Here is a 72,089-nt window from a genome sequence, read left to right as displayed (position 1 = left end):
GCTTCTGGTGAAACCAGAGCAGCGCACGGAAACGCCGTTTACCTTCCCGCCGGAGCGGTACCTATTTATCTACTTGCACTTTGACGTGCTTTCGAACTGCTAGGTTGGCAGGAGCTGGGACTGAGCAACGGGAGCTCACCCCGTTGTGGGGATTCGAACCACCGACCTTCTGATCGGCAAGTCCTAGCCTCTGTGGTTTAACCCACAGCGCCACCCGCGTCCAAAGGAGACATGTGCAATTCACATTTGTAGTGCTCTAAATATGTACAAAGCAACCTTGCTGGGGGATGTGGATGAGGTTAACCCTTTCTCTCCCTGCCATGGTCCCATGAAGCTGCTGTATTTCCAGGGAAGATCCCTTGGCCCCCCTGGCAGAGAGAAAGACTTTGACTCCCTCCTCCCAGCCATCCCAGCAGCCCTCAGGCTTCCCCTTGGCTGCTTCTAAGGTAATAAACAACCACCAATGAATACCATGCCTACTTTGGATCTGAGAATTAAGAAGATCACCTGCCAAGAAGAATACACAGCTATTTCTCCCCCTCAAGGTACCTTGTATTCCTCGACAGCCTCTTCCAGAGGAATCACCTTGTGGTGTTGGTGCTTCTTGGATCTGCCCCAAACCACACAGATGGGGGCTTCATCCTCCTTGCAAAAGAGTTTCAGGGGCTCCTGGTGCTTCTCACAGACTCCTCCTTTCCCTCTGGAAGACTGAGAGTCTTGGCTACTTCGACAAAGGTAGCCAATTGCCGATTGCGGACGAGGCTCCTTCTCTGGACTCCAACTCGGCCTTGAGGACAGGAAGCCAGCCTCCTTTTTGCCCCGCTCCACTGGATCAGGCCGGACCGGCAGAAGTTGTGCCCACACTCTGGGATGGTCCCTGTGTCGTAAGAGAGTCAGGGTCAGAGAGGGGAATGAAGGAGAAGGACCCTACCAATATCAAATAGATCGCATTCTGCCTTCACACCCTACAAGAAGGTCAACGGTGCCTTGGGGAATGGATCCTTTTTCGCTGTATCGAATTGTATCCTTTTTGCTGTATCTTTCTCATTGACTTTAAGAATGGATCTGAATGTAGTTTTCGACTCAAATGTATTTTCCCTCAAAATGCTGTACTTTTCTAAATGTATCCAAATGTATCCGAATGGGTTTTTGTATTTCCCCCCAATCTCATCGCCTAGAGAATGTTCCTTAAATGTAACAATCACTTGTTCCAAATGTATTTGATTCAAATGTATTCGAGTGTATACTTTTATGGGGAAACGTAGCTAGGAAAATGTGGAGATATATATATATATTGCTTATGGTGCCTTTGAACGGTCAATGTTCCACCCTCTATCCTTTCAGGAGCTGCCAAAAACACTCTCCACACCACACTGCCATCTACTGGGTCTACAAATAATACCATGAATACACACAAATACAAGCTCTAAAATAAATTAGTTTTATTTTCCCATAAGTATGCAAACATAAGACTATCACACCCAAATTGATAGCTATGCAGAACAGGATCCCCCCCCCTCCCTCCATCGGATAGGGGGGTGGAGGGAGGAACGGGCGGGATCGACATCGGATAGCTGCCTGCCTGCCTGCCTGCCTGCCTGAACATGCTGTGCACCCGGGGGGCGCTGCGACCGGCACCCATTGGGAAGGAACAAGACAGGAAAAGGAAGGAAATGCGAGAGGTATTTTTAAGGCCCCACTTTTCACCTGGTGTCCTGTTGTGTGTTCGGAAAGTACTCTTTATTGTTTGATTTGGGTCAATGTCAGAATAAAAGCGAGTTCCTTCAACATTCCTTTTTATCTTACCAATTTCTCGTATTGTAAGAAGCGGAAGAAGAAACCATAGAGAGCATTCATATATTCCTTCTGATCAATGAAGTCAAATGTTACAATTATCCATTTTAGAATGAGCACCTATAGGGAGAAGACAGATCTCAGTAAGCCAAAGCAAGGCCCAGACAACCAACCCCTTCTGGAATATGGTCAGCGTGTAGAACATCTAGCTGAATCATCACCAGGATAACTAAGTCAGACTGGGGGAAATATCATTCTTCAGAACCAAGACATCATTACCATGCTTTCCAAGTTACCTGAAAGTCACTAGAACACTTGCGAGCACAGAGCCAAGACACAGCTGCAATAAGAGCAAAAGACGGAGTTTGGCCTCATTCGGTCCCCCTACCATGAACTCCTTCGGTGGGCCACCCTGCGTCCGCCTCGGCATCGCGCCTCGCTATTCTGCAACTCGAGATAACACTGAACTGCTCTGCAGGGTTGTTGTAAGGATTGCAAGTCAAGGCATCCAAAGTGCCTTTGAACATTGAAAAGCCCCTAGTCAATGCTTTGAACTACTGTCGCTTTAAAAAGGAAACTCTGATTAGTAAGAGTTTGGGGAATTAAAAATTGGTTTGTCCTGGGGGCGCTGAAGCTGTGTTCTGGCTTGAAACCCCAGTGAGCCCACTGGGCCATCTAGTTCTGTATGGTCTGCCACAGCCAGCAGCTGCTCTCCAGGATTTCAGAGCTCAGTTTCCCATGAATGGATTGAAACTGCCGCTTTTTGCATCATGTGCCTCTCCCAGTGGGCCACCCCGAGTCATTTCCTGTATAGCGTTCTACATCCCATGTAGTCCTGCTTCTACAGCTCAATTCAGTTCATTCCGCAACTGTGCAAGTTAGGCCGCATCTGCTTTATGCATTCAAAGCACCATCATGCCCCTTGACATGCTAACAGCTGCATCTTTGTATTCAATCCCTTCAGCACCTTGGACAGCAGTCGCTCAAGGCTCAGCCACAGGTACCTGGTGCCCCATGCTTCCTAGGCCCAGGTCCGTGCTTTAAAGGCACTGTGTTTTGTTGTCCCAGGGCTTTCTAATTGTGACTCATTTTCAGCATCCCTTTCCAGGGCAGCTTTATTTATTTCATGTCTGAAAGGAGTCCTCTGTGCGTGGCAAAGGCTTGTTGCTGGGACAATAGGAGGCTGCCTTATACTGAGTCCCACTATGGCTCTATCTAGCTCAGTCTTGTCCACAATGGATAGCAAAAACTCTCCAGGGTTTCAGACAGAGGACATTCTAGCTGGAGATACAACAGATTGAACCGGAGAGCTTCTGCATGTAAGCAGCTGCTTTACCACTAAGCTATGGCCCTTCTGCCATTGCTTCTGCCCTGAATGAACTGCAAGCCTGTCCTCCAGTCCTCCCCAAACTCTCTTTGGTGGCTACACTCTGCAGGAGGTCATTGGTTGCAGAAGTTGAGCTGTCTGCACAAGTGACTGAATCCGTGAGAAGGCTGATCTGTAATGAAACGCTGACTTTCAGGTATCTCTTGAAGACCTTTTTTATGCCAACAGCTCTGTGCTATCATTTAAACATTTCCTGAGCACCCAGACATTTGAATTCTTTGGACTGATTTTAATGTCCACCCTCCACCCGCTTTTGTACATTGCTGTCTTTTATGACATGCCCTAGCTTCTGAGAAGCCTTTCGCTCAAACCAGTTAGACATGACATGAATTAGTCGTTTTATCCACCCGTCATGTATGGAACAGACCCTGACGAATCAAATGACAAGGCATAATAACCCCAGCTGAACTGAACAGGGAGCAGCAGCTGGGGTAGAACATGCAAACAAGAAATTATTAGTTCAAGGTACAGAAGCCCCAGAACACCCCAGCCACATGGAGTTAAGAATAGCAATTCCAGATTAAAGGGCTTGCATCTGAGACATTTGTTCCTTCCTTTTTTCCAAGACAGGTGATGTTCCTATGAATACATTGGAAATTTTGAAAGGACCGTGGGCATTTCCCCTCCGCAGCTGAAGATCCAGAGCTATCTGAAGAGGGGAAATTACCAGGTCTTGCTCAGCTGGAGATGTCTTATTTCCTTTGAAGATATAAGCTGATGAGAATTTTAGGCTGCCGGGGGTGGGGCAAAATCTGAGGATGGGAAAAATGATATCACTGGCAGTCACATGGGAGGCTGCTGAAAATGCACATGGAGAAACAATGGGTCCTTGAACTGAGGGGACTGTTTGACCTGCAGGAGGAAGCCAGTTGTTGAAAGGGAACATGGATCTGAGAAGGAGCTTAGAGGGAGATTTCAACATCCAGCTGGAGCCATCAATGGCAGTTCGTCACTAGTTTGGAGTTGGGGACTCTTTTTCAGTCTTAAGGGCCATATTCTCCTCTGGGAAGCCTTCCAGGGGCCGTGTGCCTGTGGTGGGAGGGGCCACAGGTGAAAGTGGGTGGAGTGATGAATGTAAACTTTGTTTTCCTAAGGGAGGCTGGTTTCTACACACATTCAACTCTCCACTCTCTGTCCTTCATGACTCAAGGGTGCGAGGGGAGGGGTAGTACCTCTGGTGGGGGGCACATTGTGCTCCTTCTGGGGTAGTTTGTCCACCTTTGGTCACTACAGCTCTCACCTGCGGCTCTTAGAAACTGTCAGCCTGAAGCAGCAGCCACACCCCAGGAATGGCTTCAACTGGCGGGCTAACAAGGTGAGGGGAGTTGATGGGTCTCAAACCCTCAGTGAGTTAGGGGCTTCCCCTGCATGCAAAGCTAGGGTCGGGTACTGGCTAGAGGAGGAGGAATGGCAGGAGGCTACAGCCAGGGAACCCCCCAGGGAAGCATCAAAGTGGGAAGGCCCCAAGCCAGGAGACTGCTGGTGGGATGCAGGAGACAGGTCAGAAGAAGAAGAAGAAGGGGGAGCAGATGGCTTGGAGGCTAAACAAGCAACAGGTTTAAGGGAGACTGAGGCAGCTGAGGAGGAGGAGGAGGTGGTGGCGGCTGAGGCTACAACAGATCCCCAGGCACCTGCCATGTCCACTGTTCCCTTCTCCCCTCCTCCTCTGTCCCCAGGAACAAGGGAGGCATTACATGGAGCAGAACAAAAGGCACAGAGAGCCCCTCCACGACTGTTGGGAAGTCAGCCGACTGGGGAGGAGCCTTAGGATAGGGTTGCCATATTTCTAAAAGTAGAAACCAAGACACCCCGAAAGCTGTGGAGCTATTTTTAGGAAGACCCCCAAATTGTTGAGCATCTTAAAGGAAGACCCAGAAGCTGTTGATGTATGATAGCCCTACCTTAGGAGGAGGCTAAGATCCTCCGTTCTGGCAACTGGGGCTAGTCCTGCCTGTGGAGTTTCTCTGTCGGGTTTTGTCTCTCTGAAGAAAGAGTCCACCTTACTGCTCATCTCTGAGGTTTGATGCTGAACTGCAGCTGAATCAGCCCTGACAGCCAGGCTCCGGCCAATTGAGCAGATGAGACCACTAAGGGGTCCAACAGTCAAGAAGGTGGTTTCTGCCCGTGCTGTAGAGGGAAGTGACGAGCAGTGGGGCTCATCCACCTGGGAAGGTAGCTCATTTAAGAGAAGGAAGTCCCTGATCCTAAACCTGATTGATCCATTTAGCCCAGTATTGCCCACTTCCATCCTGAGTGGCAGAAGCTCTCCAAGGTCTTGGGCAGAGAGAGGCTCCTACCTACATTGAGCTTCTAACTGCAGGTGCTAGGGACTGCACCTGGGACCTTCTGCATGCAATGCAGGTGCTGACACACTGAGGCTATGGCGCCTCCACAAAACCTTCACTTATGGGCAGGAGGCACTACTCGGCATCCTTATATCCCACCCTTCCTCCCAAAGGAGTCCAGGGCAGCAAACAGACAACAGTTAAACAACCAAAACATCCAAAAACAGTTCCTACACAGAAGCAGACTAAGAAAAATCTCTCCTTAGAAGGCCTCTTGAAAGAGGAAGAGGAAGTAGGCATTGAAAAGATAGCAGAGAAGGGACCCCCGATAAGATGGTACCTGCAGGAAAATGTCACTACTCCTCTTTTGTCTCTTCCTTCTGAAGGATCCCGGTGAACAAGCAAAAAGCCCTTGGAAAAACACACAAACACACAAGAGGACAAGACAAGACAGGGCTGTGCACCACAAACCATCCCAAAATAAGCCTCCATTCTGTGGGATGTAAAACACAGGAGCAGTCAATGACAACATTCCTAGAGTGTACATGTTAGAACATGGGGAGGGATGTCTGTCCAGCAAGCAGGTAAACTTCCTGGGACGGACTTCCTCCGTATGTGACCAGAGGTGGGTGTGGCCTCACCTGTGCAGGTAAATGATAAAAGCACAGGGCAGGCAGCCATCTCTCTCTCTTACCTCTTGCCTCTCTCATCTTCATCTTTCGAAGAAGCAGGATGCCCTCTTGGCTCTCAGCCAAGAGAGGAGGAAAGGACTATCTTCCTATAAGATAGATTCTAAATGTATGTAACCTTTTTAAGCCTGTCTGCCTTCTGGGATCCTATTGTGGACAGAACGTGAGTAAACTCTTTTATACTTTTATAAAGACTGTGTCGTGTCTTGTATTTTAAGAGGGATCAAAAGGGGGAAATTACCAGAGTAATTATTATAGAGGTTCTAGCGAACCTGTGCAGAGGTTAGCGTTGCGAACTTAAAAGGGGAAATGTCATAAACTCTGCTGATATTTTGGGAACTTGTTAGCACAAGTTGGATTAGGATATAATTTCACAAAATATCCTCTCCTGCACCCCAGAACATTCCCACACATTCCCCATCAATCAATATTGGGCTAAAAGCTATAGGACACAAAGCTACATGCACCTAAAAACTGGTTTTGAAATAGCCTTGGTCTTGCCTAGTCCCTCAGCCTTGTGAGCATTCCACTTTCTCTACACTATGCGTGTACCCCTGACCGTGTCCTCCCTTACTCATTTCCCCCCTAAACTAGAAAGCTCCAAATGTTTTAGCTTCTCATCTGGGAGTTGCTCCAGCCCCTTGATAATTTTGGTTGCCCTCTGCTGAACATTCCTGCCCCCCCCCCCCAAGCTCTGCCTTCAACTGCAAACGTGACAGACAAGGCCTTCCCTGCAGTTGCACTGCCAAAAAAGTGCAGTTTTACTTTTAAGGACAGGAAATTCTCCTGCAGGCCATCTGTGCTAAAGAGAGGGTGCAGATATAACTCTCCTTGTTTTGGACCACCCAATTTGCATAAAAATAAGACAAGATTAAAAGTGTTGAGTTTTCCCCACCCCATGGAAAAGGAGCAAATGAAAAATCCTCTCCTGAGCTGTGGCTGCGACTTCCTGAGCATGAGAGATGAAAAGGGCCTGTATGGATTTGGCAAAGTCAGCATTCACAGTTTGAGAATCACACTTGGCTCATGACCAAGGGTGTCCAGAAATAGCAAAAGCCAAACTTTTGGCTCAGAGTTGAAATGCTGACGTTCCTCTTCTCTATGGCTTGCTGGTCAGCGGATGCCTTGACCAAGACCTGGTTGTCTAACTTTAGACCTTTCGCCTACACCTGCTGTTCTGGGCTATGAAACAACAGCAGCAATTCAGCCCTTGGCTCACTGCAAATCATGTGTGCAAACACAGAACCTGGCTTTGGGCTGCTTTGCCTCTGACTTACTTTGCAACATCCTCTCCCTCCAGAGGAATCTTGCTTTGAACAAAAGTAACCCACAGTGGAGGATCAACTTCACTTTACTTGACTAGACCCAGTGGCGTAGTGGGCTGTGGGGGCACAGGGGCAGTTGCCCCCAGGCACAAAATTTTTAGAGGTGCACAATTTCAGCACCTGGTGCTGCCTCAATACAGCTGCACGCTTCCATCGCTGGGGTCCGATGACAACGGCTTGTCCATGCGATCAGGTAAGTGACCTCTCCAGACAATGGGGTGGCTCTTCTTTTCTTATCTCTGTGGCTGTGATCCCCTGGGTGATGTGGATGCCATTAGGCAGTCGAATGCGCATGCATACTCCGCCTGTTTCCCTCCCTCCTACCCCCTCCTCCACGTGGGAACTGGCAAGCCATACTATGTCTCTGACTAGGCAGAGCTCTGGCACCCTCCTACCTTGGTGGAGTCCACCTCTTTTTATCTGCAAAAAAACTCATGACAGGAGTCATTGCAGGAGATCTTGGACTCTGTATCAGACCCTGATGGCAAAGGTGTCTTCTGTTAGACTATGAACCACCTGAAAGAGTCTCCTGGTACTGTTTTCACCAACAGATCCAGCTACAATGGTCCTCCTCACCGTCGCTATGGCCACTTGGTAGGCTCGACGTTGAGCTTTAACCCGTGTTTGGTCTCATTTGAAGTGGGTTTTTCACCACCAGCACTTTAGCTGTCTCAGGAATTTTTTCATCACCCTCAGCCCCAGGGGTAGAACCACAGGGTCATCCAAGTGCCATGCCATTGGAGAGGGTGCTTTTTAAGGTTTGTGGAGCAGCACACTCTTTTTCTTTTCCCCCAATAATTTTATTAAGTTTCCATTTGCCAGATTAAACATATCATACCAATTAGTCCAAAATATATCAATACAGATCATAAAGTCCAAATGTTTTCCAAATTAATTTTTTTTTTTGTTGGGGGTACCCATGCTCCTCGATCGTCAGGAATCCAAACATCCAAATATGTGCTGCTTTTCCTCACTGCATGTGAAGCCATAATCCTGGAAAGAAATTCTGGAGAGAAGCACTCGACCCAATTTTAGCCTTTGATTCTGTGAGAGGCGCCCAGTGCTTGGTCTGACTAGCTGCTGCTCAACTTCAACTATGTTTACAGCAGAGGAGCAAGTCCTGGAGGGCTGGCTTCCTATTCTGCCTCTATGGGTGAGTTGGCATTGATGAAGAAAATTCTGGGGTGTGAGGCTACTATATTTTTTCAAAATATAGTCCGGCCCACCACATGCTCTTGTGGGATGTGAAGCACAAGAGCAGTCAAGTACAACATTCCTAGAGTGCACATGTTTACACATGGGGAGGAATGTTTGTCCAGCCAGCAGGTAAACTTCCTGTTTCCTTCTGGGCTGGGACAAACTTCCTCTACATGTGACTAAAGGTGGGTGTGGCCTCACCTGTGCAGGTAACGACAAAAGCACAGGGCAGGGCAGCCATCTCTCTCTCTCTTTCACCACATGCATCGAAGAAGCAACATCTGCTTAGCCAAAGATGCCCTCTTGGCCTCCAGCCAAGAGAGGACAAAGGGACTGTCTTCTTATGGAATAGTTTTCAAGTGTATGTTACTTTTCTAAGCTAAGTTTGCCTTCTGGGATCCGATTGTGAACAGAATGTGAGCAAACTCTTTTAATACTTTTATAGAAGACTGTGTCATGTCTTATCTTTTATGAGGGAATAAGGGGGAAATACCAGAACAGTTATTATAGAGGCTTTAGCGAGCCTGAGCAAACGCATCCGCTGCCAATTTTAGAAGAGGGGAATGTTACTCTGCTAAATTGTGGAACTTGTTAAGACCAGTTGGATAAGGATATAATCAGACAATAACACAGGCAAACATGTCCAGGCACCTCTTAAGTAAAGCTAAAGGTAAAGGGAGCCCTGACCATTAGGTCCAGTCATGACCGACTCGGGGTTGCAGCGCTCATCTCACCTTATTGGCCGCTGAGGGAGCCTCCATAAAGCTTCCGGGTCCCAACATCCCCCCCCCCCTTGGAGCAAGAAGGAGACAAATTGCAGAATTTTGAGAAATTAAAAGACAAAGTGCGAGACTGGCTTCATTATTATCAAATAAGAGAGGCTTATAATTTGGATAAAAAAATTGGCTTCCAGGTGGAAAAATCAAAGTTGGAAACAGAATTGTTAGATCCCAAAACTAAGATACTTTCAAGAATGTATAGCTTGCTGTTAAAATGGAACACTCAGGATGAGACGGTTAAATCTGCTATGATTAAATGGGCACAGGATGTTGGACATAACATTATGTTTGCTGACTGGGAACAGTTGTGGACCACAGGTATTAAATTTACGGCATGTAATGCCCTAAGAGAGAATATTATGAAAATGATTTACAGGTGGTACATGACACCAGTCAAGCTTGCAAAAATCTATCATTTGCCCGATAATAAATGTTGGAAATGCAAAGAAACTGAAGGTACATTCTTTCACCTTTGGTGGACGTGCCCAAAGATTAAGGCTTTCTGGGAGATGATCTATAATGAAATGAAAAAGGTATTTAAATATACCTTCCTGAAGAAACCAGAGGCCTTTCTTTTGGGCATAGTCGGCCAATTGGTGTCAAAGAAGGATAGAACTTTCTTTATGTATGCAACAACAGCAGCAAGAATACTTATTGCAAAGTACTGGAAGACACAAGATTTACCCACCCTGGAAGAGTGGCAGATGAAGGTGATGGACTATATGGAATTGGCAGAAATGACTGGCAGAATCCGAGACCAGGGAGAAGAGTTGGTGGAAGAAGATTGGAAGAAATTTAAAGACTACTTGCAGAAATACTGTAAAATTAATGAATGTTAAAATGATGTTGGATTGAAAATAAGTGGTATTGGTAACAAGGTTAATAAGAATATGCAAATATGGATTGATAACGGATGAAAATGCATAGTTATAATAGGTTAAGATTTAGAGTTAAGATAAATGAAAGAGGGTAAGGATCTGCTGAATTGATTATGTAAATGGGAATACAAAAAGGGGAGGTGTGAGGAGGTCAAGGAAAAAGCAAATGAACTTAAAGATATTGAAAAATGGATTTTTTTAAAAAAATATTCTTAGCTATTTGTTTTTTGAATTTTGTATTTTTTCTTTTTTTTCCTTTTTTCCCTTTTATGTTTTCTTTTTAGTATGTTAATTACTGTTTTAATTCTTTTTATTCTGTAAACCTATGTTTTTTGTAAAACGCTAATAAAACATAAAGCTTCCGGGTCATGTGGCCAGAGCCAGAGCTGCGCACGGAAACGCCGTTTACCTTCCCGCCAGAGCGGCACCTACTCATCTACTTGCACTTGGACGTGCTTTCGAACTGCTAGGTTGGCAGGAGCAGGGACCGAGCAACGGGAGCTCAGCCCGTCGCGGGGATTCGAACTGCCGACCTTCTGCCCTAGGCTCTGTGGTTTAGACCGCAGTGCCACCCGCGTCCCTCCTGCACATCCATAGCCTGGTGCAAGTCTGGGGATGGGCTCTTGGTTTCTTTGGCCAACTTAACTGCTCAGTAATTGTCACCTTTGGGCACTTCCCTGGGTGGGGGGGGGCGGGGTGTACACGTGTCCTCACGCTTGAGGGATTATGGCGGGAGATAGAGGGGGAAAGAGTCCTTTCCTTAAGGGCAAGAATGGCGTTGGAATGGAGGAAATTGATGCAGGGGGTGGATTTTCTGAAGTGAGGGGCTTTTCCTAAGCCGGCAGTCCATAAGGGAAGTGGCTTGACAGAATTCTTGCAACAAAGGATCACTTTTGGCAATAGAAACCAGTTAATGGGCTTTTGATGGACTGAGTCCATTGTTCTCTCAGCAGGCGGCCACTCAGGAGCTCAGTCAAGCTGGCGAAGCTCCGCTGCTCGAGGCCGCTATCCGCTATTGGCTAGCTGTCCAAATCCGATGCTTTTGATTGGGCTATACGCAGCAGTATGTAAATACAGAGCTCATGCCCAAGTCCCCGTTCATATTGATACGGTTTCATACCAGAAAGAGGGAAGCAGGGTCTTTCATTAATAAAAAAAGATGTGGTGCTTGGTGCGACAGGGGAAGGAAAGGGCTTTCTCGAGCTCATTGTCTCGCGCCCTAGGTATGTGGAGGGGTTTCTGGGGAAGGCGAGATCCCTAGCGAATTTCCCCCTCGGAAATTCCGTATAGCATATTCTTAAAAAAAAGGGGGGGGGGGAGAGAAAAGGAAAAAGGAGGGGGGGGGGAGAGAAAAGACTGAAAGGGAAGAAAGGTTTCCTCTGTTCCCCTCCACTCTTCCAAAAGAATTCCGAGCTGAGGTGCAGAGCTCTTTCCTCCCTTGTGACCTCCCCAGTGGCGTAGCGTGGGTTGTCAGCACCCGGGGCAAGGCAAGTAATTTGCTCCCCCTAACCTGTGGATTTTGTGCCCTCTAACCCGTGGAGCGCGGCCCCCCAGATGTTGCGCCCGGTGTGGCCGGCCCAGCCTGCACCCCCCACGCTACGCCACTGTAGCACAGAACACCATCCCTAATCCTGCAACTGCAAAAAGTTCTGCAACACAGCACAACAGACCGTGCAAAAGGATCGTTGTTGATGCTTTTATTAAAAAAATGTAAACAACAGCCATCTTTATTTACACTATGAGCTAACTGTCTGAGATGGGTAAAACCAATCCCAAAGGGCCCTTACAAACAGTAGATTATGCTACATTTTCCTTGTTTAAATCCACAATGTTTTGGTTTTTTTTAATGCACTCTACCTCCCCACCCTTATACCCTTTCTACCCAATACGGTAGACGTACACCTGATGCCTTTGTCACACATTACATGCACCCAACCCCTTCCCTGCAGTCAGCTAGATTTCCCTCGCAATAAACGTGGGTGGGTAGGTACCGGAGAAGGGAAACCTGAAAAGAGGAAGTGGCTGCTTTCCTGCATTCTGCCTCAGGGTCTTACTGCCCACCCGCCTCTTTTCGTTGCTGTGTTTGCTCAAACGGAACAAAGAGCAGGGAAAGCCCCTCCCCTCCAGGCAGAGAGGGAGAGAGAGAGGGGGGCGCCCTCCACGAGTTGTCGAGTTGTCGAGCTTGGGCAACGGCCACTCCCCAGGCTGCAGCGCTTGGCCAGGCGCCGCGCTTGCATGCCTGGCCGCGCCCAGCTCGCCTCAGCGCAGCGCGCGGAAAACAGAAGCAGTGGCGGAGACGACGACCCCCCACCCCAACCAAGCCTCGATTGCTTGTCCCTTCCCTCTGGACTCGCCCCCCCCCCCAGGTGTTGCGCCCGGTGCGGCTGGCACCCCTGGCACCCCCCACGCCACGCCACTGGACCTCCCCACCCTCCTCCTCCTCCCTTCCACATAACTGGCTGTGTCACCTTGCCTGCCAATCATACCTCCCTTTGAACTGAAGCAGATTTCCATCCCTCTTTGTGCCAGTTCTGGAGTCTAAAAGCCGAGGACCTAAATCAGCCAAAGGAAAATGACACCCTTCCTACCCACGCAAAAATGCAACTTTCATTGGTCTGTTTGCTACTGGACGTGGGTTTGGTTTTTTTCCTTTTGGTTTAAGAAGCGAAGCAATAGCTCATTTGCTTGCGAGTGTGGGAGTCTGCAATTCTTGGTGATCCAGGGCTTTTTGCAAGTTGGAGTTGCCTCCAGTCCAGCCCGGATGTAAGAACAGTCCTTCTGGATTAGACCAATGGATGATCTAGTCCAGCACCTTGTTCCCCATAGTTGCCCAGCAGAGGCTCACAACAAGCCCATAAGCAGGACCTGAGTGCAATGGCCCTCTCCCACTCATATTCCCAAGCAGGGCCGGACCTCTGATGAGCCAGAGTGAGGCAGCTGCCTCAGGCGGCCGATGCTGAGGTGAGGGGATTGAGCTGGGAGTGGCCTGTGGCCTGGCCTGTACCCCTACGTTAGCTGACTGCTCTCAAGTGCAGGGAAAGCTCCTGTCCTTTCCAAAGTACTTGGAAGAAGATTCAACAGTCAATCCAATTGGCTTCGGTACAGGAAAGATTTGGGGGTGTTTTACTGTTTTGGATGTTTCAATTTGCTGGGAGCGCCCAGAATGGCTGGGGCAACCCAGTCCGATGGACAGCATAGAAATCTCAAGGTTGAATTTGTCTGATTTCCTTTCAGAGCCATTCAAGTTGGTACTTTTCTTTTCCTTTTTTAAAAGATATTTATTAAGGTTTTAAACAGTAAAATGAACTTCACAGTCTAAACGAAAAAAGAAAAAAAGAAAAGAAAAACACCATCACAATCACTTAAAAAACAGAAAAATACAGTAAAACACACAAAAAACACAAAAGAAAAAAGACATTAAAGAAAAAAAGATAAAAAGCCAATTTCTTACTTATTATTTTCTTAACCCTCCTTCCAGACTCCCTCACATCTCCCTTTTCTGTGTTCCCTTTTACACAATCTTGTTCAGCAGTGCCTCCCCCTCTTTCAAATCTTATTTTGTGTTATACGTTTCAACTATTATGTCTCCAATTTTTCCCTTTATATCAATTTATTTAAATTTGACATAATATTATTCTATCTTTACCCTTAGTCTTATGAAACATTTTTACATATTCCTTTCCACTGTATCACTAATGCCATATTATCTTTATATCCTGCATCATTTTAACATTCATACATTTTGCAATGCTTTTGCAGGTAGTCTTTAAATTTCTTCCAGTCCTCTTCCACTGACTCTTCTCCCAGGTCTCAGATTCTGCCAGTCATTTCTGCCAATTCCATGTAGTCTATCACTTGCATCTGCCATTCTTCTAGAGTGGGCAAATCTTTTGTCTTCCAGTGTTTTGTGATGAGTATTCTTGCTGCTGTTGTTGCATACATAAAAAAGGTTCTATCCTTCTTTGACACCATTTGGCCAGCAATGCCCAAAAGGAAGGCCTCTGGTTTCTTAGGGAAGGTATATTTAAATACCTTTTTCAGTTCATTATATATCATTTCCCAGAAAGCCTTGACCCTTGGGCACGTCCACCAAAGGTGAAAGAATGTTCCCTCAGTTTCTTTACATTTCCAACACTTATTATCTGGCAAATGGTTTATCTTTGCAAGCTTGACTGGGGTCATGTACCACCTGTATATCATTTTCATAATATTTTCTTTTAAGGCATTACATGCCGTAAATTTCACACCAGTGGTCCATAACCGTTCCCAGTCAGCAAACATAATATTGTAGCCAATGTCTTGTGCCCATTTTATCATAGCTGATTTGACCGTTTCATCCTGAGTGTTCCATTTTAACAGCAAGTTATACATTCTTGAAAGTACCTTAGTTTTAGGTTCTAACAATTCTGTTTCTAGTTTCGATTTTTCCACCTGGAAGCCTGTTTTTTTATCCACATTAAAGACCTCTCTAATTTGACGATAATGTAACCAATCTCGCACTTTGTCTTTTAGTTTCTCAAAACTCTGCAATCTCCATGTGTCTCCATCTTTTTCTATTATCTCCCAATATTTTGGCCACTTGGCCTCCATATTGAGTCTTTTCTGAGCCTTAGCTTCCATTGGTGACAACCACCTTGGGGTCTTATTTTCTAATAAATCCTTGTATCTTGTCCAGACATTAAACACTGCTTTCCTGACAATATGGTTCTTAAATGCTTTATGAGCTTTAACCTTGTCGTACCACAGATATGCATGCCACCCAAATACATTGTTGAACCCTTCCAAATCCAAAATGTCACTGTTTTCAAGAAGTAGCCATTCTTTCAACCAGCAGAATGCTGCTGATTCATAGTACAACTTCATGTCTGGCAGGGCAAATCCCCCCCTTTCTGTAGCATCAGTCAATATTTTAAATTTTATTCTGGGCTTTTTGCCCTGCCAGACAAATTTAGAAATATCTCTCTGCCACCTCTTGAAACAATCCATCCTGTCCACAATCTGCAAAGTCTGAAACAAAAACAGCATTTTTGGCAATACATTCATCTTTATAGCAGCAATTCGACCCAACAAGGAAAGCTTCAATTTTGACCAAATTTCTAGATCCTTTTTAACTTCTAGCCAACATTTTTCATAATTATCTTTAAATAGATTCAAGTTTTTAGCTGTCATGTTAATCCCTAGATATTTCACTTTTTTAACCACATTTAACTCTGTCTCCTTCTGAAACCTTTCTTTTTCCATAGTTGTCAAATTTTCCCCCCAAAACCTTAGTTTTCTGCTTGTTTAATTTAAATCCCGCCACCCGACCAAATTCTTGAATCAGTTCTAGAACCCTTTTCAAGTTGGTACTTTTCAGCACCTAGGGGTGTAGTGGCATCTGGACCATGGACCTCTCAGCTGGTGACTTGTGGGAGTCAGTCTGCAGCTCACCACACCTCAGCCAGTGGGATGTATCACCAGAGATTACAGAACCCCAGCCGAGTCTTCAGAGATGTCCTGCTCTCAGCAGAACAGCTTCTTCCAGAGCAGTGGCGGAGCAGGGTGGGGGCGGTCCGCACCTGGGGGGGGACGGGACATTCACTGTAGGCTTGGGAAGCTGGGGGTCGTGGGTGGGCGCTCCCGGCTGGAGGAGGCAGGCAGGGGAGAGGACGGGAAGGAGGCAGGTGAGCAAAGAACGGAGGGGGGCAGGAAGGGGAGAGGAAGGAAGCGGGACCGGTGGGTGCGCCTTTCATTCTGCCTGGAAGACCAGCGCCTACAGCTGGACTATCAAGTGGATTGAAAGGGTCACTTTGGGGGCAGCGCTGCAAATGCAGAAGGGATCTTGGCCGGTTTCTAAAAAGGGAAAGTGAGTTTCCCTCTGACAAACGCTTTCTGCCTCCCCTCTGCAAAGCTCCACATGTTTCCGCCCCACCCTGTCCTCAGCCAACCCCCCACTTAGAAGCCACTCTTGGGTTATTGACTTCTGTGTGCTTGTGTATCTGTGTCTCCCGTGTGGGGTTCCTCTCTGCGTAAAGTCTTCAAGCTGTGCCTGTGTGCGCCTGACAAATCGGCCCCATTGCCTTTCCCTCGTCAAAATTTATCTTTCCCCCCACCTCCAGTCTCCATTGTTGTGTGTCCTGGCTGAGAGGAAAAACAGAAGACGGGGGGCCATCGGTCAGGGATAGTCTACTTGAGATTCCTGCATTGCCCCAGGGGGGTTGGCTTGATGACCCTCAGGGGTCCCTTCCAACTCCACTCTTCTCTGGTGCAGGCTTGTGCAGAGTTTTAGGTACAAGTTGGGTGCAAGGGGTGCAGCCCATCTTATGCACCGCCGGCTCGGGAAGAAGTCCCACTGATCATGATGAGACTCGCAGGCGAGTAGATTGCTGCTGTGCAGGCCTGCTGTTGAAATCAATGTTTTCCTTTTCAGAGCATGGTGAAACCCCCATGACTAAAACCTCCCCTTCCGTAGTTTCTGTCAGGAGTTCAGCCTACACTCGAGTAGCACCCTGGCAGAGACACGTGCCCGACTGGCATGTTCCCTCCCTCCTGGTCGATCGTTTGGGAGCTTCATAAGCTTGCTTCAGCCCGAACATCACAGCGACCGATGCCAAGCGACACCGGCACACTTAGGGACCCGCAGAGTTTGTGGATCATGCGTGACAGACCTCAGCAACTCAGCATTTTGGCTAATCGACTTTATTTACATGTAAACACACACACGGAGCACTGCAACATGGCTCCCTCTCTCTCGAGCATCAGACAGCAAAGAGAAAAAGCACAAAGGACAATAGTCCCACTTCACGGAACACAGGGACACAAACATCCTGTCGCTGTCACTTCCCACTCTGTGGAGTCAAAACATAGACAACAACCCCATGACTGCAATCATGGAGCTGGAATTCTCACAGTTTCAAGCGCTCCCACAGGTTCCGCAGAATATCTGTACTGCATGGTTTAGTGTGGCAGCACCTGCCCTTTGGAACTCCCCGCCTCTTGCAACAAAGCACGTGCCTTTGCTAGACGCTTTTCAGGCACCTGCTAAAAGCATGCTTGTTTAGGCAAGCATACCTAGAAGCTTAGGAAGTTGAAGTAATTTTCATCTCTTTTAATATTTTAGCTTTTGTATGTCTTAAAGTAGGATTGTTGATTTTTCTTGATTTTACTGCTGTGGTGGTTTTTTTGTTTTTTGTTTTGGTAAACCACTTTGCAGGCTTTTTAAAATAAATTTTATTAAATAAAGAAGCAATACATAGAACTAAGAATAGAAATATATAGGGAAATATATACCCCCCCCATTTTCTTTATTTTTCCTTCTCCTCCTCCTGCTGCTGCCCCTCCTCCTCCTCCTCGTGTTCCTCACCTGAAGGAAAAGCCAAAGAACCACCATTAACATTGGTGCCTGGTATGTGCAACCATATGCTGTATTTTTATTCTTTTTGGCAAGAAAATGGGCACAGAAGGAGGCAGCAAACCTTTGTGCCCTTCAGAGGCACATGCACAGTCTGCTACTGGCCTCTGGTCTCCTGCGCATGGGGTGGGGGTGGGGGGGAGGCCACCCCTTCCACGCAGCGAAGGTGACCCTGGCATGGCTACCAGCTGCCCACAAAGGCGCACTGAACTGGGCTCCAGACTGTGGTGGGACTCCCCTAAGCCCCAGCCAACATGGCCGGGGCTCATCAGGGATGATGGGACTTGAAACCCATTGGGAGGGAGGGCCATGTGAAGACAGGATTCTCAAAAATACCTCTGGCTTGCGGCTCCTGGAGTGTTGCTGGCAACGCCTGGAGTTTCTCTTCAAGCTCCTGGAGCTTCACACGGAATACTTGAGCTTCCTTAAATACTGTTTCAGCTGCATGCCACACCTCAGCCAAAATCACTGCTTTAACTCAGAAAAAGAAGGGAGCATCTGTGCATGTCATTCCGGTCAAGTTGCACCAAAGTGGGACTTGTTCATCTGAGCTCCACAGGCTGGTTTTTTTAATTGTTTGACTGGGGTTGTTTGTTGGTTTTTCTTTAATTTGGGGCAAGGACTTTTTATGTGCCCTTTCCATCCCCAAGAGCCAGCACTGTAAATCAGTTTTAAGGGAGTCTTACAACCACAGCTGCCGCCACCCCCCAACATCACCAGCAGTTACACATACAGGCTTTTAAAACTTATTTAATATCTTTTTAAAAAAGTTAACCTTGTAATTCCTAAATCATTTTAAACACTTTGAAATACTTTCTAAAATTCTGCTTTTTAACTTTTATGTAAATGATGCAATAAAGGTAAAGGTAAAGGTACCCCTGCCCGTATGGGCCAGTCTTGACAGACTCTGGGGTTGTGCGCCCATCTCACTCAAGAGGCCGGGGGCCAGCGCTGTCCGGAGACACTTCCGGGTCACGTGGCCAGCGTGACAAAGCTGCATCTGGCGAGCCAGCGCAGCACACAGAAACGCCGTTTACCTTCCCGCCAGTAAGCGGTCCCTATTTATCTACTTGCACCCGGGGGTGCTTTCGAACTGCTAGGTTGGCAGGCGCTGGGACCGAGCAGCGGGAGCGCACCCCGCCGTGGGGATTCGAACCGCCGACCTTTCGATCGGCAAGCCCTAGGCGCTGAGGCTTTTACCCACAGCGCCACCCGCGTCCCTAAAAATGATGTAATAAAGGAACCCAGATATTTCCCTGTTTCAGTTTTATCCCATAATGTATCCATTTTGCTACATGCCAACGATACGGTGTTGTTAGCACAAACGCAAGTGGCTATGAGGCGATTACTAAAGAACTTTGGGAGACTGTGTCGTAACAAAGATTTGAATACAAATTATTCCAAGACAAAAGCCGTAGTATTGGGGGCACAGCCCAGGAAGCAGAAATGGCTCCTAAATGGACAAGCCATTGAACAAGCCAGGCATTTCAACTACAGTGGTATCTCTGGTTGCGAACGGGATCCGTTCCGGAGCCCCGTTCGCATCATGAGCAGAACGCAACCCGCGTCTGCGCGTGTGTGGGTTGCGATTTGCCGCTTCTGCACATGCGCGTGACGTCATTCTGAGCGTCTGCACATGCGCGAGCAGCGAAACCTGGAAGTAACCCGCTCCGTTACTTCCGGGTCGCCGTGGGACGCAACCTGAAAAGACGTAACCTGAACCGAGCGGAAGAAGAGGTATGACTGCATTTGAGGATTTGCTTCTCTGATAGGAGTACTGGGTCTCATCAGATGACAGCCTCGGCCTTGAAGGCATCAAGATCTGCACAAGCAATTCTTAGCTTTACCAGAACTGAAGGCGGCAATGGGATTGCCCCTGCTCCGAGAAGATATACAGAGGTACCTCGGAAGTCAAACGGAATCCATGCCAGAAGTCCGTTTGACTTCCAAAACATTCGGAAACCAAGGCGCGGCTTCCGATTGGCTGCAGGAGCTTCCTGCACTCAATCCGAAGCCGCGGAAGCCCCATCGGACATTTGGGCTCCAAAGAACATTCACAAACCGGAACACTCACTTCCGGGTTTGTGGCGTTCGGGAGCCAAATCATTCGAGTCGCAAGGTGTTTGGGATCCAAGGTACGACTGTATTGGTAAGGCGCCCCCACAGGTAACATGGGGGGGGGGAATGATAGGGGGGATCGGGAGAGACAGGGAAGCCCGGAGGGAACGCCCCACCTAGCCCAGCTCCGACCCCAAGCCAATATCACCAGCGGCTGGAGCAAAAGAGCAGAGGAACCGCGCACCAGGGACCGGCTGGGGGCTAGAAGAACGCGGCGTGGACCCTCCCCTGCCACTGCAGGGGGGCACAGCAAAAACCATGCTTTATGTTATTGAGTTTATTTTCAGTCCATTTCTTATCCGTATTTTAAAGCCCTATGAACCCAGGTAGGCAGCCTGAACCATTGGAGCCCATTTCCTGGAACCGCCACCTCAGCCCTGATCTAGGGACCCAACACCAAGCCCTGGGGGTCCCACAGGTGCATTCAAACTGCCCCTTTTTCTTGTTCCCTAATCTATCTCACTCTCTCTCTCTCTCTCTCTCCTCCTTCTTCTTTAGTTATACACACAACCCTCCCTTTTTTATGAATACATTATTACTCATTATTCATCCATTTCTATTCACTTCTTACTCATTTACTCATTTTCATTATTATTACTCATTTTTCTCTTGTTTTAAAAAAAGTTTTTTTAAATTTTTCATTAAAGAATTCTATATATATATCTACTTTTCCATCTCCACTCCCCCCTTTTTCTATTTACTTATTACAATGGTTTTTTTTTCTTTTCCTTCTATTTTCTGAACAAACAAACTATTTTCAGTAGGATTTTTTCTGTTTTCTTTTTCTTTCTTTCTTCTTTTTCTCTCTATCTCTTTTCTCTCTTCCTTATCTTTTCTTTTCCATCTTGTCTTTTGTCTCACACTACAACTTGAACCACCACAGCGACTTTTGATTTTTAAATAGAATTCCATTAGCCTTTACATTTTTAGCTTTTGACTCTTATCTGCAAATTCCCAACCCCACCTCCCCACCTTAACACTGGGAGGGCCATGTCCCCGGAATTTGTGAAGACGGGATTCTCAAAAATACCTCTTCCTTGCGGATCCTGGAGTATTGCAGGGAATGGCTGGAGTTTTTCTACAGGCTCCTGGACCTTCATAGGCAATGCTTGATCATCCTTAAGTACTGTTTCCGCCCCCGTCTTAGGACTATTGGGCGCCTTCTTCAGTATTTCAACATCCTGGAGAGGACAGACACTTCCTGCTAGACATTTACTCCAGACATTTAGAGAAGGCACAGAGGCACTGGTTGAAGAAGTTGGGAAGGAGCAGACAGTGCTATTGCTGAGAAGGAGCTCCACCCCAGGGTGCTAAAGAGCTCTTTCCCTAGCCTGCAGGTGCCAGAAGGCCAAGCGCTGGTGTTGCAGTGGTGGTACTTCAGAGGCGTATGAGAAAAGGCTGCTCTGGATTCTGGGTATATAAATGGCCTTGCCTGAAGCTGTGGATTGTGCTCTGCATTAGCAGAGAGGCTCTACTTAGTTGCAAATGAAGCACATTTCAGTTATTATAGAAACCGGTGTTTCCATGCATGCTTGTTCAGGAACTCTGTGAACTAGACAGCCGCTGTTTTAAACTGGCCCTTTTTCTGGCAGGTTAAACGATTAAAGTTGACTTGATTAACTTCATCCGCCAACTACCCTTCTAAGCAACCAGAGCAATTACAAATAAAAGGCTCTCCAACCGTGCGCTATCCCTATCTGCAAGCAAGCTCTCCCACAAAGTGGGGGGGGGGGACAGGGGATCCCCGCTGCTGTGCTTTGCCTCAACGCCCCAAAGACAAGCCGTCCAGCTGGAGAAAAGGGGGGAGGGGTGTACGCCACAGGAACAGCCAAGAACGCTGTTTTTTGCTCAGCAATGAGGCGTTAAAGCAGACATACCTTCCTCTGGGTCTGCTCTCTCGGGTCGGGCTCTCCCTCTCCTCAGCGGCGGTGGCTGCAGCAAGGTCGAGGCACACCCCCCCCCCCCGCCAGCGGATTGGCTGGCTGGAATGTCCCCGGATTTAATTAATGTCCCCAGATGTAGTCGGGACCTCCGATGCTGCTTGCTGTCATGGTGTCAGCCGTGTTGCAGTGCAGGAAGTCCCCAGGCGTAAATCCGGGGACATTCCGGGGACAAATTTCTGCCGGGGACAGATTGCTGAATCCGGGGACTCTTCCCTGGCAACCCGGGACGCCTGGTAAGCCTCCTTCTGGCCTTACCTGAGCAGCAAGTGCAGCTTGCCCTGGATCACCGTGGATCCCTTCAGCTGCCATCAAGCTCCCAGGTGTGGATCTGTTGTCCTGACCTGATTTTTAAATAGAATTCCATTAGCCTTTACATTTTTAACTTTTGACTCTTATCTGCAAACTCGCAGCCCCACCTCCCCACCTTAACACTGGGAGGGCCATGTCCCCGGAATTTGTGAAGACAGGATTCTCAAAAATACCTCTGGCTTGCGGCTCCTGGAGTGTTGCTGGCAACGCCTGGAGTTTCTCTTCAAGCTCCTGGAGATTCACACTGAATGCTTGAGTTTCCTGAAATACTGTTTCAGCTGCATGCCACACCTCAGCCAAAAGAGCTGCTATCACTGAGAAAAAGAAGGGAGCATCTGTGCATGTCATTCCGGTCAAGTTGCACCAAAGTGGGACTTGTTCATCTGAGCTCCAAAGGCTGGTTTTTTTAATTGTTTGACTGGGGTTGTTTGTTGGTTTTTCTTTAATTTGGGACAAGGCCTTTTTATGTGCCCTTTCAATCCCCAAGAGCCAGCACTGTAAATCAGTTTTAAGGGAGTCTTAGAAGCACAGCTGCCGCCACCCCCCAACATCATCAGCAGTTACACATACAGGCTTTTAAAACTTATTTAATATCTTTTAAAAAAAGTTAACCTTGTAATTCCTAAATCATTTTAAACACTTTGAAATACTTTCTAAAATTCTGCTTTTTAACTTTTATGTAAATGATGTAATAAAGGAACCCAAATGGCCAGATATTTCCCTGTTTCAGTTTTATCCCATAATGTATCCATTTTGCTACATGCCAACGATACGGTGTTGTTAGCACAAACGCAAGTGGCTATGAGGCGATTACTAAAGAACTTTGGGAGACTGTGTCGTAACAAAGATTTGAATACAAATTATTCCAAGACAAAAGCCGTAGTATTGGGGGCACAGCCCAGGAAGCAGAAATGGCTCCTAAATGGACAAGCCATTGAACAAGCCAGGCATTTCAACTACAGGGGTACCTCTGGTTGCGAACGGGATCCGTTCCGGAGCCCCGTTCGCATCATGAGCAGAACGCAACCCGCGTCTGCACGTGTGTGGGTCGCGATTTGCCGCTTCTGCGCATGCGCGGGACGTCATTCTGAGCGCCTGCACATGCGCGAGCAGCGAAACCTGGAAGTAACCCGTTCCGTTACTTCCGGGTCGCCGCGGGACGCAATTCTCAAAAATACCTCTTGCTTGCGGCTCCTGGAGTATTGCAGGGAATGGCTGGAGGTTTTCTTCAAGCTCCTGGACCTTCATACGCAATGCTTGATCATCCTTAAATACTGTTTCCGCCCCCGTCTTAGGGCTATTGGGCGCCTTCTTCAGTATTTCAACATCCTGGAGAGGACAGACACTTCCTGCTAGACATTTACTCCAGACATTTAGAGAAGGCACAGAGGCACTGGTTGAAGAAGTTGGGAATGAGCAGACAGTGCTATTGCTGAGAAGGAGCTCCACCCCAGGGTGCTAAAGAGCTCTTTCCCTAGCCTGCAGGTGCCAGAAGGCCAAGCGCTAGTGTTGCAGTGGTGGTACTTCAGAGGAGTATGAGAATAGGCTGCTCTGGATTCTGGGTATATAAATGGCCTTGCCTGAAGCTGTGGATTGTGCTCTGCATTAGCAGAGAGGCTCTACTTAGTTGCAAATGAAGCACATTTCAGTTATTATAGAAACCGGTGTTTCCATGCATGCTTGTTCAGGAACTCTGTGAACTAGACAGCCACTGTTTTAAACTGGCCCTTTTTCTGGCAGGTTAAACGATTAACGTTGACTTGATTAACTTCATCCGCCAACTACCCTTCTAAGCAACCAGAGCAATTACAAATAAAAGGCTCTCCAACCGTGCGCTATCCCTATCTGCAAGCAAGCTCTCCCACAAAGTGGGGGGGGGACAGGGGATCCCCTCTGCTGTGCTTTGCCTCAACGCCCCAAAGACAAGCCGTCCAGCTGGAGAAAAGGGGGGAGGGGTGTACGCCACAGGAACGGCCAAGAACGCTGTTTTTTGCTCAGCAATGAGGCGTTAAAGCAGACATACCTTCCTCTGGGTCTGCTCTCTCGGGTCGGGCTCTCCATCTCCTCAGCGGCGGCTGCAGCAAGGTCGGGGCACACCCCCCCCCCCAGCCAGCGGATTGGCTGGCTGGAATGTCCCCGGATTTAATTAATGTCCCCAGATGTAGTCGGGACCTCCGATGCTGCTTGCTGTCATTTTGTCAGCCATGTTGCAGTGCAGGAAGTCCCCAGGCGTAAATCCGGGGACATTCCGGGGACAAATTTCTGCCGGGGACAGATTGCTGAATCCGGGGACTGTCCCTGGCAACCGGGGTCGCCTGGTAAGCCTCCTTCTGGCCTTACCTGAGCAGCAAGTGCAGCTTGTCCTGGATCACCGTGGATCCCTTCAGCTGCCATCAAGCTCCCAGGTGTGGATCTGTTGTCCTGACCTGATTTTTAAATAGAATTCCATTAGCCTTTACCTTTTAAACTTTTGACTCTTATCTGCAAACTCGCAGCCCCACCTCCCCACCTTAACACTGGGAGGGCCATGTCCCCGGAATTTGTGAAGACAGGATTCTCAAAAATACCTCTGGCTTGCGGCTCCTGGAGTGTTGCTGGCAACGCCTGGAGTTTCTCTTCAAGCTCCCAGAGCTTCACAAGGAATGTTTGAGTTTCCTTAAATACTGTTTCAGCTCCTTGCCACACCCCAGCCAAAAGAGCTGCTATCACTGAGAAAAAGAAGGGAGCATCTGTCCATGTCATTCCGGTCAAGTTGCACCAAAGTGGGACTTGTTCATCTGAGCTCCACAAGCTGGTTTTTTTAATTGTTTGACTGGGGTTGTTTGTTGGTTTTTCTTTAATTTGGGACAAGGCCTTTTTATGTGCCCTTTCAATCCCCAAGAGCCAGCACTGTAAATCAGTTTTAAGGGAGTCTTACTACCACAGCTGCCGCCACCCCCCGACATCATCAGCAGTTACACATACAGGCTTTTAAAACTTATTTAATATCTTTTAAAAAAAGTTAACCTTGTAATTCCTAAATCATTTTAAACGCTTTGAAATACTTTCTAAAATTCTGCTTTTTAACTTTTATGTAAATGATGTAATAAAGGAACCCAAATGGCCAGATATTTCCCTGTTTCAGTTTTATCCCATAATGTATCCATTTTGCTACATGCCAACGATACGGTGTTGTTAGCACAAACGCAAGTGGCTATGAGGCGATTACTAAAGAACTTTGGGAGACTGTGTCGTAACAAAGATTTGAATACAAATTATTCCAAGACAAAAGCCGTAGTATTGGGGGCACAGCCCAGGAAGCAGAAATGGCTCCTAAATGGACAAGCCATTGAACAAGCCAGGCATTTCAACTACAGGGGTACCTCTGGTTGCGAACGGGATCCGTTCCGGAGCCCCGTTCGCATCATGAGCAGAACGCAACCCGCCTCTGTGCGTGTGTGGGTCGCGATTTGCCGCTTGTGCGCATGCGCGGGACGTCATTCTGAGCGCCTGCACATGCGCGAGCAGCGAAACCTGGAAGTAACCTGTTCCGTTACTTCCTGGTCGCCGCGGGACACAATTCTCAAAAATACCTCTTGCTTGCGGCTCCTGGAGTATTGCAGGGAATGGCTGGAGGTTTTCTACAAGCTCCTGGACCTTCATATCCAATGCTTGATCATCCTTAAATACTGTTTCCGCCCCCGTCTTAGGGCTATTGGGCGCCTTCTTCAGTATTTCAACATCCTGGAGAGAACAGACACTTCCTGCTAGACATTTACTCCAGACATTTACAGAAGGCACAGAGGCACTGGTTGAAGAAGTTGGGAATGAGCAGACAGTGCTATTGCTGAGAAGGAGCTCCACCCCAGGGTGCTAAAGAGCTCTTTCCCTAGCCTGCAGGTGCCAGAAGGCCAAGCGCTGGTGTTGCAGTGGTGGTACTTCAGAGGCGTATGAGAAAAGGCTGCTCTGGATTCTGGGTATATAAATGGCCTTGCCTGAAGCTGTGGATTGTGCTCTGCATTAGCAGAGAGGCTCTACTTAGTTGCAAATGAAGCACATTTCAATTATTATAGAAACCGGTGTTTCCATGCACTATCCCTATCTGCAAGCAAGCTCTCCCACAAAGTGGGGGGGGGGGGGGACAGGGGATCCCCTCTGCTGTGCTTTGCCTCAACGCCCCAAAGACAAGCCGTCCAGCTGGAGAAAAGGGGGGAGGGGTGTATGCCACAGGAACGGCCAAGAACGCTGTTTTTTGCTCAGCAATGAGGCGTTAAAGCAGACATACCTTCCTCTGGGTCTGCTCTCTCGGGTCGGGCTCTCCCTCTCCTCAGCGGCGGCGGCTGCAGCAAGGTCGAGGCACCCCCCCCCCCCCGCCAGCGGATTGGCTGGCTGGAATGTCCCCGGATTTAATTAATGTCCCCAGATGTAGTTGGGACCGCCGATGCTGCTTGCTGCCATGGCGTCAGCCATGTTGCAGCGCAGGAAGTCCCTAGGCGTAATTCTGGGGACATTCCGGGGACAAATTTCTGCCGGGGACAGATTGCTGAATCCGGGGACTCTCCCTGGCAACCGGGGACGCCTGGTAAGCCTCCTTCTGGCCTTACCTGAGCAGCAAGTGCAGCTTGTCCTGGATCACCATGGATCCCTTCAGTTGCCGTCAAGCTCCCAGGTGTGGATCTCTTGTCCTGGCCTGAATACAAAAGAAGTGATTTTACATCTCCATTCCAACACGAAACGAAAGCCCAGAGCCTGGCTTCATGCTCCCCCTCATCTGGCATATGGTCACTTCCAGCCCAAGAGGACTGCTTGTATGACAGAGAGCTTTTCTGTGGAGTGCTGCCTCCCTCTGCTGGTGCAAGCTGTTTCTCCAGCAGACAAATGCTTCCTGGTAGATTGGAAGTGGCCACCCCTCTTTCCCGAACCCATACCATATGCATCCCGACCCCAACTATCAGGATTTGCCATCTGGCCTGACTCTACAGTGCTGCTGATACACAAGATAGGCAATAGCCTGCCACTCACTAACCTAACTGCAGCCTTGCAGGAAAAGAATATAAGAGCAGCCAGAGATTTTGTAGTCCAGCCTATTCACATAAGCAGACCAGTCCCCTGCAGCGCACACCCTCCTACGCAAAACCAAGTCAGCTCACCGCCATAAACTGGGCCTCTTTCTCCTGCTTCACTTCTGAGATATTTCAGGGCAGGCTGGATTAAAGTCGGCTCACATTCCTGGCAAGGCTGTTTTCGTCCACGGAGATTGTTCTATGAGACACATGAGCCAAATAGCCGAGGAGACAGTTTTTTAGCTGCCTGTCATTCATACACTTTATACTGAAAGGATTTCAGGGGCAGATGCTCTTTTTCTGCATGGAGGGTGGGGGTTTCCAAAGGAGCACTATTCAGACCTGCATTCATGGCTTATGAGTCATAGCCGTGTGACAACTGCACATCATGCTGATGTGTTGAAGGGCTGATGTTGCACTTCCAGGTAGAAGAGCTCGTTGGCATTATTTTAGGCTCTGTGTCAATTGACTTTGTGACATGATGGGGGGGGGGTTCTTATTTTTAGAGTATTTGCCTGCAACCTATTATGTGGGAATCTCAAGGTACTTTACAACTAGGTCCGAAAATAGGCAAACATTGAAATGCAGCAGAATAAACAGGCCTACAGTAAAAAAATATCCTTCAAAGCCCATATTGGCTGGCAGCAGCATCCCCCCAAGTCCATGATGGATAAACACTTTCCCCACATGGAGCAGAATTGCACCCATGTTGGCAAAGGACTCCTTTCTAGAAGGGGGAGCAGAGGCTGCCCGCACCCACTGTTCTCTTCTCCCAGGCATCTGAAGAGACAAACGGCTCCCCTTCTCTACCTGTGTGCCACAAGCCTGAATTGCAAGACAGTTCCCACTTTGGGGCAACAGGGAACAAACATGCAGAGGACGAGTTCTGAGGCTCCCCCGACAAAGCCATTTCCCTGGGCCCACCTGCCAGCCTGCTGCTGGCTGGCTGCCCACCCACAGGAAAACGGCACGATTCTCCCCACCAACAGGACATAACAAGAAGATGGGCACTATAACATAGGACTTCCTAACTTGTGAGTTCTGATGAGCCGCTGCTGCTTCCCCAGTTTAAAGGATGGCGGCTCAGGTGAGCCATTAAGCTAGAAGGAGGAAAAGGACCGACCCCGGGATGGGCTGTCTGCCTTCCTTTTGCCTTCCACCTCACGACATCCTTCCCCAGCCTGGTGCACTCCAGGTGTTCTGGGGCTCCATCTCTCACCAGGCCCAGGCGGTATGGCCAGGGGTCAGGGATGGGGGCAGTTGTCCAAAGCAGCTGGAGAGACTCAAGGAGGGCATTACAGCCTCAAAGCCCTTTCCCTACCTCTCAATCTGGACTTACCTGGCCTTGCCCCTGGCCGCCTTTAGCCAGGTCAGCTGTGCTCGGAGCTGGGACAGACCCCTCTGGAGACTTAGAGGTAGAGGAAACAGCCTGGGTCCCCGCAAAGGTGATCACACTTTTCCTACTCCCAGACTGCAGGCTAGAGAACGTCGCTGCACGCTGGTGACCCGTTCCCTGGGTGGTGCACTGGGAAGAAGAAACCTCCTCCAGAGATGGGAGGGAAGCACTTTGGCCAGTGCCATGGGGCCTTTCTTCGGAAAGCTGCTCGGGGACCTGCAATGGAGCACTGCCCAAGGAGGAGGAAATGTGGGAGGCCTGCTGGGAAGGCTGCTGGAACCCCGACTCTTCCTGGCTAAGGGAAGCAGCTCTTCCAGTGGTATCTCTGGGAACAGAGGGCATCGAAGTGAGCTGGCAATGAGAAGGCTCAGCCAGGTGGGAGCCGGAGGTCTCTGGGGTCGCACCCAGGGATTCGCCGGGCGAACTTTTCTTCTCCATTCTGTGGACACGAAGGCAAGTCTTCTGAGCACTGTACCAGCTGGTTTCAAAGGCTATTTTTTATGAAAGCTTGAAAAACAAAGAAAACACAATATACAGAAATCAGTGTCAGATATCAAGCATTTTGAAAACATAAAAATGAAAAGAAACAGAAGACGAAAAGCTTTCTTCTTTGTTGCAAAGTAATTCCCAAGAATAAGCCCAGAGTAGGTAGGCCTTTTTATTCCTGGGGAAATCACTGGCAATTTCATGCCAAATGCAGCAGAGGGAAGGGGCACAGGAGCTGCTATGAAACAGACGCTCCTCAAATCACAGCTCTTTGATACAGGGATGGAATCAATCCTTTTGCACAAAATGAAACACCGTTTTTCAATTTGAAAACTGTTGAATGATCTTTACCTATCCTGGGAACAGTACATGAAGAACTACATGAAGATGATGTACAGATGGTATACAACACCAGTGCAGTTAGGGAAAATGTACAAAACTAGTTCAAATATATGTTGGAAGTGTAAGGAAAAGGAGGGAACATTTTATCATATGTGGTGGGAGTGTAAGGTAATTAAAACATTTTGGGAAATGATATACAATGAATTGAAGAAAATGTCCCATTTAACATTTGTTAAAAAACCTGAGGCATTTTTGTTGGGGATTGTAGGGAAAGATCTGCCAAAAAAGTTGAAAAACATCTTCATGTATGCGACAACGGCCGCGAGAGTTCTGGTTGCACAAGGATGGAAGACTGAAGAAACCCCAGCTAAAGAATCATGGCAAGAAAAGTTGATGGACTATGCAGAACTGGCAAAATTGACATATAAGCTACGGAAGAAGGATAACTGTGACTTTAAAGATGAATGGGAACCTTTCGCAAAGTCTCTGAAGATGCAACAAAGCAAATTGGACTCCTTGGCAGGTTTTGAATAAACATCCACAATTTTTTTTTACTGATAATAATCAGCTAAACAGTTTGAGGATCTATACAACTTTGTAACATGCAGAAAATAGCAATATTAGAGAAACCAAAGACTGGAACTGAGGGAAGTCAGGAGGTGGGGTGGGGTGGGGTGGGGGTTCTGGGGGGGAGGGGGGAGGGAGGAAAAATGGGGGGGGGATAAGGATATGTTTTTGGATAATATGTCTTGTTATAACTTTTATTTTTTTTATTTTTTTTAATATCCTGGGAATAGTACACCGCAGTGGTGGGCAGTTCCACAGACCCTCTTCCTCTGCTCAAAATGCATACAGACCCATCTTTGCACAGGTAAGATCCAGACAAAAGGAGTCTGTTTTCAAAGTACCCGCGGAGGGGTTTAGACGGCTCCATCCTCTTGCCTCCCCCCCCCCCCCCATCACTGTTTCACTCCAGAAGGTGTCTCAGACCTGGGTGGAGCAGCCACAAATGACAGGCAAAGAGACAAGGTCCTGCCCAGATTCAGGCTTCCTCATGATCGTGTGGAATCTGTACACGTGTACACTAGTGATTTATCTGTACAGGATCGGACTTCATTTCAGCCAACCACATCCTTCCACTTCCCCCTCCCTCTTCCCCCGACAGCATACTAGAGTTCATATGGATTTCAAAGCATGCTTTCAGAACTTGTATGCGTAGCTTTAAACTCCACAAAATTAGCCTATGGCTAGGATGCTATTTATCAAAGTCTGTGTCCATTAAAATATGGTCAGATACAAGTATGCTTTCCCCCTTGTTATACAATTATTATTTTTAAAATTGCATTCAACCATTTACTATTTAAACAGCTTATACACCACTTGACTATAATCATCTCTGAAGTGACACACGAGAAATACATTGCAGAAAAAGTTAACATTGATGACATCAGACTTCCGTTAAAAAGACCTGCTGGAATAAAAAATGGATTCGGTAGGTGCTGGGTGCTCTGCCTGATGCTCTCAACTGACAAGATGTAGGTGTGGCTGAATCAAATGGGAACAGTGACCACAGTGCTATCAGACTCAACATACACAGTATGGAAGTGGACAATTGCTAAGGAAATCCAGAACAGTCACATTTGACTTCAAAAGAGGAGACTTCCTCAAAATGAGGGATTGGGTAAAAAGGCAGTTGAAGGGGGAAAGTCAAGGATGGTGAGCCCTTCTGTGCTCCAGAGGGCCTGGGTGGCCTCATTCCCCTCTTGTTCTGAGCACTGCAGAGGGAGGCAAACATGTCCTTCCTGGGGGCTGGTCCCTCCCCGCCCTGTTCCTGGAGGAGGGGGCTGCTGCAGCTGCCTCCTTTTGGGGCATGGCTCACCTTGCCTGCTCCTGCCCTCCTCCAACACAGGCAACCTTACCTGCCTCAGCCATCCATGGGGGCTTGAGAGTGTGTGAGCAGACTTTGTCATGGGAGGAGGCAGGCCTTGCAGAGGAGGAATGCTGGGGGCAGGCATTCAAACTCAGCCCTGAAGCTCACTGGGTGACCCTGGGCCAGGCACTCACGCTCAGCCTAACCTACCTCAAAGGGTTGTTGTGAGGATAAAATGGGGGGGGGGGGAGAACTCTGCACACCAACTTGACCTCCTTGCAGGAAATGGGGGCTATAAATGTAATTGTGTTATTTGTACCCCACCCACCTCACTGGGTTTCCCCAGCCTCTCTGGGCGGCTTCCAACACATATTACAACAACAAACATTCAACGCCTCCCTATAAAGGGCTGCCTTCCAGAGGTTTGATAGTTGCTCATCTCCTTGTCACCTGTAGGGAGGGCGTTCCACAGAGAGGCTGCCACCACCGAGAAGGCCCTCCCTCTGCCTGGTTCCCTGCAACCTCGCTTCTCGCGGGGAGGGAACCACCAGAAGACCCTCGGAGGAGGACCTCCGGGCTGAAGGATGGGGGTGGAGATGCTCCTTCAGGTATACTGCGCTGAGCTTCCTGACCTAACATTTGCCTCGCTTAACATCATTAATTAGGAAGTGAAGTTTTCCTCTTCCATTCAAGCAGTACAGGAAGTAAGAACGTGCAAAAAGGAGTACTACTTCTAGAATTCCCAACTCCTGACATAAAACAGCACAAAGGTTGCCTTTTCTTGACCATCAATCACCTGTGCAAAGTCCCTACGCCACCCCCTATTGTGCTTCAATACAGCCCCATCAGTCAGCCCGGACACTGAGGTCCAGCGCTGAGGGCCTTCTGGTGGTTCCCTCATTGCGAGAAGCGAAGTTACAGGGAACCAGGCAGAGGGCTTCTCGGTAGTGGCGCCCGCCCTGTGGAACGCCCTCCCACCAGATGCCAAAGAAATAAACAACTATATGACATTTAGAAGACATCTGAAGGCAGCCCTGTTTAGGGAAGCCTTTAATGACTGATGTTTTAATGTATCTTTCTGGGGTAGAAATAATTAAAAAATATAATTATTAAATTATTATACGCGTTAGAAACAGAATTTGAAGGGGCAGTCTTTTCTGGCATTGCCAAATAAAGCTACTGACCCATTTTTAAGTCCTAAAAGCCACAATTTCTCTGAATACCTGAAAAACCCAGTGGTGCAGGACCCCCCCCCCCGAAAAAGAACCCATAAACACCCCAACCCTCTTTTATTAAGTGTAAAAGAAAAACCCCTTGTTTAAATTTTACAATCTCCCCGTTTCCACTTTAAGAACTCTCAATAGATTAACCATTTCTCTTTATCAATCACCCTTTTGTCTATAAAAAGTGTCTTCTGGTGAAACAGAGTCTTTGCGTATAAACTAACTTTATATCTATTTTCAGATTCTTAATACGCCACGCACGTCTAATACAGTGGTTCTCAAGGTGCACATTTACTCTGACTTGATCTACCACAAATATCCAAGCCATCTAACCCTGAAATCCTAACCTTCTAATTCCAAGTCTCTTCTTTCTCAATATCCCCATTCCGTTAACCGCACCAAGCAACAAGCTTTAAAATGCAAGTTTAAAACACAAGCTTTCCTTTGCATCTTGCAGAACTTTAAATGTAATTCGTGTTTTTTTTCACCTGTCCTCCAAACTTAGGTCGTTTTGCCTTCCTTTAAATGGGAAATCAGTAGTCAAGCCATACTTTTTGGTAAAACGTTCCTCTGGATCCCGGAAGTCCTACCTGAGAAGAACAATGGGAGTGTCCGCTAGCGCCAGCCACTTCTCCTTCTGCAAGCAGCGCTACCCGAATTCCCACCTGGGATGAGCCGCTAAACTGAGCCAGCGGAGAAAGACTGGGGCGGGCGGCAAGTGGGAGGGGGAAGTCGTGTGCTTCTGTCCCGTCAGAAAAGTGCTGCTCCTCCCAGGAGGCAGCCTGCTTGCAGAGAAGGGGGCTGGGCTGCCTCAAATCCCATCAAGGCCACAGGCTGCTAGCATGACTCATCCCGGCTTTCTCATCTGAGGGGAAAGGGTGCGCGGTCTTAAATGCTGGCCTTGGCAACTTGGCTGAGCTACCTTGGGCCAGTCCTTGGGCCAGCTTAGCCTCCCTCACAGAGGGTTGTTCTGCAGATACACTCGGGAAAACACCCGAGGCATGAAGAAGAAGAACGAGGAGACTGGGGTCTGGAAAGGGGGGTGGGGAGCGCTCCCACCCCAGCCGCTCCAGGATGGGAAGTGCTTCCCGGGGGAAGCGGGATTCAGGCGGAGGAGGACGTCGGGTTGGGTGGGGGGTGGCCAGGAGCAGCACGATGTCCCTCCAACCCCTGGCTTCCACTCTCCAGGCAGGCGCCCAGCGTGGCCAGCTGGCAAGGGCTCTTTATTACTCCAGCCTTGGCGTGCAGATCCCGGGTTCAGCCCCAGATCTCTGGAGCAGAAAGGCTCTTGGGTGTGAATATGAAAGGCAGCATCTGTCAGAATAGGTCATACTGAGCCAGTACAGATGAACGTGACTATTGGTTCGCTTCCTCTGCTATCTGCCTTTTCGGGCACCTCAGAGGTGGCAGAGAGAGGCAGGGGAGAGACTCCGGCCTCTACAGAAGGCTGCACCCCTTTCCTCCATGTCCCCACCCCATCTCTTAGGACCAGAAGCAAGAGACAGCTTTGCTGAGCACGTGCCCCTTCCCAGGGAGATGCAACTCTGCACTACTGTTCCCTGAATTGCTCGCGAAGCAGCCATACTCCAGGCTCTTATTGTCACAGCCCTGCAGAATCAGACCAAGGCCCATCTAGTCCAGCTCTCAGCAGCCCAGCAGATGTCCAAGGGAAGCCCCAAGCAGACTCCAAATGCAGCCCCACTCTCCCCACTGGGGACGCCCGCAACTGGTATGCAGAGGTAGACTGCCTCTGCGGCTGGAGGTGCAACATGGTCTAACCCTCCATGAATTTGACGAATCCTCTCTTAAAGCCACCCCCCTCAGTGCCTCTGGAAGGAGGAAATTTCAGTGTCACTAGGCACTCTGTGTCTGGCCTGAATCTGCCAACATTCCTCTTTCTTAAAGAGATCCAGGTTCTGATATTATGAGGGGGAAAACATCGCTCTGCACCTTTCCCACATCATGCATACTTCTATGATGTCCCCACTTTCCCCCCTCTTCCAAAGCCCCAAAGCCTCCTACATTGTAAGCCTTCCTTACAGGGGAATCATCAGAACCACCTGTGCTGCAGAGCTTCTGGCTGAAAGGCGACTCATGGAGATTTGCAATGACTGCTGCAATGCACCCCTAATGATTCAGATTGTATTAGAGTTATTAAAACCTTATTATATCAACAAATGCAATATTTTTAGTTTCACTTGCTTTCCTGGTGACCTTCAGCTTACAGACAAACTGCTCTGGAGTGAGAAAAACCCATCACACTCAAAAAGCCCAGCTGGAGGGACCTGGAAGTGTGCGTTGAAGAGCAATTTTGTAGTGGCTTTGTGGCACAGGATCACCAAGTTCACTAACTGGCTGATTCAGAGTGCATCCCATTCAAAAAGAGTGCAATGGTGTGTGTTTCAGCCAGCCATCCGGCTGCTGCAACTATTCCCTGGGTGCCACCACACTGTCCTGTCTGTGTGTTTGGAAGGGAATGGGAGCTATGCTCCCCCCGGAGACACTCCACTCCTTCTTCCTTAGCTGTGTTGCTCAACAGTTGAGGCAACCTTCACAGTTCTGGGATGCCAATGCCAAAGACCTATAAGTGTGCTGTCAATATATTTACAGTGCAGGGGTTCCTCCGGAGGAGATGACCACTTGTTTGTTTTGCGTTCATGTCTTGCTTGCCCAAAACCTAACACAGTGGTTAGACTCTACTAAGGGAATGGTCAGAGTGCTTTAATCCATTCTCATTGGAAAAGCTGAAGTTCTGGGCTGGACCTGAATCCCTTCCACAAAATACTGACAGTCTGGAAACACCCTGGGTGCAAACGTGTTTTACTGGGGAAAGGATCTTTTTTTTTAAAAAAAGATATTTATTGAAGTTTCCAAAAAGTTATATAAAAATAAAAAAGAACAAAAATACAAACAAAACACAGACAACAACAAGTATAATTTCGATCCCTTATTTTCTTATACCTTACTTTCCCGACCTCCTCATACCTCCCATTTCTGTATTCCAATTTCTAATTATTTAATTCAGCAAATCCCTCCCATAATTTCTATTGATTTTCAACCTTTCTTTTCTTAATTGCATGATCATTACAGCTAGAAACCACTTAGTTTCTAAACCAACATCGTTCTAACATTCAATAATTTTACAATGTTTCTTAAGATAGTCCTTAAATTTCTTCCAATCTTCTTCCGCCGTCTCTCTTCCCTGGTCTCGGATTCTGCCGAATCCACCTGTATATCATTTTCACCTGTATATCATTTTCATAATATTCTCTCTTAAGGCATTACATGCCGTAAATTTTATACCGGTGGTCCACAACCGTTCCCAATCAGCAAACATAATGTTATGACCAATATCTTGTGCCCACTTGATCATAGCTGATTTAACCGTTTCATCCTGTGTATTCCATTTCAACAGCAAGTTATACATTTTTGACAGATTCTTAGTTTTTGGTTCTAACAATTCTGTCTCCAATTTTGATTTTTCCACCTGGAAGCCAATTTTCCTGTCTATCTTGTAAATCTCCATTATTTGATAATAATGGAGCCACTCTCGCACTTTATCTTTTAATTTCTCGTAACTCTGCAATTTCAGTTTATCCCCTTCTTGTTCCAAAATTTCCCAGTATCTCGGCCATATTGACTCCATATTGAGCTTTTTCACAGCCTTTGCCTCCATTGGCGACAACCACCTTGGAGTTTTGTTTTCCAGCAAATCTTTATACTTAATCCAGACATTATACAATGCTTTCCTGACAATATGGTTTTTAAAAGCTACTGGGGAAAGGATCTTTGCCTCTTCCTCCTTCCTAACCTGCAGTAGTGCCCTGGCAAATCACAAAGTGCAGGCTCCCTTCATGGTACTCACAGCCACACCGCTTCTAAGATTATACAAATTTAATATATCAACAACAAATAAACACAATAAGGCTATAATGATACAATCTGAATCATTAGGGGTGCATTGCAGCAGTCATTGCAAATCTCCATGAGTCGCCTTTCAGCCAGAAGCTCTGCAGCACAGGTGGTTCTGATGATTCCCCTGTAAGGAAGGCTTACAATGTAGGAGGCTTTGGGGCTTTGGGAGAGGGGGGAAAGTGGGGACATCATAGAAGTATGCATGATGTGGGAAAGGTGCAGAGCGATGATTTCTCCCTCATAATATCAGAACCTGGATCTGGGGCTGAACCCGGGATCTGCACGCCAAGGCAGGAGTGCCAGCTGGCCACGTTGGGCGCCTGCCTGGAGAGTGGAAGCCGGGGGTTGGAGGGACATCGTGCTGCTCCTGGCCACCCCCACCCAACCCGACGTCCTCCTCCGCCTGAATCTCGCTTCCCCCGGGACGCACTTCCCATCCTGGAGCGCTCCCCACCCCCCTTTCCAGACCCCACTCTCCTCGTTCTTCTTCTTCATGCCTCGGGTGTTTTCCTGAGTGTATCTTCAGAACAACCCTCTGTGAGGGAGGCTAAGCTGGCCCAAGGACTGGCCCAAGGTAGCTCAGCCAAGTTGCCAAGGCCAGCGTTTAAGACCACGCACCCTTTCCCCTCAGATGAGAAAGCCGGGATGAGTCATGCTAGCAGCCTCTGGCCTTGATGGGCTTTGAGGCAGCCCAGCCCCCTTCTCTGCAAGCAGGCTGCCTCCGGGGAGGAGCAGCACTTTTCTGACGGGACAGAAGCGCACGACTTCCCCCTCCCACTTGCCGCCCGCCCCAGTCTTTCTCCGCTGGCTCAGTTTAGCGGCTCATCCCAGGTGGGAATTCGGGTAGCGCTGCTTGCAGAAGGAGAAGTGGCTGGCGCTAGCGGACACTCCCATTGTTCTTCTCAGGTAGGACTTCCGGGATCCAGACGAACGTTTTACCAAAAAGTATGGCTTGACTACTGATTTCCCATTTATTTTTTTTAAAGAAATATTTATTAAAGTTTTACAAAAAACATAAGTTTACAGAATAAAGTTTACAGAAAACATAAGTTTACAGAATAGAAAAAATTAAAACAAAAATTAGCAAACTGAAAAAACACACATAGAAAAGAAAAATAAAAAAGATACAAAATAGAAAGAAAATATTAATAACTAAAAAGAAGAAAAAATTAAAAGATAAATCCAATTTTTGATATTCTTAGGCTCATTTCCTTGTTTCCTTGACCTCCTCACACCTCCCCTTTTTGTATTCCCATTTAAGAAAATCATTTCAACAAATCCTTACCCTCTTCCATTTATCTTTACTCAATATCTTAACCTATTATACCTATGTATTTTCATCCATTATCTATCCGTATTTGCATATTCTTATTAATCTTATTACCAATACCACTTATTTTCAATCCAACATCATTTTAACATTCATTAATTTTACAGTATTTCTGCAAATAATCTTTAAATTTCTTCCAATCTTCTTCTTTTTAATAAGATTTTTATTAAAGTTTCCATAATTTTATAACAACAAAAACAAAACAAAACAATACAATAGACACAACAAACAAAAAACAAGTACAATTTCGAAATCTTATTTTCTTATAATTTACTTCCCCGACTTCCTCGTACCTCCCCTTTCTGTATTCCAATTTCTAATCAATTATTCAGCAAATCCTTCCCTTATTTTAACTTGAATTTGATCTTACTTATTCTCTTTAACTTATCCATTACCGCTGGTAACCACTTATTTTCTAATCCAACATCATTTTAACATTCATTAATTTTACAATATTTCTTTAGATAGTCCTTAAATTTTTTCCAATCTTCCTCCGCTGTTTCTCTTCCCTGGTCTCGGATTCTGCTCGTCATCTCTGCCAGACCCATGTAGTCAATCACCTTCATCTGCCATTCTTCCAAGGTGGGTAGGTTTTGTGTCTTCCAGTACTTTGCGATGAGTATTCTTGCTGCTGTTGTCGCATACATAACAAAAAGTTTTATCCTTCTTTAACACCCCCTGGTCGACAATACCCAAGAGAAAGGCCTCTGGTTTCTTCGGGAAGCTATATTTAAATACCTTTTTCAATTCATTATATATCGTTTCCCAGAAAGCCTTAATCTTTGGGCACGTCCACCAAAGGTGAAAGAATGTACCTTCATTTTCTTTACATTTCCAACACTTGTTATCAGGCAAATGGTAGATTTTTGCAAGCTTGACTGGGGTCATGTACCACCTGTAAATCATTTTCATAACATTCTCTCTTAGGGCATTACATGCCGTAAATTTAATACCTGTGGTCCACAACTGTTCCCAGTCAGCAAACATAATGTTATGTCCAACATCCTGTGCCCATTTAATCATAGCAGATTTAACCGTCTCGTCCTGAGTGTTCCATTTTAACAGCACGTTATGCATTCTTGAAAGTATCTTAGTTTTGGGATCTAACAGTTCTGTTCCCAACTTTGATTTTTCCACCTGGAAGCCAATTTTTTTATTCAAGTTATAAACCTCTCTTATTTGATAATAATGAAGCCAATCTCGCACTTTATCTTTTAATTTCTCAAAACTCTGCAATTTCAATTTGTCTCCTTCTTGCTCCAAGATTTCCCAATATTTCGGCCACTTGGCCTCCATATTGAGCTTTTTCTGAGCCTTTGCCTCCATCGGTGACAACCACCTTAGGGTTTTATTTTCAAGTGAGTCCTTATATCTAATCCAGACATTAAACAATGCTTTCCTGACAATATGTTTTTTAAATGCTTTATGTGCTTTAACAAATATGCATGCCACCCAAAAACATTATTAAAACCTTCTAAGTCCAAAATGTCTGTGTTCTCAAGAAGCAGCCATTCTTTCAACCAGCAGAATGCTGCTGATTCATAATAAAGTTTAAGGTCTGGCAGGGCAAATCCACCTCTTTCCTTTGCATCAGTTAGTATTTTAAATTTTATTCTGGGCTTCTTGCCCTGCCAGACAAATTTAGAAATGTCTCTCTGCCACTTCTTGAAACAGTCCATTTTGTCCAAAATTTGTAGTGATTGAAACAAAAATAACATTCTTGGCAATACATTCATCTTTATAGCAGCAATTCGCCCGAACAAGGAAAGCTTCAAATTTGACCATATTTCTAGGTCCTTTTTCACTTCTGACCAACATTTTTCATAGTTGTCTTTAAATAAATTCCCATTTTTAGCTGTCATGTTCATCCCCAGGTATTTCACTTTCTTAACCATTGTTAAACCTGTCTCATTCCGAAACCTCTCTTTCTCAATTAGTGTTAGATTTTTCTCAAGAACTCAAGACCAAATTCTTGAATCAGTTCTAATACTCTTTTTGTACTAGATTCTGGCTCCTGTAAAGTCAATACTCAATCATCTGCAAAAGCTTTCAGTTTATATTGTTTGGCTCCGACCTTTATACCTTTGATCAGACGGTCCCTTCTGATCATATTTAACAGAACCTTCAGGACCGAAATAAAGAGCAATGGGGAAATTGGGCAGCCTTGTCGTGTCCCTTTCTCTATCTTAAATTCCTCTGTCACCACATTGTTAACTATTAATTTGGCCTTTTGTTCTGAGTAAATTGCACTTATACCATTTTCAAACCCTTGACCAACCCCCATCCCCTGAAGATTTTTCTTCATAAAGCTCCAAGAAATATTGTCAAAGGCTTTCTCCGCATCCACAAAAATTAAAACTGCTTTAGTGTTAATGTCCACTTGCAACTTCTCCAAAATGTTAATTATATCCCTCGTGTTATCAGACAAGTGTCTGCCTGGGAGAAAGCCAGCCTGGTCCTTGTGAATCTCTTCCACTAATACTTTTTTTAATCTTCTGGCCAAAATGTCAGCAAATATTTTGTAATCCACATTAAGCAGGGATATGGGGCGGTAGTTCTTAAGTTGTGTCTTTTCAGACTCAATTTTCGGTATAAGTGTAATATATGCTTCTTTCCACGATTCTGGCGCTTTTCCCCCCTCCAAAATTTCATTACAAACCTCCTTTAGTGGTTTAATTATCCAGTCCTTCAAAGTTCTGTAGTATTTTGAGGTTAAACCATCCGGCCCTGGAGATTTGCCCAACTGCATATTCTGGATGGCACCTTCTACCTCCTGTTCTGTAATTTTGTAATTCAACATTGTCTTGTTTTCTTGAGAGATTTTTTGTAATCCATTTGTTTTTAAGAATTGGTCTATATCAAACTCTTTCTGTGGCCCTTGTGTATATAACTGTTTGAAGTACCTCTGGAAACATTTTCTAATTTCTAGCAGCCTGTGGCCTTGATGGGCTTTGAGGCAGCCCAGCCCAGCTGCTATAGTCCACCTCTGAACCGAGGAAGCGCAACTGGAGAGACAGAGCCCAGGACTTTTCTCACGGGACAGAAGCGCACGACTTCCCCCTCCCACTTGCCGCCCGCCCCAGTCTTTCTCCAGCGGCTCATCCCAGGTGGGAATTCGGGTGGCGCTGCTTGCAGAAGGAGAAGCGGCTGGCGCTAGCGGACACTCCCATTGTTCTTCTCAGGTAGGACTTCCGGGATCCAGACGAACGTTTTACCAAAAAGTATGGCTTGACTACTGATTTCCCATTTAAAGGATGGCAAAAAGGCCTAAGTTTGGAGGACAGGTGAAAAAACCCACGAATTACATTTAAAGTTCTGTGAGATGCAAAGGAAAGCTTGCGTTTTAAACTTGCATTTTACAGCTTGTTACTTGGTGCGGTTAAAGGAATGGGGATATTGAGAAAGAAGAGACTTGGAATTAGAAGGTTAGGATTTAAGGTAAGGTTACCAGATTTTTTTCAAAGAATCCGGGGACACTTTTTCAAAAGAAACAAATGTTATTTTTTTAAAAATCATTTTTTAAAAAAATAAGAAGTAATACCTTCTCTTCTGGGTCTCCTCTGTCGCGTGGCCTTCCTCTGGGCCGCAGCCTGATCTCTTGGAGTGCTATCTGCCGTGGAGTAGGCTCGGGTTGGGCCTGGGCTCGGCCCCGTGTCCTTGCCCTCCTGGTGCTCTCCTACCTCTCTTCCTCAGCGGCCGCAAGGTCGGGGCTCCCCTCTTCTTTCTCCTTCCTCTTTCTCTCTCTTCCTTCTCCTTCTCCTTTCCTCCTTCTCCTTGGGTTGGCTCCGGGGTTTTTACTGGCCCTGGAGCGCCGCTGGGCAGTCGGCCACGTGGCCCGGCGCTCTAGCTCCCGCCTCGATTTGGGTCCTGGGGGGTGTGTGTGTCAGCAGTTTCCCCAGTTGACGCGCCGGGCATCCCTGGTTCCCCCTCGGCAGTGGCAGCGGTAGCAGCAGTCTCAGCAGCCCGGAGCCAGCCTGTTAGTGCACTTGGCTCTGGCTGGCTTCAGGAGCTGCTCATTGCCCTGACACCCGCCATTTTGCCTAGTCATAAGTCCCCATATGATGTGTCTTGTGCCATTGAACCAATCACGCAACATTCCTTCCCTACTAATAAATCTACAAATCTACAATCTGTTGGGGACAGATTTGTAAATCCGGGGACTGTCCCCGGGAGACGGGGACATCTGGCAATCATTCCGTCATAGGGCTTCTCCTGCCTTTGCCAGTATGTCAGTCTTCTCAGCCTCCTTAAAGAGGGCGTTCAGAAGCACTTGTACGTCTGGCCATATGGGATTGTGAGTGGAGAAGGTGGCACAGTCTGGATGAGTCGCTCTGTCTTGCTCTTTGGTCACTGTGACCGAGCACCATTTTGGGCCGATCAGGATCTATGGGGAAGGGGATCCACCCAGAAGTTGTGGAGGGAACGGGAAGAGAAGCTTGGTCAAGAGACTGGCTCATGTCAGAAGGAGGCCTGACTGCATCCTTGGCGAAGCCCAGGGCAGGGCAGGAAGGCAGCATTGCCCAGCGGGAAGGCATTCGGAGGCAAATCATCAGCAAGGAGCAGAAAATCCCCTCCCCTTCCCTCAAGAAGACTGAAGAATCTCTAGTCGGCCTTCAGGTGAGTTCAGCATCCCAGGTCTCTGGGGTGTTCCTGTCCATTACCAAGCTGACTCGAGGCTCCGTCAACTGAGCCCCTACACTCCTTGCGTACATGAAAGGGGCACAGAAAGGATGGGAGGCAGCCTTTTCCTGGAGCCGTCTTACCTGCAGCAGTTCAGTCGCTGGCTGCTGACCCTTTTCCTCCATCACCTGGATGATCCTCTCAAGAGAGGAGAGTTTCCTGCAGAGTCATAGAATCCTAGAATCATAGAGTTGGAATAGACCACAAGGGCCATTGAGTCCAACGCCCTGCCAAGCAGGAAACACCATCAGAGCACTCCTGACATATGGTTGTCAAGCCTCTGCTTAAAGACCTCCAAAGAAGGAGACTCCACCACACTCCTTGGCAGCAAATTCCACTGTCGAACAGCTCTTACTGTCAGGAAGTTCTTCCTAATGTTTAGGTGGAATCTTCTTTCTTGTAGTTTGGATCCATTGCTCCGTGTCCGCTTCTCTGGAGCAGCAGAAAACAACCTTTCTCCCTCCTCTATATGACATCCTTTTATATATTTGAACATGGCTATCATATCACCCCTTAACCTCCTCTTCTCCAGGCTAAACATGCCCAGCTCCCTTAGCCGTTCCTCATAAGGCATCGTTTCCAGGCCTTTGACCATTTTGGTTGCTCTCCTCTGGACACGTTCCAGTTTGTCAGCGTCCTTCTTGAACTGTGGTGCCCAGAACTGGACACAGTACTCCAGGTGAGGTCTGACCAGAGCAGAATACAGTGACACTATTACTTCCCTTGATCTAGATGCTATACTCCTATTGATGCAGCCCAGAATTGCATTGGCTTTTTTAGCTGCCGCGTCACACTGTTGGCTCATGTCAAGTTTGTGGTCAACCAAGACTCCTAGATCCTTTTCACATGTACTGCTCTCAAGCCAGGTGTCCCCCATCTTGTATTTGTGCCTCTCATTTTTTTTTTGCCCAAGTGCAAGACTTTACATTTCTCCTGGTTAAAGTTCATCTTGTTTGTTTTGGCCCAGTTCTCTGTCAAGGTCGTTTTGAAGTGTGATCCTGTCCTCTGGGGTGTTAGCCACCCCCCACCCCCCCGTTTGGTGTCATCTGCAAATTTGATCAGGATGCCCTTGAGTCCATCATCCAAGTCGTTGATAAAGATGTTGAATAAGACCGGGCCCAAGACAGAACCCTGTGGCACCCCACTAGTCACTCTTCTCCAGGATGAAGAGGAACCATTGATGAGCACCCTTTGGGTTTGGTCAGTCAGCCAGTTACAAATCCACTGAGTGGTAGCATAGTCAAGACCGCATTTTACCAGCTTCTTTACAAGAATATCATGGGGCACCTTGTCAAATGCCTTGCTGAAATCAAGGTAGGCTACATCCACTGCGTTCCCTTCATCTACTAGGCTTGTAATTCTGTCAAAAAATGAGATCAGGTTAGTCTGACATGACTTATTTTTCAGAAATCCATGCTGACTATTGGTGATCACAGCATTCCTTTCTAGGTGCTCACAGACTGTTTGCTTAATGATCTGCTCCAGAATCTTCCCTGGTATTGATGTCAGACTGACTGGACGATAATTATTTGGGTCCTCTCTTTTCCCCTTTTTGAAAATAGGGACAACATTTGCCCTCCTCCAGTCTGCCGGGACTTCGCCTGTTCTCCAGGAATTCTCAAAGATGACTGCCAGTGGTTCTGAAATCACATCTGCCAGTTCTTTTAATACTCTTGGATGCAGTTCTTCTGGCCCTGGAGACTTGAATACATCTAGACTAGCCAAGTATTCTTGTACTATCTCCTTAGTTATTCTGGGCTGTGTTTCCTCTGCTGAATCATTTGCTCCAAATTCTTCAGGTCGGGCATTGTTTTCTTTATCGGAGAAGACTGAGGCAAAGAAGGCATTGAGGAGTTCAGCCCTTTCTGTGTCCCCTGTTTGCATTTCACCATCTTCTCCTCTGAGTGACCCCACTGTTTCTTTGTTCTTCCTTTTGCTACGGACATACCTATAAAAGCCTTTTTTGTTGCTGTTAACCTCTCTAGCAAGCCTGAGTTCATTTAGCTTTTCTGACTTTGTGTCTACATGTGCTGGCTATTTGTTTGAATTCCTCTTTGGTGGTTTCCCTCCTTTTCCATTTTTTGTACACATCCTTTTTTAATCTTAACTCAGTTAGAAGTTCTTAAGAGTCTGGCCAGCTGCTCATCCCTTCTCCCTGCAATCTCCTTCTCCACCTCTTCCACATGATTCAGCAGACGCTTTTCTTCTTCTTCTTCTTCTTCTTCTTCTTCTTCTTCTTCTTCCAGGAACTGGCGCAGTTGTCTCAACTTCTCCACAGTCTTCAGCCTCTCCGGTTCTGAGGACGTCTGAGTGAGGAAGAGGGTCAGCCTTCAAAATATCAACAAGAGAATTAGGATTTGAATTGAACTGCTTCCACCCTCTCAGCTCACAAGTCCTCAGGCTTCTCCTTGACTGCTTTTCACATAATAAACAACAATGGGAAATAAACTCCATTTAGCTGCATTCAAAGGCGAACTTACCTAATTCGCAATTCTTGGAAAAATATGGAGACCAAAACAACGATCTTTTGAAATTCACACCTCTGAATTTCTCAAGGTTGACCCAGCCAGGTAATGTTCACAAAAAATGTATTTATGAGGGTAAAGCACGTATCAACATATTTATACGAGAAGGTAGCCACCCTAGCATTTGATTCATTTTCAGAATAATAAATAAATAACAAACCGATATGGAAAAAGGAGAAATGAGAGAAGTTGAAATGGGCAGATTTCCCCATCCCTCCTCAGTCCGGACTTGCTTCTTGAAGTGCTTGTTCCCTCACTAGTAACAATAGGGACACTTCCAAGGAGGTCTTTGCTTTCCTTGTCCAGGTCTGCTTGATAGGCCAGAAAGAGAGGAGATGAATATTGTCAGGGGCTCGGGAGCAGAGGCACAGGGGAGAGAGGAAATGGGGAGCGAGGGGGAGGAATCTGAGGGCAGCGTAGGGGAGTATGACAGTGACCCGAGAGATTCCATGAGCTTCTCCAGCGAATCAGAAGATTCCCAGAAGGGGGCGCCGATGGTCAGGGCAAGGGGGGTCCCAGGGGGGACGCACCAGAAATAAGGGGCCAGCGGGGACTCCCAAAGCAGCAGCGGGAGATCAGGACCAGCTTCCCCACCAGAGCATAGTGGGGGGGAAGAGTCCCATGTGTCAGGGCCAGCGTCTCCTCCAGCGGGGAGAGAAGAGGAGTCAGGGCTGACCACGCCTCTATCGGAGAGTGGGGGAACGGAGGGGAGGTCAGGTCCAGCTAGCCTCACCGAAGGGGGAAGCAGTGACAGGAGCAGTGTAACGGTCAGGAGGAAGGTTGCCGGCTGGGCGCGCGCGCCAAGTTCGAATGTACAGGCGCGCGGGTCAGCAGAAAACCCGGATTGGGAACCAGGTCCTAAAGCCCGCCGGAGGCAGGGGGAAGACTCAGGGGACTCAGCGTCAGAAGAGTCTAGGAAGGGCAAGACCCCAGCGGACAGGCGGAACCAGAGGAGGAAAGAGCAAAGGAAGAGGTGGAGCAAGGCTAGAGTCTTAAACTGGTGTCTGGGGGGAGGAGATTCAGACGGAGCTTCAGCGGTCTAGAGTTTGAGACGTAGAGCTGCGCGCCGCGGCTGTGAAAGCGAAACTGAACTTCAATAAAGACTTTTGTATATAACAACGAACCGGCGTTGGTCACTTGTGAGCTGGGACCTCGGGCAGCTCTGACAAATATTCTACTGGCTTCTTGGGTCCAGTGGCCTTGCTATAATAGCAAAGTAATTGACTGGAGGAAAGAAAAGTACAGAGGTTTTCAACCTTTTGGGGTCCACGGCTCCCTGGACCAACTCCCTTCTTTCTGCGGCACCCCTGTGGGGCTCAGGAGACCAGTTAGGTCCCCCCTTGCTTGCCTCCCCTCCCCCTTTCTCGAACAGCCTCCCTAGCGGAGTGCTCTCTCAGCCTCCTCTCCTCTCCCCTCTCCTTAGGAGTCCTCCTCTTGGTCTCTGAGCTGCCCCCGCTGCCCCCCAGGGGCCTGGGACTTGCCTGTCCATTCCCAACAGCAAGGGCCCCTCGCCAGTTGGCTTGCTTACTCTGAGGCCGCCTCATCTCCTGGCAGCCCACACCCCCTGGCCAGCCCCAGAGGCACCATTCTCTGGGGGAGAACAGCTGGGCAAGCCTTGGGGAGGCAGAGATGGCATCCGAGGAGGGAGGGAAGGAAAGAGGGACAGAGGCCAGTGTCTCCCGCGGCACCCCAGCTGCCACAGCACACTGCTTGAAAACCACTGCAGAACTGGGATGGGAAAGGTCCAACTAACTGGTCTGGAGAAGAGGAAAGGCAGCCATGCTTGCTCCTTTGTCTTCTCCGAGGAGACTTCCAGCCTGACTTCTCATCTTGAGGCCCCAGCGAGAAGTGGGAAGAGGAGGAGGAGGAGGAGGAGGAAGCATCCCCAGAAGAAGTGTGCTCCCCACCAGCAGGTGCTTCCACCCCCCACTCCTAAATCTGCTTCCAACAGATACTTGGGGGGGGGGGGCATCCTGCACCATCTGGTCAATTCCTGGTGTTAGGAGAATTAGAAGGTCTAAGATATAAACACATACATAAATACTGTAAGTAGTTCTCATCACAAAAGAATATGCAGGTAAACCCATGAACAGCCAGGTAAACCCATCAACAGGTTTCCTGCCAGACAGGAGTCTGTTGTAGGCCGCCCCTTCTGTGATGCATGTATGATGTATGGAGGGGTGGTCTTGGGCTCCAGGGTGGGCAATTTCAAATGTCTATATAAGGACTTGGTTCGGGGTCTCCTCCTCCCTCCTGCGTGGTGGGGGGGTGAGCACCCTGTTGCAACAGGTAATAAAGATCTGGCTTACTAGCTACTTTGCTTCTCAATATTCTCTGGTTGGCCTCCGTTATTTTCTCCTACCGATAGAGAAGCTACCAAAGGACTCTATATGGGCTCTGAGGTACCCCAGAAGGGAAAAGGAGCCCCCAGTCCCCACCCCCTTGCAGCTGACCCCTTGCTGCTCTCTGCTTGGCAGGGTATTGAGGAGGCATCCTGCTAGCCAAAGGAGACATGGACTTAGTTGTGTATGTGCAATTCACATTTGTAGTGTTCTAAATATGTACAAAGCAACCTTGCTGGGGGATGTGGATGAGGTTAACCCTTTCTCTCCCTGCCATGGTCCCATGAAGCTGCTGTATTTCCAGGGAAAATCCCTTGGCCCCCCTGGCAGAGAGAAAGACTTTGACTCCCTCCTCCCAGCCATCCCAGCAGCCCTCAGGCTTCCCCTTGGCTGCTTCTAAGGTAATAAACAACCACCAATGAATACCATGCCTACTTTGGATCTGAGAATTAAGAAGATCACCTGCCAAGAAGAATACACAGCTATTTCTCCCCCTCAAGGTACCTTGTATTCCTCGACAGCCTCTTCCAGAGGAATCACCTCGTGGTGTTGGTGCTTCTTGGATCTGCCCCAAACCACACAGATGGGGGCTTCATCCTCCTTGCAAAAGAGTTTCAGGGGCTCCTGGTGCTTCTCACAGACTCCTCCTTTCCCTCTGGAAGACTGAGAGTCTTGGCTACTTCGACAAAGGTAGCCAATTGCCGATTGCGGACGAGGCTCCTTCTCTGGACTCCAACTCGGCCTTGAGGACAGGAAGCCAGCCTCCTTTTTGCCCCGCTCCACTGGATCAGGCCGGACCGGCAGAAGTTGTGCCCACACTCTGGGATGGTCCCTGTGTCGTAAGAGAGTCAGGGTCAGAGAGGGGAATGAAGGAGAAGGACCCTACCAATATCAAATAGATCGCATTCTGCCTTCACACCCTACAAGAAGGATCCTTGGGGAATGGATCCTTTTTCGCTGTATCGAATTGTATCCTTTTTGCTGTATCTTTCTCATTGACTTTAAGAATGGATCTGAATGTAGTTTTCGACTCGAATGTATTTTCCCTCAAAATGCTGTACTTTTCTAAATGTATCCAAATGTATCCGAATGGGTTTTTGTATTTCCCCCCAATCTCATCGCCTAGAGAATGTTCCTTAAATGTAACAATCACTTGTTCCAAATGTATTTGTTTGTTTTTTTATAAGATATTTATTAAGTTTTTTCAAAGAATACACCTAGATTTATGAACTAAAAAAAATTACAAACAAAAAATTACAGTGTTGAAAAAAGAAGATAGAAATTACAGAAAAACTAAGAAAAAATACAGATAGAAAATACATACACAAACCCAGAAAAACAAAAAAAAGAAAAATTTAAAAAACCAATCCAGTTTTCAGAGCTTGTAGGTTCATTTACTTTTTTTTCTTGACTTCCTCACACCTCCCCTTTTTGTATTCCCTTTTAAATAGTTGGTTCAGCAAATCCTAGCCTTCTTTCATTCAGCCAGTGTGGTGTAGTGGTTAAGAGCGGTAGTCTCGTAATCTGGGGAACCGGGTTCGCGTCTCCGCTCCTCCACATGCAGCTGCTGGGTGACCTTGGGCCAGTCACACTTCTTTGAAGTCTCTCAGCCCCACTCACCTCACAGAGTGTTGGTTGTGGGGGAGGAAGGCAAAGGAGAATGTGAGCCGCTTTGAGACTCCTTAAAGGGAGTGAAAGGCGGGATATCAAATCCAAACTCTTCTTCTTCTTCTTATCTTAACTTTTTATCATAACCTATTATAACAATATATTTTCATCCATTATCAATCCATATTTACATTTTCTTATTTGCCAACGCCACTTATTTCCAATCCAACATCATTTTAACATTCATTAATTTTACAGTATTTCTGCAGATAGTCTTTAAATTTCTTCCAATCTTCTTCCACCAACTCTTCTCCCAGGTCTCGGATTCTGCCGGTCATTTCTGCCAATTCCATGTAGTCTATCACCTTGGTCTGCCACTCTTCCAGTGTGGGTAGTTCTTGTGTCTTCCAATACTTTGCAATCAGTATCCTTGCTGCTGTTGTCGCATACATAAAAAAGTTTCTATCCTTCTTTGGCACCAATTGGCCGACCATGCCCAAGAGAAAGGCCTCTGGTTTCTTCAGGAAGGTTTATTTAAATACCTTTTTTATTTCATTATAGATCATCTCCCAGAAAGCCTTAATCTTTGGGCATGTCCACCAAAGGTGAAAGAATGTACCATCAGTCTCTTTACATTTCCAACATTTATTATCAGGCAAATGATAGATTTTTGCAAGCTTGACTGGTGTCATGTACCACCTGTATTTCATTTTCATAATATTCTCTCTTAAGGCATTACATGCCGTGAATCTCAAACCAGTGGTCCACAACTGTTCCCAGTCAGCAAACATAATGTTATGTCCAACATCCTGTGCCCATTTAATCATAGCAGATTTAACCGTTTCATCCTGGGTGTTCCATTTTAACAGCAAATTATACATTCTTGATAGTACAAATGTATTTGATTCAAATGTATTCGAGTGTATACTTTTATGGGGAAACGTAGCTAGGAAAATGTGGAGATATATATTGCTTATAGTGCCTTTGAACGGTCAACGTTCCACCCTCTATCCTTTCAGGAGCTGCCAAAAACACTCTCCACACCACACTGCCATCAATGTTCCACCCTCTATCCTTTCAGGAGCTGCCAAAAACACTCTCCACACCACACTGCCATCTACTGGGTCTACAAATAATACCATGAATACACACAAATACAAGCTCTAAAATAAATTAGTTTTATTTTCCCATAAGTATGCAAACATAAGACTATCACACCCAAATTGATAGCTATGCAGAACAGGATCCCCCCCCCCCTCCCTCCATCGGATAGGGGGGTGGAGGGAGGAACGGGCGGGATCGATATCGGATAGCTGCCTGCCTGCCTGCCTGCCTGCCTGCCTGAACATGCTGTGCACCCGGGGGGCGCTGCGACCGGCGCCCATTGGGAAGGAACAAGACAGGAAAAGGAAGGAAATGGGAGAGGTATTTTTAAGGCCCCACTTTTCACCTGGTGTCCTGTTGTGTGTTCGGAAAGTACTCTTTATTGTTTGATTTGGGTCAATGTCAGAATAAAAGCGAGTTCCTTCAACATTCCTTTTTATCTTACCAATTTCTCGTATTGTAAGAAGCGGAAGAAGAAACCATAGAGAACATTCATATATTCCTTCTGATCAATGAAGTCAAATGTTACAATTATCCATTTTAGAATGAGCACCTATAGGGAGAAGACAGATCTCAGTAAGCCAAAGCAAGGCCAAGACAACCAACCCCTTCTGGAATATGGTCAGCGTGTAGAACATCTAGCTGAATCATCACCAGGATAACTAAGTCAGACTGGGGGAAATATCATTCTTCAGAACCAAGACATCATTACCATGCTTTCCAAGTTACCTGAAAGTCACTAGAACACTTGCGAGCACAGAGCCAAGACACAGCTGCAATAAGAGCAAAAGACGGAGTTTGGCCTCATTCGGTCCCCCTACCATGAACTCCTTCGGTGGGCCACCCTGCGTCCGCCTCGGCATCGCGCCTCGCTATTCTGCAACTCGAGATAACACTGAACTGCTCTGCAGGGTTGTTGTAAGGATTGCAAGTCAAGGCATCCAAAGTGTCTTTGAACATTGAAAAGCCCCTAGTCAATGCTTTGAACTACTGTCGCTTTAAAAAGGAAACTCTGATTAGTAAGAGTTTGGGGAATTAAAAATTGGTTTGTCCTGGGGGCGCTGAAGCTGTGTTCTGGCTTGAAACCCCAGTGAGACCACTGGGCCATCTAGTTCTGTATGGTCTGCCACAGCCAGCAGCTGCTCTCCAGGATTTCAGAGCTCAGTTTCCCATGAATGGGTTGGAACTGCCGCTTTTTGCATCATGTGCCTCTCCCAGTGGGCCACCCCCAGACATTTGCAGTATAGCGTTCTACATCCCATGTAGTCCTGCTTCTTCCAGCTCAATTCATTTTTATTTTTTTAAAATGATATTTATTACTTTTCAAACAATTTCAACACAACATTACACAAAAAAAGAAAGAAGAAAAAAGAGGGGGGGAAAGAACAATACAAATACAATACAAAAACACCACATACAAAGCAAAACAAAAACAATTTAAAATCACCTCAAACATTTTCAACATCCCATCTTTCAGTCGCTTATTTCCATCGACCTCCTTACACCTCCCTTTTTGTATTCCACTTCTATTTATTATTTCAGCAATTCCTTTCCATCTTCCTCTGTTTTCTATCCTATAATTATCTTAACACATTCTTACCTTATTTTTTCCTTTAATTTTCTATTAATCTATTTATACTTAATTCCTTATAACATTTCTGCTAAAGCCATATAACTTCATTCCAACATTCTTCTAACATTCATTAATTTTACCATATTTCTGTAAATAGTCTTTAAACTTTTTCCAGTCTTCTTCCCCCGACTCTTCTCCCTGGTCTCGGATCTTGCCAGTCATTTCCGCCAATTCCATATAGTCCATCAACTTCATCTGCCATTTATCTAGCACTTCAGTGCTTTCAAGAAGCAACCATTCTCTCAGCCAGCAAAAAACAGATGATTCACAACAAAGTTTAGGGGTCTGGCAGGGCAAGTCCACCTCCTTTTTTAGCATCCGTCAATATGTTAAATTTTACTCTTGGCTTCCTGCCCTGCCAGGCAAATCTAGAGACGTCCCTCTGCCACCTCCTGATACAATCCATCCCATCCAAAACTTGCAATGTTTGAAACAAAAGCAACATCCCCGACAACACAGCAAGCCTCATTCCCCCCACAGCAACTCGGCCCAACAATGACAACTTCAGATTTAACCATATTTCCAAATCCTCCTTCCCTTCAATCCAACGTCCTTCACAATTGTCCTTGAATAAATTCACATTTCTGGCGGTCATACTAACCCCAAAAAACCTCTCTTTCTCAACCGATATTAGTCCTGTCTCCTCCTGAACCTCTGTCAAGCTTTCCTTTTCCTCAGGTAAGGCTCTGATCCTCAAATTCATCTGTTTCTCTTTAAGTTCAATCATAACAAATGTTAGCTTATGTTCCTCAAGTTGTCCTTGTAATGGAAGGGATTCTCTCTCTCTCCAATTGAGTTGCTTCAAATTCAGCAGCAAGGGTTTTCTCCTTGGCTTCATCCGCAGTTTGCCGTATCAAAGTAGATTCCTGTATCAATTTCTGGATGGTTTCTGTATTGGTATTCACCTTTTGTCCCAGATTATTTAAACTTTCTGCCATTAAGTCTATTTTAATATTTTCAGCATTTACTGTCACATTCATCACATCTGTTTTCTTGTGAAGCTGTTCCAGCAAATTATTTATTTTCACCAATACGGCCACTAATGCCTCTTCTGTCGACATTCCGTCTATTTTTTCCTTTCCTTTTGCCATAACACTTAAGAGACTCAAGGTCAATCCCAGAGTCTCACACTTCTTTATCTGCAGCTGGAAATTCCCCTAGTCCTGCCCCTATGGAGCAACCAATTTCAAAAGCTTCCACTAGGGGAAACAGTTTCCATTTGTATTAGTCAGTACTGTCCTCTTTTAGACAATGTTCCAATAATCCAAAGTTAGTTTGAGTTTTCACTTACTTTAACTCCTCTTTAAAAGCAACTGGAGACAGTGGAAACAATGTATTCTCTCATTTCGCTAGCTGTCAATGAACGTTCTAAATGCTGTCAATGAACATTCCAAAACGTCAGTCCTACTAGCAGCCTGTTTCCAGGGTGAGAGCGGTGGTATTTTAACTTTTTTCACTCTCTCCTGCAGGCATACTCAGTCCACAACTACCCCCCCTCTTCTCCTGCCTCCAAGGGGGGTTTTTATGCTCTTTGCCGATGGAAGTTTAATCTTTTACGAAAGGCTTTCCAAGGCTTTAGCTTGCAGCCTCCTTGCCTCAGTCTATTTACAAATAGGGAAGGCGGACTTCCTGTTTTGAACCTCCCCGTTTCGATGCCAAATTTAACGTTTAAAGTCCGATTCTCCCATTTCAGCTCTACTCACGGGTAATTACTTTGAAGTCAAATTGTCCACAGGAAAAAGTCAGCGCTCTCCGGCAACAGCTATGCGGCTTCGCTCAGAGGAAGAAGCAGACGATTCGAAGCACCGCGCCGCTCACCCCATGTCGCTCCCTGAAACCGGGTTCCCCCGCGAGTAGGGGAGACGCAAAAGGTGCCTGCCGAATCCCACGTTCACAGGCTTCTCCCGCCTGTGATTTTTACGGGTCTCCGCCTTCGCCGCGGCGGTACAGACCCCCGGTCAGAGGAACTCCGCCACTGCCGGAGGCACCAACCCGGAAGTCTCTTCTGGCTCAATTCAGTTCATTCTGCAACTGTGCAAGTTAGGCCGCATCTGCTTTATACATTCAAAGCACCATCATGCCCCTTGACATGCTAACAGTTGCATCTTTGTATTCAATCCGTTCAGCACCTTGGACAGCAGTCGCTCAAGGCTCAGCCACAGGTACCTGGTGCCCCATGCTTCCTAGGCCCAGGTCCGTGCTTTTACTCATGCCAGCGCTTTGCCCCCCAAATCCTCCAGCAGTTCTGAAACAGGCACATCACAGTTTTGTACCGAAGGAATCTAGTTGATTGCTAGTGCAAAAGCTATTTCCAGTTTCACATTTTAAAGAAATTAAGCCATTTTGCATTTAATGGTATCCTATGTTTGCTGAAGCGTGTGAGTGAGAGAGAGAGAGAGAGAGTGAGTGAGTGAGTGAGTGAGAGGTGGGGGAGGCTGTTTTATTTTAAAGATCAACTGAAACTTTGAGAGAAAGTATTCTTGCAACAACTCTGAAGGTTCGGATCTCAAACAGGTTCTGCCTCTCACTTTTTAATTGCATTCCAGGGTTGTTGTTTTTTAAACACTGTGGCCTGGTCTAAGCTGATATTCCATGCTCCTAGCAGCAAGGACTAAAGCTGTGTCCTAGGGAGTCTGGGATGTGCCACAGCTAGGCATAGCAACCTGGTGGTGGTAGAGACAGGCCGACTGAGCAATCTGCTTATATGTTGTTGGGATCCCATTTGCTAATAAAGTTTTACGTCTGCTTGTTTGGGTGGGTGGGAAGACAAGGCTGGCGTTCATTGCTCTCCCCCCCCCCCCCCCGGAGTGGAGTAGTGTCTCCAGAGTCTTCATTTTGACTTCCTAAAATCACCTGTTTTTCCTACGAATGCTATGGGTTTTGAGTCACATAGGAATTACAAGGAAGAGGTGGATAAATTTGTGTACTAGGATAATAGGCATGGATGATCTGGTTCTGCTGCCGACTTTTCCATAGACGCTTCTACTTTCAGAAGAGAAGCAAGCATGCCACCTGTACCTGCTTCAGAGTCTTTTGGTGAGATGTCTGTGGGATAAAGAGGTTGCCACACAAGGGCTTTGAGTCCCTCCCTCCCTTTTACTAAATGGTACTTCAGGGGAGATGAAAGGCAGCAAAGTGTTGTCATGAGCAGGACTTTGAAAATGCCCTGAGTTATTATCATTTTATACTATTGTTTACTCTGATTAAAAATAAATTTGCTTGAAAAAAAAAAAAAAAAAAAAATAAAGGCACTGTGTCCGAGTGTTTTGTTGTCCCAGGGCTTTCTAATTTTCAGCATCCCTTTCCAGGGCAGCTTTATTTATTTCATGTCTGAAAGGACTCCTCTGTGCGTGGCAAATAATAATAATAATAATAATAATTTATTATTTATACCCCGCCTATCTGGCTGGGTTTCCCCAGCCACTCTGGGCGGCTTCCAACTGAATATTAAAAACAGTACAGCATCAAACATTAAAAACTTCCCTAAAGAGGGCTGCCTTCAGATGACTTTTAAAAGTAAAATAGTTGTTTATTGCTTTGACATCTGCTGGGAGGGCGTTCCACAGGGCAGGCGCCACTACTGAGAAGGCCCTCTGCCTGGTTCCCTGTAACCTTACTTCTCGCAATGAGGGAACCGCCAGAAGGCCCTCGGCGCTGGATCTCAGTGTCCGGGCTGAACGATGGGGGTGGAGACGCTCCTTCAGGTATACTGGACCGAGGCCGTTTAGGGCTTTAAAGGTCAGCACCAACACAAAGGCTTGTTGCTGGGACAATAGGAGGCTGCCTTATACTGAGTCCCACTATGGCTCTATCTAGCTCAGTCTTGTCCACAATGGATGGCAAAAACTCTCCAGGGTTTCAGACAGAGGACATTCTAGCTGGAGATACAACAGATTGAACTGGAGAGCTTCTGCATGTAAGCAGCTGCTTTACCACTAAGCTATGGCCCTTCTCCCATTGCTTCTGCCCTGAATGAACTGCAAGCCTGTCCTCCAGTCCTCCCAAAACTCTCTTTGGTGGCTACACTCTGCAGGAGGTCATTGGTTGAAGAAGTTGAGCTGTCTGCACAAGTGACTGAATCCGTGAGAAGGCTGATCTGTAATGAAATGCTGACTTTCAGGTATCTCTTGAAGACCTTTTTTATGCCAACAGCTCTGTGCTATCATTTAAACATTTCTTGAGCACCCAGACATTTGAATTCTTTGGACTGATTTTAATGTCCACCCTCCACCCACTTTTGTACATTGCCGTATTTTATGACATGCCCTAGCTTTTGAGAAGCCTTTTGCTCAAACCAGTTAGACATGACATGAATTAGTCGTTTTATCCACCCGGCATGTATGGAACAGACCCTGACAAATCAACTGACAAGGCATAATTAATCCCCCAGCTGAACTGAACAGGGAGCAGCAGCTGGGGTAGAACATGCAAACAAGAAATTATTAGTTCAAGGCACTTAAATACTTCAAATGTATTTAAGGCCCCACTTTTCACATGTTGTCCTGTTGTGTGGTCGGAAAGTACTCTTTATTGTTTGATTTGGGTTAATGTCAGAATAAAAGCGAGTTCCTTCAAAATAACACATTCCTTTTTATCTTACCAATTTCTCATATTGTAAGAAGAGGAAGAAGAAACCATAGAGAGCATTCATATTTTCCTTCTGATCAATGAAGTCAAATGTTACAATTATCCATTTTAGAATGAGCACCTATAGGGAGAAGACAGATCTCAGTAAGCCAAAGCAAGGCCAAGACAACCAAGCCCTTCTGGAATATGGTCAGCGTGTAGAACATCTAGCTGAATCATCACCAGGATAACTAAGTCAGACTGGGGGAAATATCATTCTTCAGAACCAAGACATCATTCCCATGCTTTCCAAGTTACCTGAAAGTCACTACAACACTTGCGAGCACAGAGCCAAGACACAGCTGAAAGAAGAGAATCCTACAAACTTCGGGCTTTGTAGATGGTTGTAAAGGTTGCTGAAAGGTTTCTAGTTCACTAGTTGGAAACAGCTTCCAGGCTAGGCAGGACCAAGGTTGCTTTGTAACTGTTCCTGTCTGCCTGCTTGCCATCGTGCATATTTGTAAACCATTTCTGCCAAAATATCTACATCTGCAATAGTAGCTTCTGGAAGCAGACCCTGCGAGAGTGCACACTCCATGAAGTCCATATGAAGAGTGTTACGGAATGGAGGGGGGGCATATGAACGAAGTCTTACTCCCGAGTAAGAGACGTAGAGCCCGAGGCGATGACCTCAAGGGAACCCTGCCACACTAGGACTCCCCTCGCCCCGTCACAACGTTGCACCAAGCACCGCACAAAAGTCCAAAACCCCGAGAAGAAAGCGACATTTCTGACCCCGTATGCTATGCACGATCGATGTATTTTATGAATGAGCAATGTATTTGCATGAGGATGCGCTCTAGCCAATCAGATGGCGTTGAATGTAGCCCTTCAGCCAATCGCAGCAATGCCATGGCTCTGCAGAGGCAGCTCAGCTCCAGCTGTTTTGCACGCTACACTGAGCGCTGACAAGGTGATGACAGCTCCCGCTGCGAGAACAACGGACTGAGTCAATCGAAACTTTGTTACCCTGTTAATCCAATCAAAACTAGATGTTGTTTAGTCGTTTAGTCATGTCCGACTCTGTGTGACCCCCTGGACCAGAGCACGCCAGGCCCTCCTGTCTTCCGCTGCCTCCCGCAGTTTGGCCAAACTCATGCTGGTAGCTTCGAGAACACTGTCCCACCATCTCGTCCTCTGTCGTCCCCTTCTCAGGGTCTCCCCTTCTCAGGGTCTTTTCCAGGGAGTCTTCTCTTCTCATGAGGTGGCCAAAGTCTTGGAGCCTCAGCTTCAGGATCTGTCCTTCCAGTGAGCACTCAGGGCTGATTTCCTTCAGAATGGAGAGGTTTGATCTTCTTCCAGTCCATGGGACTCTCAAGAGTCTCCTCCAGCACCAGAATTCAAAAGCATCAATTCTTCGGCGATCAGCCTTCTTTATGGTCCAGCTAGATACAGTGTAGGAATGTCAGGCCAGGCCACTTCCGAAAAGAACCGTCTGTATTAAAAAAAGCCTAAAAACACTTGGAAATTCATAGAAAACCACTGGTTTCACCGATTTTCTTCAATCCACCACCAGTCTGCGTCGTTGGCCAAGGACTTGGGAACCCCTTGGTCCCTGCCAGAATTCCCCAAGCGGGAGGTCACCTACTCATAGGAAGGTACTTTTCCCGTAGGTGACAATCGCTGGGCAAAAGCTCTCCTCCGGACTTACCCAGGCGGCAGACTATGCAAACCAAAGTTCTATTGTCCTCTTGCAGTAGGTGCTTAGAATGTACTTGGGTGTCGAGACCCCGCAGCCACCCCCTCGTTGGAAATGACTCACACAAGGACACGGATATTAGGTTTATGTTACTGGGCAAATTTTGGCCACAACTTTATTGAAATTAAAGAATGTGAGTGGTATTGGCTTAGGCATTGATTGGACCTGACTATATCTGACTCCTGCCCATTGAGCAGGAAGTCCCAGTAAGGGTAAGCCACCGGTAGGGGGAGCCCTGTCGATGCGAACCATCTCAAGCTCCCCCTGGTGCTCCCGTCGGGGTCCTGTCAAGGCCTTAGCCCCCCAGCCGGGCTTCAGACTAGATCAACACCCCGGATTCCTTTAATGGAATACCCTTAAGCATGGAGGGGGCAGGTGGCGACCACACCTCCCCTCCTCCACACAAGGTGAAACAATGCCTAACCGCAACCCTAACAAAGTTGTGACGATTGCTACGAGGTAGGCGAAAACCAAGTGTCCAGTGCCAATTTGCCAAGTGGAAAAATTCCTACCAGGCCCCTCGGACAACCAAGGCGACCAACCGAAGTCCATAGCAAGGCCATTGCCTAATCTGCAAAATAGGGAGGGAGGGCGTGTGATTGAGGAAGTGAGCCAAAGAGGAAGTTCTCTGTGTTACGATATGGATGCAATGCAGCTGCCAACTGCTAGCTTGAAAACAAAACATGATGGGAATGTTGGGACTGTCCGTGGGAAACAGAGGGACAGTCAATTCACAGTGCGAAGCACCGGAATTAGCTCAGAGTGTAATATGAGCTCTTCCTATTGTTCCTGTACAGGAAGTACAGGAAGTGTTGGTCTCTCGACTGCTGGAGCTTGAAGAGAGCAGTCATGTTTTTTGTAACGCTGCAAAGACAGAAATAAAGGCATGTAAATATGTTTCTGTCTATCTCTTTCCCCTGCCGGGGGGGGGGGCAAGAAAGAGGGGGGGTGTTCTTCTCAGCCTATCGCGACCTTAACCTGGATCTTGCTGGGGAATGCAGACAGGGAGGTCAACAGGAGATCAAGCCGGGTGCCTGGAGAGTTGCCAGTTACTACTGATATAGGCTTGAATTCCGACATCTGGTAGCACGGAGCCGATGGCATCGATCCATGAAAGCAGCAAAAGAGGTTGATGGATCGTAATTCATCCTCTGCAAGGAGATAAAGGAAGTTGTGGTAGCGGGCGGATGGAAGCTACAAAGGACGGCTGAGCACCGGAGGAGGCGTTTTTGCTGATAAGCTGCGAGCAACGGAACCCCTAAGGTATGCTGATTTATGGGCTAAAAGAGTGAACACAGATTGATTTTTTCTTTGGTTCACAGAAGCTGTTTTTTGGATAAAGAAACAGCACTGAGAGAGAGCCACATTCTTCGAATTCCTTAGGACTGATAAGCTTTGCTATAGCCGGTCAGCCAAGTCCAGTTGCTAAGCAACGAGACATCAGTCTTTTCAGCTACTTCAGAGCTAGTAAGCTTGAAAAGAAAGTGGAAAATTACAAACCGGAAGTGAGGCTGGGACTGTGAGAGGCTGGAAAAACACTGGTGTTTTGTCTGTTATCTCACTGCTCTTGGAGGGACTTTCAAGACAGCCTGCATTTAGCTGCCAGGTGCAAGGCAGTAAACAACCAGCTATTGGATATTACCAGCGCGTGACTGAGAGCTGAGGCTTGGATTCAAGATGGCCTTATTCAGTCAGAAGCTGAGTGGGCAAAACTGGGAACAGTGGAGTTTTGCAATGGAATATTTACTGGTGGGAGAGCAACTTTGGCACTTAGTGCAATCCCCACTGCCTGATGCTGGACATGCACAGGGGAGGAAGGCTGAAGTTCAAAATGAGCTTAAGCAGCGTTTGATCAGAATTCTGGCTGAGAATGTGGAAGCTGATCTTGAGCCTATTCTGTTGGATGCTGTGGAGCCACAGGTCGCTTGGCAATCCCTCCGAAAAGCTTGTGGAGCTGGGATGGGAAGCAAGGGACAAGAGTTAACTGCACCACCAGAGAGAGAGAGCCAAGAAAGCGATAGCCAGATTCTTGAAAGCTCATCGAAAGCTGAGAAGAGCTTTGACCCCAAAAGGGGGAGTGAAGGAACTGTTGCTGTTCCTGTTCTTGCTGCAACGGATGTTGCTGACAGGGGGAGTGAGGCTCGGAGTTGTAGCGCCCCCACTGCTATTGCAAGAGAAGAGCAAGCTGAAGCTCTGAACGTTGTTTGTTGTTGCAATTGTGGAGAGACTGGGCATCTTCAGCGGAACTGTAAGACGCCATGTCAACAGAAAGGAGCTAAGGGGAGCTCAGCAAAGCCTGAGGCGTCAGGCAAAAGTCGTACTAAGTCCCAGGTGGAACCAGCTATGGCTTTGATGTCACTAAAAGCCACACCAGAAGTGGAAAACGCTTTTGTATTGGACACGGGCTGCACGCAACACATGACGTCGCGCCGAGAACTGTTTTCTACGTTTAAGAAGCAAAGCTTCGCTGTGAAACAGGCCAATGGCCAGGAGCTGGAAGCGACCGGGTTTGGAACTGTGTATCTTGAGAGTCTGAACTTGACTATTAACAATGTATATTTGGTTCCTGATTTAAAGTTCAATCTGCTGAGTGTTTCGCAGATCGCAAAGAAAGGACTGACATTGTCCTATGATAGAGAAAGCTGCAAAAATCTTCAAAGATGGAGAGCTGTATCTTTCTGCCAGAGAGAAAGATGGACTGTATTTGTTGACTTTTGATCAAAGTGATTGCATAAATTGTAATGCATCTGAGTCTAACATGATTTCTCTTGCAGGTGTGGCGAAGGACGTCCAGAAGACGACGAAAGTAACCAAAGCTTTTCAGCGAGTGTATGCTGATGTGATTGGTCCTCTAGCACCATCTAGAGGCAATGCAAGATATTATCTTGTGTGTGTGGATTATTCCTCTCATTATGTGTGGATATACATATTGCACAAACCACAAGAAGCCTTAGAAAGGTTTAAAGAGTTTTGTGACAAGGTTAAGAATGTTCATGATGCTAACATTGATTGTCTTTTCACAGATGAAAAGCCAGTTTTTCTTTTGCAGGGTTTTCAGGATTTCCTGGATAAGAAAGGGATAAGGCACAAGACTGCTGTTTCAGCAGGTGCATGGAACAAAAGTGTCTGTGTGCAAGTAAACAAAGAATTACAAAAGGGCATGAAGGCACAATTGCTGAGTTCACATTTGCCACATGAGTATTGGGCTGAATCTTTATTGTGTTATTGTTACTCTTGGTTAAGAAAGGTTTCAAAGGGTTTAGGAAGTTCTCCTTTTGAAAAGCTATTCCACAGAAAACCTTCTGTAGCCCATTTTAAGGTTTTTGGGTCTCATGTCTTGACTGAAGCTCCAGGTGGAGTAAAGAATGCAAAAGGCATTTTTGTGGGTTATGAAAAGGGTCTCTACACAGTAATTTTGTCTGAATCTGGTCAGGTGATTCTCACAAAATTTATAGAGCGTGCTCCTGAACAGGAGAAAGTAATTGTTCACACATTTCCCACTGAGAACAATTCAGATGATGATGATGATTTTACTGATTACAGTGGTACTGAGAGTGACAGTGATAGCTCAAAGAGCTCAGTTGACACTGTCATTGAGAGGAAATCTCACATAATAGATAGACCTTCACAAGTGGAGGATGAACCACTGTTTACTATTGGAACTGGTTCTCCAAAGAGTCCTGAGACTGAACCAGTGAGCAGAGAGGATCAGCACCTCATACGCAGGTCTGAGAGAGTTACAAAGGGTGTACCACCCAAGAAATATTCAAAAGGGTTTGCTAACTCAGCTGTTGCATGTGTTACTATTGTTGAGAACTCAAGACAGGTTAACGGTGTGTCCAAGTCAGAGACAAAGACACAACAGGGAGTTGCTAAGCGTAACACTACATTCCCTAGCCAAGGTAATGCAGATGCACTCATTCCTTGGAAGTCAGACAACCAGAGAGGTACACTGGGGAAACCAGTGGCGGGTAGTTCCAAGGGTGGAACTGAAACAACAGGGGATGGTTATATGTATAACAACTGTTTGTTTTCTTCTCTGGATCAAGCTTTGTTCGCAGCTCACATTGATTCATATGGGGGAGTACATTACGATATGGATGCAATGCAGCTGCCAACTGCTAGCTTGAAAACAAAACATGATGGGAATATTGGGACTGTCCGTGGGAAACAGAGGGACAGTCAATTCACAGTGCGAAGCACCGGAATTAGCTCAGAGTGTAATATGAGCTCTTCCTATTGTTCCTGTACAGGAAGTACAGGAAGTGTTGGTCTCTCGACTGCTGGAGCTTGAAGAGAGCAGTCATGTTTTTTGTAACGCTGCAAAGACAGAAATAAAGGCATGTAAATATGTTTCTGTCTATCTCTTTCCCCTGCCGGGGGGGGGGGGCAAAAAAGAGGGGGGGTGTTCTTCTCAGCCTATCGCGACCTTAACCTGGATCTTGCTGGGGAATGCAGACAGGGAGGTCAACAGGAGATCAAGCCGGGTGCCTGGAGAGTTGCCAGTTACTACTGATATAGGCTTGAATTCCGACACTCTGGGGGTTGGCTGGCCGGGCTCTGACATGGCCGGGATCCCATAGGCAACGGGGGACAGAGTCCCCCGCCCCTGGTGGGGAGTGGGTGGCCACGTGGTCCACCGCAACTCCTCCCCACCGGGAAGTGGAGCGGATTTCCCAAGACATATCCTGTATTTGCATGTTACCCCAACACATTCCTCCTATGTTAATCATGTATAACCCTCCTCTTTTCTGATGGAGTGGTGATGTTTAGCGAACTGTCTGCTGGGATAAGATAGGAACTTTTAAAAGTCCTTGTCACCCCATTCTCGGGGTTCAATTCCTCTCTGAACCTGTTGCGCGATAAACCTTGGTCTCCGCTATTTGCTCTGGTTGGTGGCTGGACTCCTTCTTTGTTCCGCAGGGACCCACGGGCTCTGAGCAGCCTCCCACCTGGATTTTTCCGTAACAACAGAAACTCGACTAACCCTCTTGAGAGAAGAAAGGTGGCTTTTGCTCCCACTGCAATGTTGTAATCTAAATAAGCACATCTTCCTACAAGTGAATAGTAGCCACCTATCTGGGGGGAAATAAAGTGGTATGCTGAGAGACATGGTTACGGTGGAGAGCAAATCTGTGTTCCACAATCCGAACATCCCGAGAGAAACCAGATGGCAGCTTTTTTTTTACTGTATCCACAGAACTCAATGAAAGCCTGTGGGATGTAAACACAGGAGCAGTCAATGACAACATTCCTAGAGTGTACATGTTAGAACATGGGGAGGGATGTCTGTCCAGCAAGCAGGTAAACTTCCTGGGGACGGACTTCCTCCGCAAGTGACCAGAGGTGGGTGTGGCCTCACCTGTGCAGGTAAATGATAAAAGCACACGGCAGGCAGCCATCTCTCTCTTGCCTCTTGCCTCTCTCATCTTCATCTTTCGAAGAAGCAGGATGCCCTCTTGGCTCTCAGCCAAGAGAGGAGGATAGGACTATCTTCCTATAAGATAGATTCTAAATGTATTTTACCTTTTTAAGCCTGTCTGCCTTCTGGGATCCTATTGTGGACAGAACGTGAGTAAACTCTTTTATACTTTTATAAAGACTGTGTCGTGTCTTGTATTTAAGAGGGATCAAAAGGGGGAAATTACCAGAGTAATTATTATAGAGGTTCTAGCGAACCTGTGCAAACGTTACCGTTGCGAACTTAAAAGGGGGAATGTTATAAACTCTGCTGATATTTTGGGAACTTGTTAGCACAAGTTGGACTAGGATATAATCTCACAATATATCCTCTCCTGCATCCCTGAACATTCCCACAAAGCCAACCAATGGTTTTGCAGTTGCTTTCCATGGACATTTTGCAACCAAGCACAGAATTCCTTGAACCTCGGAAATGCTTCTGATTTCTGCTTGAGCATGAACACATGAATGTACCTGGAAAAAGCATCAATCAATACCATGAAGTACTTTGCTCCACCTAGAGAGGTTGCAAGTGGACCAACAAGGTCTGCGTGGACAATCTGGTAGGCTTTAGATGCCCACCTGCCAGAAACCTTGCCCTATTGAACTGTGTGTCATCATGATGGCCTTGGCCGGTTGTGAGTTGTGAAGGCCGCTTCCTGCAAGGCCCTTTCCACCTGGCCTGGGGGGCAGGGCCCAGACACCAGCTCTACTAAAGAGGCTCCTGGTGAGACCAGAGGGACATCGCTCGGCCTGACAAGAAACCCAAACTATTGGATTCTTTTGCCCCATCTTTTTGTGCCTGCTAAACAGCCGTGTCATGCTTATGATCATATTTTATTCTCTTGGGAATTCTGCTGTTTTAAATGTGCATTTTATATTTGACTTTACTTAGCAATGTTGGGGGTTTTTTGGGGGGGTGCTTAAGTTTTTTGTTTTGTTTCTGTTAACTTTGTGTTAAATATGTATTCTGTAGTTGACTTCCTTTGTAATGTTTTATTCTGAAATCTTTAATATTTCAGTTTTTGGTTAACTATGTTGCTTTAACTGTATACTCTATATTTGACATTCTTCAGATTGTTTTATTTATGTTTTAATATGTTGTAAACTGCTTTGAGATTTTTCTTGAAAATATAAAGTGGTATAGAAATGAAATAAATAACAACAACAACAACAACAACAACAACAATGTTCATTGAAATGTTGTGTCTAAAGACTGCAGCCGATGGAGAGATCACCCCTCCCTCAATTTTCTATCAGATTATTTAGATTTGGTAAATAATTCTTATTGCTATTCTTATTGTATTGATTGTTATAATTGATTTATGTAGTTCTGACGGTTTAGCTGCCTTGAGCATGAAAATAGAAAGGCAGGATACAAACCTAATCTAATAAAGAGCCCTCCTCCTCCTCCTGAGCCTGGGGCAGGACCGTAGCCTGAGAGAGAGAGGGTTGCACAGTTCCCCGATTCTTTTGGAGGAATTCCACACCACACATTTAAAGCTCTTACACCACTTGAAAGAGTCCAGGCTTTCCCTCAAGAATCCTGGGAACTGTAGTTTGCCAAGGGTGCTGAGAGATGTTAGATCTGTAGCAAACAGAGGTTCCCAGGATGTGTTGGGTGAATCTGTGACTCTTAGTGCAATGCTTCTTGAAATGTGTGGTTGTGACCATTGTCCTCATAACAGCACTGGGGTTCGGATTGCAGTGTGTGTGTGTGTGTGTGTGTGTGTGTGTGTGTGTGTTGCAGAATGGTTTAATTAGCTCATTCTCCTCCTAGCACATTGTCTTCATACAACTCTGGCTGCTGAATGAATGCTTTCTTATAATCATTCTTATGTTTAAGTGGGCTTTGGCCTCCTTCCAGACAGCAGCTTGAAAGGGAAGCAGAGGAAAGCTCAAATGATGACAGAAGGCAGGGGCATCCAACAACCAAGAGTTTTGGTTTGGATGTGACACTTTTAGACTTCCCCAAGCCATCCCGAAGCCCCCATTTCACTCGGCCCCATTTCACTCTGGTCCATCTGAGTATCTCCTTTCCACCTATGCCTCCCCTCCCCCCCAAATATTCACAATTAAGAAATCAGAAAACAACCCCCACCTCTCTTTCGACAGAACTAGGTGGAATGATCAGGCATAGCAACTCCTGCAGAGAGGATAAAACCAACATGTTTCCAAGGGACACATTTATCAAACAAGATATCTGCCCATAGCTCAGTCAGTAGAGTGTGAGACTCTGCATCTCAGGGTCGTGGGTTTGAGCCCCACGTTGGGGGAAATATGTTAGGATATTTCCGTTCCACCTTAAGAGGGAGCAGGCTTTGAGAGTCACAGAGTCTGCGCATGTCCTAGTCACAGGATGTTTATGCTTGCTGTTTCCTTTCGATTTCAGTCGGTCGGAGTCACTGACACAGAACGGTCATGTTTTCTCTTTGTTCTGTTCAACGCTAAATAAAGTCTGTAAATTATGCTCTCTTCTACGGTGCAAGCTTTCTGGCTGTGGTTCTGCTGATAAAGAACAGTGTGCACAAGCCTGGAATGTGGCAATCTATTTCTGAGGCTTCGTGTCGCTAACTGCTGGATCTGCCTGGCTACGGGAGATCGATGGAAGTCCGGCAGCCGGCTTGGGGCCATGATGGACTATATCTCCCTGGCAGTTTCCCAACAACAAGGTTTCGGGCCCAGATTCACAGCACCTACAGGAGAGTAAAGCTGCAACAGACTGCGTTTGAGAGGTATGTGAAAAGCGAAAGCAGCGAGAGCGGAGGCTTTTCTGTTTACCTCAACAAGGAGCCTTTGAACTCCGGCAAGGCTTAATTGGCCTGGGAGCCAAGCCAGGGAGTTCGTGATTAATGGGCTGCCGAGATAATAAGTCTTTGAAGGCATAAAGACTTGGGCTCACGTAAAGACCTGAGATGGATCTTTTACAATCCTCAGAAGTAGCTCCGTGTCCACCGAAGCTAAATGGCCACAACTATCAGACCTGGGCAAAATGGTGTGAGAGTTTGCTGCGTCAGTTTAGGGTGTGGCATACCGTGAGTGAGGCCCCCCCAGTTCCTCTGACAGAGAGATGGAAAGCCGATAATTCGAGGGCGATTGACGTAATAGTCTTATCCGTATCTCTTGAGGAAATTAAGACACTGGCTGGCAACACCACTGCACGTGGAATGTGGTATGCTTTGATGAAAGCTCACAACTCAGTTGTCCCAGCCCAGAGTTTGACTGCATCGGAGGTCCAAGCTGTTTCCCAGAATGCGAGTGTATGCAGGGATGCTGAGGGCACCGGTTGCAAGCTGCAGGGGGAGCAGACTGTGATGTCATCCCAGGCAGCATTCCAGCCTCCAGGGGGAGCCAAGGAGTCGGCAGCTGAGAGCTCTGTTTCTCGTGAGAACCAAGGTCATCGCCTTTGCAGAGGCCGGAAAGGCAAAGGTAAACAGGCGTCTGCAGATGGCCCGAAGCAGAAGGGGGGTGAAGAGCCCACGCCAGTGGAAGACAAGGCTATGTTTGCTGGCACAGCTTCACCAAAGTCTAAAGGCAAGTCTCATGGCCAGGAGCAGGGGGGCAAGCTGCAAAAGCCCACGCCAGTGGAAGACAAGGCTATGTCTGCTGGCACAGCTTCACCAAAGGCTAAAGGCACGTCTGCTGACCAGAAGCAGGGGGGCAAGCTGCAAAAGCCCACGCCAGTGGAAGACAAGGCTATGTCTGCTGGCACAGCTTCACCAAAGGCTAAAGGCACGTCTGCTGGCCAGGAGCAGCAGGGGGGCAAGCTGCAAAAGCCCAAGTCAGTGGAAAACAAGGGTTTGCTTGCTGTAAAGACTGCTCCAACAGCCAAAGGCAGGTTTATTATCGATTCAGGTGCCAGCCGCCATATTTCTAAGGATCGCCACCTGTTTATCTCCTTCAAGCCTCAGGAAGGTGAGATCCACCTGGCTGATGGAAGGACGTTGCAAATTGCAGGAGAAGGGACTGTGAAACTTGCAAGTTTGCATACAACCATCAGTAATGTACTGTATGTTCCTGGAGCTGCAAGCAATTTGTTGAGCGTCCCGCAGCTTACTGGACGTGGTTTTCAGATTTCCTTCAAGAGGAGCGTCTGTGTCATCAGTAAAGGCAAAGAGGACTATTTGCATGCAAAGTTTATGGATGGTTTGTTCCATATAACTTATGAGGACACTGCTGTTGTATCTAATGCTGATTCTTGTTGTGTTGCACAAACTAACAAAGTTCTTCATGCAGGTTGCATTCATGAAGCGCATCGAAGGTTTGGTCACCTCTCTTGGAAGGCACTGGCCAAGATGCCAGAGATGGTTGAGGGTTTGAACATCAAACCCTGTAAATATCACATGAAATGTGTATCTTGTGCTGAGAACAAGGTGAAGGTTGCTCCAAAAGGCAAAGAGTCTAGCAGGCAGGCTTCCAAGCCCTACCAGCTAGTGCACGCAGACCTGGTTGGGCCACTTACGCCCTCTTTAGGAGGAGCAAGGTTCTTCATGGTTCTAATTGATTCTTTTTCTAGGTACATTCATGTGTTTTTGCTCGAACAGAAATCGCAAGCGTTTCCGAAGTTTAAGGCATTCTGTGCTTGGTTGGAGAATGCTCACGGTAAACGTATTTCCTGTCTTTTTACCGATCGGGGCGGGGAATTCACTTCTCAGCAGTTTGAAGCTTTCCTGACTGAGAAGGGAATCCAGCATGACATGTCAACCCCCAGATCGCCATGGATGAATGGGCTTGCGGAGAGAGCAAATCAAACATTGCTGCAAGGAATGAAAATCTTGTTGCATGATGCCAATCTCCCTGATAAGTTTTGGGGGGAGGCTTTGGGGAATCTGGTTTACTCCGTTAATCGCAGATTGTCATCACCCATTGGTTGTACCCCCTATGAGAAGATGTTTGGCAAGAAACCCAACACCAAACACATGAGAATTTTTGGTTCTGACATGTGGGTACGCACCCCACAAACCAACAAGCTTGGGAAGCGTGGGGCACATGGTTTGTTCATGGGGTACGAAAAAGGTGCATACAGGGTATGGATGACTAACTCCAAATCCATTAAGTTCACAAGGAGTGTTGAGTACAATCCTAAGTGGGGGGAAAATGTGGGAATTTTCCAGAGTTACCCAGAGGAGGATGAAGGTGATGTCAAGCAAGCAGCTAAAGCTGAGGAAGCTGCTGAGGATGATGATGATGAGGATGATGATGATGATGATCAGAGTTCGGATTCCAGTTCAGTGGGCGGCGCTGCTGCTGATGTCAGTGAGAGTGATGACACAGCAGACTACAAGAGTGCAAAGGCCTCAGTCAGACCATCTGATGCGTCTGACAATGAACTGGAAGAACCACTGTTCACCATTGGTCATTTTTCTCCTAAGAAAGAGGAGATGAGTCCAGAAGACTTGCGTCTGGTTCGCAGGTCTGAAAGGGCGACCAAAGGCAGACCTCCTAAGAGATTTGCTGATGAGTTTGCTAAGACTGCAACTGCTGTTCTTAGTAGCTCAGAGAAGGTGTGGGAACCTTCAAGCTTCAAAGAGGTTCAGGAGTTAACCTCTAAAGATGCTGAGCCTTGGCATAATGCCATGAAGGCTGAAGTTGATTCCTTGAACAGGAACCAAACTTGGGAACTGGTACCGATAGTCCCAGGTATGAGACTGGTTGGCAGCAAATGGGTCTTCAAGGCCAAGACAGACCAGAATGGCAAGGTTGTCAGACACAAAGCCAGATTGGTTGCCAGAGGTTTTTCACAGGTACCAGGACAGGATTACCATGAGACCTACTCTCCCACTGTCAAATATGAGAGCATTCGGCTGATGCTCAAGATCGCTGCGGAGGAGAAACTGCATGTTTCTCATCATGACATTAATACAGCTTTTTTGTACGGGATTTTGAACGAGGAGCTGTTTATGCTTCCACCTGATGGGATGCAGATACAGAAGGGAATGGTCTGTAAACTGCGGAAATCCTTATATGGTCTCAAGCAGAGTGCCAGGTGTTGGAACACAAAACTCACTGAAACGTTGCTTTCTCTAGGTTTTCACCAGGGCAAAGCTGATCCATGTGTGTTTGTCAAGGAGGAGGGGCAAAACAAACTGTATTGTTTATGTTTTGTTGATGATCTTCTGATGTTTTGGAAGAATCAGGCTTTCTATCAAAGCACCCTAGCTCAGCTGAAGGAGCACTTTGACATGAAGGATCTTGGTGAGGTATCCAACTATCTTTCTCTGCAGGTGGAGAAGGACCAAGCAGGTAATTTTCTGGTACACCAAACACAGAAAATTGCTGATGTATTAACCAGGTTGAATTTGGTTGATGCAAACCCAGCAGACACACCGATGGTGACAGGTTACCAGGTAGACAGTACTGCTGAAGCGTTTTCTGACACAACGCTGTACAGATGCATTCTAGGCAAGCTGAATTTCATTGCCAGATGTTCAAGACCTGACATAGCTGTAAGCTGTAATCTGCTTAGCAGACATGCCAACAATCCTACGGTTCAGGATTGGAAAGCTCTGAAGCGCATAGCCCGCTATTTGAAAGGGACTATGCACTACAGGCTGAGGTTCACCAGTCAGAAGACTGGAGGTCTTGAAATCTTTGCAGATGCAAGTTTTGGAAGTGACACCACAGATGGTACAAGCACTTCTGGAGTATGCTACATGTACAACCACTGCCTGTTTGACTGGTTGTGCAAGAAGCAAACAACTGTGAGCCTAAGTTCCTGTGAAGCAGAACTCAATGCTCTGTCATTTTCACTCATGGATTGTGAATGGTTGATGCAACTGTTTAAGGACATCGGGGTTTCTGTGAAATGTCCTATACAAGTGTATCAAGACAATAGATCGTGTTTGGCTTTGCTGAACTCCGAGAGTTGCAAGCAAAGAACCAAGTACTTGCAGATTAAGCTACATCGTGCAAGAGAGTGTATTCAGAAAGGACTGATTCAGGTGTCCTACATGCCAGGAAATGAAATTCCTGCTGATCTGTTGTCTAAGGTTGTTAACAGAGAACAACATAAGGTTTATGTACAAAGGTTGCAATTGAGTGAACCACAGGTACAACAGGTTACACGGAAAGGGGGAGGATGTTAGGATATTTCCGTTCCACCTTAAGAGGGAGCAGGCTTTGAGAGTCACAGAGTCTGCGCATGTCCTAGTCACAGGATGTTTATGCTTGCTGTTTCCTTTCGATTTCAGTCGGTCGGAGTCACTGACACAGAACGGTCATGTTTTCTCTTTGTTCTGTTCAACGCTAAATAAAGTCTGTAAATTATGCTCTCTTCTACGGTGCAAGCTTTCTGGCTGTGGTTCTGCTGATAAAGAACAGTGTGCACAAGCCTGGAATGTGGCAATCTATTTCTGAGGCTTCGTGTCGCTAACTGCTGGATCTGCCTGGCTACGGGAGATCGATGGAAGTCCGGCAGCCGGCTTGGGGCCATGATGGACTATATCTCCCTGGCAGTTTCCCAGGGAGTGGACTAGATGACTCTTGTGGTCCCTTCCAACTCTACAATTCCATGATATCCTGTGAGGAGTAGTCAACTGAGTTTTACTCAGAAGAGATGCGTCAAAATGAACACAGCCACGTAATTTGTGCCCATCAATTTAAATAGGTCTGCTGTGGAAAGGACTGATGTTGACTACAACCCTGATGTTTTCTGATTATTTTATAGAGCGTTTCCCTCAATACCCAAAAATGGAGGCAGAGACAATTTACTGAATTTCAAAACCACCGAAGCTTTATTGAATGAACGAATCAATTTATTACAGTCACAAACCAGAATATGGACTTATATAGAGATAAAGAACATGTAGAAGAAGAAGAAGAAGAAGAAGAAGAAGAGTTTGGATTTGATATCCCGCTTTATCACTACCCTAAGGAGTCTCAAAGCGGCTAACATTCTCCTTTCCCTCCCCCCCCAAAAAACAAACACTCTGTGAGGTGAGTGGGGCTGAGAGACTTCAGAGAAGTGTGACTGGCCCAAGGTCACCCAGCAGCTGCAGGTGGAGGAGCGGAGACGCGAACCCGGTTCCCCAGATTACGAGACTACCGCTCTTAACCACTACACCACACTGGCTCTCATATATATGTAGGTTAAAATCAAAATCTATAAGCTAGAACACAGTAAAGAATTCAGATGTTGTCAGGGGCTCAGGAGCAGAGGGACAGGAAAGGGAGGAATTAGAGACCGAGGGGGAGGAATCCGAGGAGGAAGTGAACGATGAGAGCCGCCCGAGGTCTCTAAGTCTCTCCAGCGAATCGGAGGATTCACAGAAAGGGGCTCCCGTGGTCAGAGCTAGGGGGTTGCCAGAGGGAACACCTCAGGAAGAAGGGGCCAGAGGGGACTCAGAGAGCAGCAGCTGGAAATCGGGACCAGCTTCCCCACCGGAGAGCAGTAGGGGGGAGGAGTCCCAGGCATCGGCATCAGGCAGCCTTCCGTCAGAGGAAGGACATGAGTCAGGGTTAGCCACGCCTGCATCAGAGAGCGAGGAAACGGTCAAAAGGAAGGTCGGAGGCAGCGCGCGCGCGCCAAGTTCAAATGTACAAGAGGGTGGCGCAATGAGCAGCCCGGATAGGGAGCCAGGTCCTAAAGCCCGCCGAAGGGAGGGGGAAGAGTCCGAGGGGTCCGCCTCCGAAGCGTCCAGGAAGGAAGGGACCCCGGGGGGTGGTAGGACCCAGAGGCGGAAGGAGAGACGGAAAAGGTGGAGTAAGGCTAGAGT

The sequence above is a fragment of the Podarcis muralis genome, chromosome W, assembly GCF_964188315.1.
Source record: "Podarcis muralis chromosome W, rPodMur119.hap1.1, whole genome shotgun sequence".
Lineage (NCBI taxonomy): Eukaryota > Metazoa > Chordata > Lepidosauria > Squamata > Lacertidae > Podarcis > Podarcis muralis.
The sequence above is the reverse complement of the archived record's forward strand: the minus strand, read 5'-3'. Positions refer to the sequence as shown.